This window comes from Salvelinus fontinalis, chromosome 14 (genome assembly GCF_029448725.1).
Source record: "Salvelinus fontinalis isolate EN_2023a chromosome 14, ASM2944872v1, whole genome shotgun sequence".
NCBI lineage: Eukaryota > Metazoa > Chordata > Actinopteri > Salmoniformes > Salmonidae > Salvelinus > Salvelinus fontinalis.
Genome location: NC_074678.1, coordinates 45,603,223 through 45,675,311, shown reverse-complemented (window position 1 = coordinate 45,675,311; position 72,089 = coordinate 45,603,223). Strand labels below are relative to the sequence as shown.

The following is a 72,089-nucleotide window of genomic DNA, read 5'->3' as shown; positions in this document are numbered from 1 at the left end:
CATTGGCAGCAGAGAACTGGAAGGAGAGGCGGCCAAAGGAAGAATTGGTTTTGGGGGTGACCAGAGAGATATACCTGCTGGAGCGCGTGCTACGGGTGGGCGTTGCTATGGTGACCAGCGAGCTGAGATAAGGGGGGACTTTACCTAGCAGGGTCTTGTAGATGACCTGGAGCCAGTGGGTTTGGCGACGAGTGTGAAGCGAGGGCCAGCCAACGAGAGCGTACAGGTCGCAGTGGTGGGTAGTATATGGGGCTTTGGTCTCAACCTTTAAGTCTTTATTGAAGACTCATCTCTTCAGTAGGTCCTATGATTGAGTGTAGTCTGGCCCAGGAGTGTGAAGGTGAATGGAAAGGCACTGGAGCAACGAACCGCCCTTGCTGTCTCTGCCTGGCCAGTTCCCCTCTCTCCACTGGGATTCTCTGCCTCAAACCCTATTACAGGGGCTGAGTCACTGGCTTACTGGTGCTCTTCCATGCCATCCCTAGGACGGGTGCGTCGCTTGAGTGGGTTGAGTCACTGACTTGATCTTCCTGTCTGGGTTGGCGCCCCCCCTTGGGTTGTGCTGTGGGGGAGATCTTCGCAGGCTATACTCAGCCTTGTCTCAGGATGGTAGGTTGGTGGTTGGAGATATCCCTCTAGTGGCATGGGGGCTGTGCTTTGGCCAAGTGGGTGGGGTTATATCCTGCCTGTTTGGCCCTGTCCGGGGGTATCGTCAGAGTTATCTCTGCTGCAGAGGATAAGTTCATTAGAGTTAACTGCACCTGAGATTGCAGCCCAAATAAATGCTTCACAGAGTTTAAGTAACAGACACACCTCAACATCAACTGTTCAGAGGAGACTGTGTGAATCAGGCCTAAAGGACACCAATAAGAAGAAGAGACTTACTTGGGCCAATAAACACAAGCAATTGACATTAGACTGGTGGAATCTGTCCTTTGTGAGATGCAGAGGAGGTGAACAGAGGATCTCCACATGCGTGGTTCCTACTGTGAAGAATGGAGGAGGTGGGATGGTGTGGGGGTGCTTTGCTGGTGACACTGTCAGTGATTTATTTAGAATTCAAGGCACACTTAACCAGCATGGCTACTACAGCATTCTGCAGTGATATGCCATCCCATCTGGTTTGCGCTTGTGGGACTATCATTTGTTTTTCAACAGGCCAATGACCCAAAACACACCTCCAGGCTGTGTAAGGGCTATTGACCAAGAAGGAGAGTGATGGTGCTGCATCAGATGACCTGGGCTCCACAATCACCCGACCTCAACCCAATTGAGATGGTTTGGGATGAGTTGGACGGCAGAATGAAGGAAAAGCAACCAAAAAGTGCTCAGCATACGTGGGAACTCCTTCAAGACTATTGGAAAAACATTATTCATGAAGATGGTTGAGAGAATGCCAAGAGTTCGCAAAGCTGTCATCAAGGCAAAGGGTGGCTCTGTGAAGAATCTCAAATATATTTTGATTTGTTTAACCCTTTTTTGGTTACTACATGATTCCATACGTGTTATTTCATAATTTTGATGTCTAAACTATTATTCTACAATGTCGAAAATAGTAAAAATAAAGAAAAACCCTTGAATGAGTAGGTGTGTCCAAACTCTTAACTGGTACTGTACATTCCTTATTTATTCTTTTGCTGCCTCTTGGGCCCCCCACGGGCCTGGGCCCAGGTGCTTCAGCTTCGGTAAACCCCTGCATTAATCCAGCCTTGGGGGTGTGAATACTTCTGAAGGCACTGTACCTGCAGTATTTGGCAGCTAAAGAAACAGAAACAAGTGCTCAAAGGAAACAATGGACTTTCTAGGAGGATTTTCCATAAAAACATAAGTCAATCCTAGACGTTTGTCCTCAAAGTTTGCTTATACTGTACAGTATTTATGCAACAAGTTACACAACTGTCAGGAAAAGAGTGTGGAGTGCGTAATGAGAATGACAGTAGTGAAGAGAGATGAAGGGAAGGAGATAGTGGGAAAGAGAGGGAGAAGAGGAGGACCAGCACTTCTTTGTTAACCTCAACAGAACGATCTCCAATTACTGCACAAAGGGGGCTCATTCAAGCCCCATGGTCTTGAACACTGGGGCTTTGCATTTGTAATGAGTGCTCCAGTGAATGCTAAGAGTACCCCATAGAAGGAGATGACCATTCTACTGGGATGCACCCACACACAGGGGCCTCTGCTCTGCTCCAGCACAACCATACGGGCTCATTTAACATATAGGGCCAGATTAACTAGATGCTATTTGTCACTGCAAGGTTCGCACAACATTGGCTAGTTGAAGCTTTTAAATCAATCGGAATCTTTTTTTACTTGGTTTTACGTTTCCACGTTTCTTTAACTCCTCATATACTTTTGTGGTTGGGAATTTTGTGTGGCCTCGAAAACATTTCCAAATGCCCCATACTGTAGAGTTGTCCTTTTGTTTTCAGGAGATCCAGGTCTAGAAACATCTGGTCATAACATTTAAAAACCCTACTAAAGGGATGTATGATTGGATGCTATTATTCAACAGCAGATACATTGAGTAAGGTTACAGTAAAGTTATGACCTTAGCTACCTCTGTCATATTCACCTTCCTGCACTTTATTCTCCTCTATCCCCCATCTGTCTGCCCAGAGAACATCCCACGGTTACCAAAGTCATATTTCGGATGTCACATTTCACAATTGAACACTCACCTTTTCAACTTTTCTGTTGAACTGAGTCGGTGTGTAATACATGAGATAGGTATAGTGAAATATGTTGTTTTACAGGGTCAGTCGTAGTAGTACGGTGCCCCTGGAGCAAATTAGGGTAAAATGCCTTGTTCAAGGGCACATGGGTAGACTTTCACCTTGTCAGCTCGGGTATTCGAACCAGCAACTTTCGGTTACTGGCTGAACATTTTTTAGGAAGGATGTGTGTATCGCTTTGGGGTGCTGAGGACACACTAGTGACAGGAAGCCTGGATGTCACCAGGAAATGAGCCATTCTCGCCTGTGCATCCCATTTCTGAAAACAAATTGAATTCTTCTCGTAGTGTCAGAGTTGCAATCGCAGAGGTGTTTTCTCCTGTTAGTCATCCACATAGTGAACAGCTATGTCAGCTCTCACATTGACCTTCCATTGTTTGTACGTTGGTTTTATCCGTCGTTCGGATATGTGTTGTTGTTATGATATGTGTGTAAGGACCTTTCCAAGTCCGAAAATTATGTCTCCGCTGAAACATGACTATCCTGCCACGACAATTTTTCTTGTCAGACTGACGCAATTGGGAGAAATAATCGTTTCACTCAGTTGAACTCCCCATACACGTCAGACTAACTAATAATACATTGTGAAGTCCGAGACAAAAATGTTGTCTACAGGCCTCCAGTCACAAACGTCATCTGGGCTCTTCTTCTACACTAATTCCAATCGTACAATACCACCTCTGCTATTTCAACAAGTGTCTCCACAGTGTGAGCCTTGGGGGTTGTTGAGGGCATCGGGGGCTATGGAAACAGACCAGTTCCAAAAAAAGACATTCTTGACAATTCCCCTGATATGTCTGGTTTACAGTCAGCAACAACAACCTGACATAGGGGACTGGTGACTTCCCCACTGTAAGCCGTGGGAGAGGTCTGACAGCAGCCATTGAAGGAAACAAATCATTTCATGCCCAGATTGGAGCATAAGAACAAAATTCAGCCAGCCTGCTGTGTATTTATTTAAATGGATTTAACTCTTTATTACTCTATTTGTTGTGGCTGCCGCTGTTTATATGAGTTGCGTTCAGTTTGTGTACTGTGTTATGCTCTCAGTCGCTCCGTAAAATTTGGTAATACTAATACTCATTTTGTTATACTGCACTACACAGGTAGCTGGTGGCACCTTAATGGGGAGGACGGGCTCATTGTAATGGCTGGAACGGAATTAATGGAATGGTATCAAACACATGGTTTCCATATGCTTTAATATCATTCAATTCACTCCATTCCAGCCATTGTTGTCACAAAGTGCTAATACAGAAACCAAGCCTAAAACCCCAAACAGCAAGCAATGCAGATGTAGAAGCACAGTGGCTAGGAAAAACTCCCTAGAAAAGCAGGAACCTAGGAAGAAACCTAGAGAGGAACCTGTGCTGGGTGGAGATTATAAGAGTACATGGTTATTATTAAGGCCAGATCATTCTTCAAGATGTTCTTAGATGACCAGCAGGTTTGAATAATAATCACAGTGGTTGTAGAGGGTGAACATGTCAGGTTTCAATAGCCGCAGGCAAAACAGCAGAAACTGGATCAGCAGCACGACCAGGTGGACTGGGGACAGCCAGGAGTCATCAGGTCAAGTAGTCCTGAGGCATGGTCCTAGGGCTCAGGTCAAGAGAGAGAAAGAGAGAAAATACTTAAGTACACACAGAACACCAGAGAAGATAGGAGAATTTCACCAGATAGGATAGACTGACCCTAGCCCCCCGGCACATAGACTATTGCAGCATAGATACTGGAGGCTGAGACGGGGGTGGTCGGGGGACACTGTGGCCCTGTCCGACAATACACCTGGACAGGGCCAACCAGGCAGGATATAACCCCACCCACTTTGCCAAAGCACAAACCCCACACCAACAGACCACCAACTTACTACCCTGAGACATGTCTGAGTATAGCCCACGAAGATCTCTTCCACCGCACATGCCCAAGGGGGCACAAAATGGGACAGGAAGAACACGTCAGTGGCTCAACCCACTCAAGTCAAGTATAGCTAAAAAAATCCTTGCATAATGTAAGCCAGTGACTCAGCCCCTGTAATAGTCAGAGGCAGAGAATCCCATTGGAGAGATGGGAGCCAGCCAGGCAGACATAGCAAGGGCGGATCATCACTCCAGTGCCTTGCCATTCACCTTCACATCCCTGGGCCAGACTACACTCAATCATATGACCTACTGAAGTGATGAGTCTTCAGCAAAGACTTAAAGGTTGAGACCAAGTCTGCGTCTCTCACATGGATAGGCAAACCATTCCATAAAAATGGAGCTCTATAGGAGAAAGCCCTGCCTCCAGCTATTTGCTTAGAAATTCTAGGGACAATAAGGATGCCTGCGTCTTGTTACCGTAGCGTATGTGTAGGTATGTACGGCAAGACCAAATCAGAGAGATAGGTAGGAGCAAGTCCATGTTATGCTTTGTAGGTTAGCAGTAAAACCTTGAAATCAGCCTTAGCCTTCACAGGAAGCCAGTGTTGAGAGGCTAGCACTGGAGTTATATGATCATTCTAGCAGCAGTATTCAGCACTAACTGAAGTTTATTTTGTGGTTTATCTGGGTATACGGAGCATTGCAGCAGTCTGATCTAGAAGTGACAAAAGCATGGATTAGCTTCTGCATAATTTTTGCACAAAAAGTTTCAGATTTTGGCAATGTTATGGAGATGGAAAAAAGCTGTCCTTGAAACAGTCTTGATATGTTCGTCAAAAGAGAGATCAGGGTCCAGAGTAACGCAGAGGTCCTTCACAGTTTTATTTGAGACGACTGTACAACCATCAAGATGAATTGTCAGATCAAACAGCAGATTTCTTTGTTTCTTGGGACCTAGAACTAGCATCTCTGTTTTGTCCAAGTTTAAAAGTAAAACATTTGCCGCCATCCACTTCCTTATGTCTGAAACACAGACTTCCAGGGTAGGCAATTTTAGAGCTTCACCATGTTTCATCGAAATATACAGCTGTGTGTCGTCCGCATAGCAGTGAAAGTTGACATTGTGTGTCCGAATAACATCACCAAGAGGTAGAATATATAGTGAAAGCAATAGTGGTCCTAAAACAGAACTTTGAGGAACACCGATATTTACAACTGATTTGTCATAGGACACACCATCCACAGAGACTAACTGATATCTTTCTGACAGATAAGATTTAAACCAGGCAAGAACTTGTCTGTGTAGACAAATTAGGCTTTCCAATCTCTCCAAAAGAATGTGGTGACCGATGGTGTCAAAGGCGGCACTAAGGTCTAGGAGCACGAGGACAGATGCAGAGCCTTGGTCTGAAGCCATTAAAAGGTAATTTACCACCTTCACGAGTGCAGTCTCAGTAGTATGATTTGGTCTAAAACCAGATTGGAGCGTTTAGTATATATTATGTGTCTTCCGGAAGGCAGTGAGTTGCTGAGCAACAGAGGGCTCACATAGAAATGTATGCAATCATTTAATTGTAAGTGGCTTTGGATAAAAGCATCTCCCAAGTGGCATATATTATATTAACATGGTAAAATACAGTAAGATAGGGAACTTATTTCGATGACATTTTTAAAATTAGCTACATTCAAACACCTACATGTCCCCCACTCTCTTTTAGTCCACACTATCTTACTTTTTCTATACATCTCTCCCCATCCCCCTCTGCCTACCATTCTTTTTGGCATACAATACAAGTTGCTTCTTTACTCTGAAAGCCCCCCTCTATGCTGGGTTATAGTTCATTTAACCAAGGAGCTGAGGACTGGGAAATAGCTAGTTTGTGTGTGGGAGGAGGACACTCACCACAGTACCATCCAACCGTATTACCCCTTGCTGCAGGGACAATTTGCCACTGGCTGACTGGACTCAAACAAAATGGAAGAGAAAAGGGACCAGGGGACAAAGAGAGTCGCCAGTGGAAGCTGGCACTCCTCCCCATGGCAAACTTAATCACCTCACAGAGGAGCACAGAATGCCATTACATAATCAGCCACTAAAACAACAACCACTGCCATTAACTGGGCTGCAATTTAAAGTTTAGGGAGGAATGTCCCCGAGATTAAGCCTGGCTGTTTTCCACTTAAAGGGTTAATCAGAGAGACATACATGTGCAATATTAGGTGAGTTACAGAGAGCTGATAGTTGAGAAGCCTAGTTACCCAATATTATAGCGAGAAAGGGAGAAGTGTCACACTTCAAAAGTTCATCATATCATCTACCCATTTTGTAATCATAAACTTTTCAGGTACAATTATATGGGGAGACAAAGGAATACATCTAATATACTTCACAAGGAAAATATCAATACATCTAATATACTTCATAAGGAAAATATCAATAGATCTAATATGCTTCACAAGGAAAATATCAATAGATCTAATATGCTTCACAAGGTAAAGATAAATAGGAATTTCAGAGGATGTGAGCTGAGACGCATCAAAAGATCTACTCTTAATAGAAAAATAAAACCTTGACCCAGACATTTGGACCATAAACTGTAGTTTTAATTAAAGCATCAGCTTAATTTCTTAAAATACTGTACATAAACAGAGCAGGCAATGTTGAGTGTCCAAGGAGCAGAACTCCAATCCTCTTCCGCCCCCCCCCATTTTCCCACACCGCTTGTGTGAAGTAAATTCTCATTAAGAACCAAATTGTTTTCAGATGCTGGCCTGGCGGAGTTTCCCTGGAAACGTCTGGGAGTAGGCTGGCGTGGCAGGCAGTGTTGGAATGGGCAGAGAGAGAAAGAGAGAGATCCGGGCATGCTGCAAATCCCGTTTCCAAGGTTCAGTGAGCCCATTTTGCCACAAACAATGTCCGCCGACGGGCTCTTTTTGGCCCTTTACAAATGGCAAGGAAGAATCACTGGCAAGCCCTTGGATAAGTCATTTTCTTTCATTTACATTCTAAAATATATTTAATTAATCAACTTTAGGGTTAGGGTTATACTCTTTGATATAAAACCAATTATTCTGCTGCCATACTGGAAACTGTAACAGTCCTGACCTATTTATGTTAGTTTTTATGTGTTTATGGTCAGGGCGTTAGTTTTGGGTGGGCAGTCTATGTTATCTGTTTCTATGTTGTTTTTGGTTTGCCTGGTATGGCTCTTGATTAGAGGCAGGTGGTTTGCGTTTTCCTCTAATCAAGAGTCATATTTAGGTAGGGCATTCTCACTGTTTGTTTGTGGGTGATTGTCTCCTGTGATGTCTTCGTCGTTGTCGATGTTATTCACTTTCGGAGCTGTTTGGCTGTTCGTGTGTTTTTGATGTAACGTTCCTGTTCGTGAGTTTACGTTTGTGATGTGAGTTTATGTTCAGGTTCCGTTCTACGTCGTTTTGTTATTTTGTAGTTTTGAAAGTGTTTTGTTTTGTTTCGTGTTGCTGTCAAATATATAATAAAGATGGCATATTTCCCTGAACCCGCATTTTGGTTAGAAGATCCTTCTCTCCTCACCTCATCTGAGGATGAGGAAAGCGACACCCGTAACAGAATCACCCACCAACAAAAAGTGACCAAGCGGTATGGGAATGCTCGACGGAGCAACAGGAACTTCTGGACTTGGGAGGAGATCTTGGACGGTAGAGGACCTTGGGCTCAACCAGGGGAATATCGCCGTCCAAAGGAGGAATTGGAAGCAGCGAAGGCTGAGCGGCGCTGGTATGAGGAGGCAGCGCGACGACGCGGTTGGGAGCCCGTGAGTCAGACCAAAAAATTTTTTGGGGGGGGGCACACGAGGAGTGTGGCAAAGCCGGGTAGGATACCCGAGCAAACTCCCCGTGCTTACCGTGGAGGTAGAAGGCGTCGTACTGGTAAGACACCGTGTTATGCGGTAAAGCGCACGGTGTCCCCAGTACGCGTGCTTAGCCCAGTGCGGGCTATTCCACCTTGCCGCACTGGGAGGGCTAGGTTGGGCATCGAGCCGGGTGCCATGAAGCCGGCCCAACGTAGCTGGTCTCCAGTACGTCTCCTCGGGCCGGTGTACATGGCACCAGCCTTACAGGTGGTGTCCCCGGTTCGCCTGCATAGCCCAGTGCGGGCTATTCCACCTCGCCGCACTGGCAGGGCTACGGGGTTCATTCAACCTGGTAGGGTTGGGGAGGCTCGGTGCTCAAGAGCACGTGTCCTCCTTCACGGTCCGGTAGAACCGGTGCCACCTCCATGTACCATTCCTCCGGTGGCAGCCCCCCGTACCAGGCTGTCTCTCCGGGTTCTCTCTCCTGCTGTTTCCTCCTCTCCAGCGCAGCCGGTGCCTAGACCACGCACCAGGCTGTCTCTCCTTCTCCTCCCTACAGAGCTATCTGTCTCCCCAGCGCCATCTGAGCCATCCGTCTCCCCAGCGCCATCTGAGCCATCCGTCTCCCCAGCGCCATCTGAGCCATCCGTCTCCCCAGCGCCATCTGAGCCATCCGTCTCCCCAGCGCCATCTGAGCCATCCGTCTCTCCAGCGCCATCTGAGCCATCCGTCTCCCCAGCGCCGTCTGAGCCATCCGTCTGCCATGAGCCTGCAAAGCCGCCCGTCTGCCATGAGCCTGCAAAGCCGCCCGTCTGCCATGAGCCTACAGAGCCATCCGCCAGACAGGAGCCGCTAGAGCCGTCAGCCAGACAGGAGCCGCTAGAGCCGTCAGCCAGACAGGAGCCGCTAGAGCCGTCAGCCAGACAGGAGCCGCTAGAGCCGTCAGCCAGACAGGATCTGCCAGAGCCGCCAACCAGACAGGATCTGCCAGAGCCGCCAACCAGACAGGATCTGCCAGAGCCGCCAACCAGACAGGATCTGCCAGAGCCGCCAACCAGACAGGATCTGCCAGAGCCGCCAGCGAGCCATGAGCAGCCAGAGCCGTCAGAGAGCCATGAGCAGCCAGAGCCGTCAGAGAGCCATGAGCAGCCAGAGCCGTCAGAGAGCCATGAGCAGCCAGAGCCGTCAGAGAGCCATGAGCGTCGAGAGCCGTCAGCCTGCCATGAGCGTCGAGAGCCGTCAGCCTGCCATGAGCGTCGAGAGCCGTCAGTCTGCCATGAGCGTCGAGAGCCGTCAGCCTGCCATGAGCGTAGAGAGCCGTCAGCCTGCCATGAGCGTCGAGAGCCGTCAGCCTGCATGGACCTGCCAGAGCCGTCCAGCCAGGACCTGCCAGAGCCGTCCAAACAGGACCTGCCAGAGTCCTTCAGCCGGGATCTGCCCCTTGTCCCGGTGTTGCCCCTTGTCCCGGTGTTGCCCCTTGTCCCGGTGCTGCCCCTTGTCCCGGTGCTGCCCCTTGTCCCGGTGCTGCCCCTTGTCCCGGTGCTGCCCCTTGTCCCGGTGCTGCCCCTTGTCCCGGTGCTGCCCCTTGTCCCGGTGCTGCCCCTTGTCCCGGTGCTGCCCCTTGTCCCGGTGCTGCCCCTTATTCCGGTGCTGGTCCTTATCCTGGTGCTGCCCCTTGTCCCGGTGCTACCCCTTGTCCCGGTGCTGCCCCTTGTCCCGGTGCTGGCTGTTTATTTTGGGGAAAGTAGTTTTAGGGTGGTCAGTGGAGGGGGTAGACAGAAGAGGGGAGTGACTATGGTGGTGTGGGGACAGCGTCCTGAGCCGGAACCACCACCGTGGTCAACTGCCCACCCGGACCCTCCCCTGGACTTTGTGCTGGTGCGCCCGGCGTTCGCACCTTGAGGGGGGGGTACTGTAACAGTCCTGACCTATTTATGTTAGTTTTTATGTGTTTATGGTCAGGGCGTTAGTTTTGGGTGGGCAGTCTATGTTATCTGTTTCTATGTTGTTTTTGGTTTGCCTGGTATGGCTCTTGATTAGAGGCAGGTGGTTTGCGTTTTCCTCTAATCAAGAGTCATATTTAGGTAGGGCATTCTCACTGTTTGTTTGTGGGTGATTGTCTCCTGTGATGTCTTCGTCGTTGTCGATGTTATTCACTTTCGGAGCTGTTTGGCTGTTCGTGTGTTTTTGATGTAACGTTCCTGTTCGTGAGTTTACGTTTGTGATGTGAGTTTATGTTCAGGTTCCGTTCTACGTCGTTTTGTTATTTTGTAGTTTTGAAAGTGTTTTGTTTTGTTTCGTGTTGCTGTCAAATATATAATAAAGATGGCATATTTCCCTGAACCCGCATTTTGGTTAGAAGATCCTTCTCTCCTCACCTCATCTGAGGATGAGGAAAGCGACAGCCTTAACAGAAACAAAGTAACAGAAAAATGGAATCAAATAAAACATGTTTGAATTAACTTTAGGTCATTTCCATGTAGAAGGACCCATGAGCACCAACATGTGAAGTTCATATGAGCATGTCAAATTGGGTGTCAAATGAAAGCTAAGAGTCTAAAATTTGTTTTAATTAAGGCACGTGTAAAACACAATATTACCATTTCCCATCCTAAAAATTTGGAATAAGCAAAGGCTTTGATTTCTTATCAAACAGATGGAAAATGGATCTTAGAAAACATCTACCCGAAAAAGTATTAAAGGGTATTAGAAATACATTATACACAATAATGTTGAAGACCCCTGCCAACTAATAACAACATTTATATTTAGTTCAACAAAAAAAGTTCTGCTTTCTGTAAGTTTAAGAAACACTTCTGTTACCAAAAACCCACATATATTTAAGATATTTTCTAATTTCCCATTTCCCATGAGGGGGATAACAAAAGTTCACAGGAGTAACATGTAAAGATAGACCTATCAATTAGGTATAGTGTTTTTCCTGATATTAATTTTCTTAATAAATTATTAAGTGATTAAAACGCGAAAATATATATTTATTATTATTATTTTTATTTCACCTATATTTAACCAGGTAGGCCAGTTGAGAACAAGTTCTCATTTACAACGGCGACTTGGCCAAGATAGAGCAAAACAGTGCGACACAAACAACACAGAGTTACACATGGGATAAACAAATGTACAGTCAATAACACAATAGAAAAGTATATACACAGTGTGTGCAAATGTAGTAAGATTAGGGAAGTAAGGCAATAAATAGGTCATAGTGGCAAAATAACTACAACTTAGCAATTAAACACTGGAGTGATAGATGTGCAGAAGATGAATGTGCAACTAGAGATGCTGGGTTGCAAAGGAGCAAAAAAATAAATAACAATATCGGGATGAGGCAGTTGGGTGGGCTATTTACTGATGGGCTATGTACAGGTGCAATGATCGGTAAACTGCTCTGACAGCTGATGCTTAAAGTTAGTGAGGGAGATATAAGTCTCCAGCTTCAGTGATTTTTGCAATTCGTTCCAGTCATTGGAAGCAGAGAACTGGAAGGAAAGGCAGCCAAAGGAGGAGTTGGCTTTGGGGGTGACCAGTGAAATATACCTGCTGGGGCGCGTGCTACGTGTGGGTGCTGCTATGGTGACCAGTGAGCTGAGATAAGGCGGGGCTTTACCCAGCAAAGACTTATAGATGACCTGGAGCCAATGGGTTTGGCGACGAATATGAAGTGAGGGCCAGCCAACGAGAGCATACAGGTCGCAGTGGTGGGTAGTATATGGGGTTTTGGTGACAACACGGATGGCACTGTGATAGACTACATCCAATTTGCTGAGTAGAGTGTTGGAGGCTATTTTGTAAATGACATTGCCGAAGTCAAGGATTGGTAGGATAGTCAGTTTTACGAGGGTATGTTTGGCAGCATGATCGAAGGATGCTTTGTTGCGAAATAGGAAGCCGATTCTAGATTTAATTTTGGATTACAGATGCTTAATGTGAGTGTGGAAGGAGAGTTTACAGTCTAACCAGACACCTAGGTATTTGTAGTTGTCCACAAATTCTAAGTCAGAACCATCCAGAGTAGTGACGCTAGACGGGCGGGCTGGTGCGGGCAGCGATCGGTTGAAGAGCATGCATTTAGTTTTGCTTGCATTTAAGAGCAGTTGGAGGCCACAGAAGGAGTGTTGTATGGCATTGAAACTCATCTGGAGGTTAGTTAACACAGTGTCCAAAGAAGGGCCAGATGTATACAGAATGGTGTCGTCTGCGTAGAGGTGGATCAGAGAATCACCAGCAGCAAGAGCGACATAATTGATGTATACAGAGAAAAGAGTCGGCCCGAGAATTTAACCCTGTGGCACCCCAAGAGACTGCCAGAGGTCCGGACAACAGGCCCTTCGATTTAACACACTGAACTGTATCTGAGAAGTAGTTGGTGAACCAGGCGAGGCAGTCATTTGAGAAACCAAGGCTGTTGAGTCTGCCGATAAGAATGTGGTGATTGACAGTCGAAAGCCTTGGCCAGGTCGATGAATACGGCAGCATCGTATTGTCTTTTATCGATGGCGGCTATGATATCGTTTAGGACCTTGAGCGTGGCTGAGGTACACCCATGACCAGCTCGGAAACCATATTGCATAGCGGAGGAGGTACAGTGGGATTTGAAATGGTCGGTGATTTGTTTGTTAACTTGGCTTTCGAAGACTTTAGAAAGGCAGGGTAGTGTAGATATAGGTCTGTAACAGTTTGGGTCTAGAGTGTCACCCCTTTTGAAGAGGGGGATGACCGTGGCAGCTTTCCAATCTTTAGGGATCTCAGACGATACGAAAGAGAGGTTGAACAGGCTAGTAATAGGGGTTGCAACAATTGCAGCGGATAATTTTAGAAAGAGAAGGTCCAGATTGTCTAGCCCAGCTGATTTGTAGGGATCCAGATTTTGCAGCTCTTTCAGAACATCAGCTTTCTGAATTTGGGTGAAGGAGTAATGGGGGAGGCTTGGGAAAGTTGCTGTGGGGGGTGCAGAGCTGTTGACCGGAGTAGGGGTAGCCAGGTGGAAAGCATGGCCAGCCGTAGAAAAATGCTTACTGAAATTCTTTATCGGTGGTGACAGTGTTTCCTAACCTCAGTGCAGTGGGCAGCTGGGAGAAGGTGCTCTTATTCTCCATGGACTTTACAGTGTCCCAGATCGTTTTGGAGTTTCAAATTTCTGCTTGAAAAAGCTAGCCTTTGCTTTCCTAACTGCACAGTGCATATTGGTTCCTAACTTCCCTGAAAAGTTGCATATCGCGGGGGCTATTCGATGCTAATGCAGTACGCCGCAGAATGTTTTTGTGCTGGTCAAGGGCAGTCAGGTCTAGAGTGAACCAAGGGCTATATCTGTTTTTAGTTAAATTCTTTTTGAATGGGGCATGCTTATTTCAGATGGTGAGGAAAGCACTTTTAAATAATAACCAGGCATCCTCTACTGACGTAATTAGGTCAATATCCTTCTAGGATACCCCGGCCAGGTCGATTAGAAAGGCCTGCTCACTGAAGTGTTTTAGGGAGCGTTTGACAGTGATGAGGGCTGGTCGTTTGACTGCGGACCCATTACGGACGCTGGCAATGAGGTAATGATCGCTGAGATCCTAGTTGAAGAGAGCAGAGGTGTATTTAAAGGGCAGGTTGGTCAGGATGATATCTATGAGGGTGCCCATGTTTTACGGATTTAGGGTTGTTGCTGGTAGGTTCCTTGATAATTTGTGTGAGATTGAGGGCATCTAGCTTAGATTCTAGGACGGCCTTGGTGTTAAGCATATCTCAGTTTAGGTTACCTAACAGTACAAACTCTGAAGATAAATGGGGGGTAATTAATTCACATATAGTGACTAGGGCACAGCTGGGGACTGAGGGGGGTCTATAAGAAGCGGCAACAGTGAGAGACTTATTTCTGGAAAAGTGGATTTTTAAAAGTAGAAGCTGCAACTGTTTGGGCACAGACCTGGATAGCATGACAGAAATCTGCATGCTATCTCTGCAGTAGATTGCAACTCCACCCCCTTTGGTAGTTCTATCTTGGTGGAAAATGTTGTAGTTGGGGATGGAAATCCAGACTTTTTGGTGGCCTTCCTAAGCCAGGATTCAGACACGGCTAGGACATCGGGGTTGGCGGAGTGTGCTAAAGCAGTAAATAAAACAAACTTAGGGAGGAGGCTTCTGATGTTAACATGGATGAAACCAAGGCTTTTACGGTTACAGAAGTCAGCAAATGATAGCGCCTGGGGAATAGGAGTGGAACTAGGGGCTACAGGGCCTGGGTTAACCTCTACATCACCAAAAGAACAGAGGAGGAGTTGGATAAGGGTACGACTAAAGTCTATAAGAACTGATTGTCTAGTGCGTTGGGGACAGAGAAGGAAAGGAGCAGATTTCTGGGCGTGGTAGAATATATTCAAGGCATAATGTACAGACAAGGGTATGGTAGGATGTGAGTACAGTGGAGGTAAACCTAGTCATTGAATGACGATGAGAGAGGTGTCGTCTCTGGAGGGACAAGTTAAGCCAGGTGAGGTCTCCGCATGTGTGTGGGGTGGGACAAAAGAGCTATCTAAGGCATTTTGAGTGGGACTGAAGGCTCTACAGTGAAATAAAACAGTAAAAACTAGCCAAGACAGCAATAGACAAGGCATATTGACATTAGAGAGAGGCATAAAGCAATCACAGGTGTTGATCAGGAGAGCTAAGACAACAATGGGTAAATGGCGATGAATGGGCAGAGCGGGTCAGTTAGGAACACACAGAACCTGAGTTTGAGGCTGGGGCCGACAGGTAAACAAAATGAGGTACCGTGTTATTGAAACAGTCCAGGGGGCATCAGCTGTGGAGCTGATTGATTATAGGATCAAAAGAGCAGCAGAGGTGAGTCAGGGTGCTGTTCGGTAGTCACTACTACGCTAGGCGAGCAGGTGAAACAGTGTTCAGAAAAGCTATCGGGCCGGGGCTAGTAATTGGTTCTTAGGAGACATATGTTACCAAAGTGGTAACAGAATTTCAAAAAAAACGGGCAAGAGAATTTCTGCAATTAAATTGGCTACAATGGGAATTCCCAGTAGTCACAAACCACAGTTGGGTCACCTGCTACTGTCCTTCCTCCCTTCCACTGGCCTAATGTTATGTTCAGCTCATAACTATTTTCTTTATTTTTCTGTCGTCTCTCTCCAATTAATGTCACCTCTCCCCGCTCTTTCCATTTACTGAAACAAGCATCCTCACCCACTGAGCAACGACCGACACCGGAAGTCCATGGACGTTGAAAAGAAGTAGAAATTTTGTCAGTCCGCCCTGGCCTTGAATTGAATGCCCACAGGCGTGGTTTTTCGGTCCGTTTTGGACAAGCCTTGTTTCATTGTCCACAGACGTCTGGACCGGCATTAATTTGGCACAAACAAAGACGTTCATGATTGGTTCAGATTTGGTCCGGTCCTAAGTTCAGTTCAATACAGAACAGTACAGTACAGATGTCACGATCGTCGTAACAATGAAGAGAGGAGGACCAAGGCACATCGTGATAACAGTACATCTTCTTTTACTACCGAAGACGAACACGAAACGAACACTGACAAAACTACAAAACAACCGTGAAGCTATACAAACAAATAGTGCTGACACTTAAAAACCACAACAGACAATCCCCCACAACCTACCAAATGACTATGGCTGCCTAAATATGGCTCCCAATCAGAGACAACGATAGACAGCTGTCTCTAATTGAGAACCAATCTAGGCAACCATAGACATACAAACACCTAGACTGAGCACTGCCCCATAAACATACAAAAACCCCTAGACAATACAAAAACACATACATCCCCCATGTCACACCCTGAAAACAAAGAAGAACTAAGGCCAGGGTGTGACAACAGAGAAGTAGAGTATGGTTCAGTGCACAATAGAGCACACTAGACTCGAGTACACTAATGTACTGGAGTGAACTCTACTGCACTGTACTGAGCTCTACTGTGCTGTACTTTGATGTGTAAACCTGTGAGACATAAACATCTATGATTGTTTCAGATTTAGTCCAGTCTTGGTTGCGGAGCTCATTAAATAATAGCCAGTGTGTAGAAAAATACCCAAAATACCTTTCTGTATCCATTTAGGATACATCACCATGAAAATAATGACATTCACATCCATAATTATGCAATTCCGTTACCACAACTATGTTACCGGTGTAAATCATCTTCACTTACTGTAGTTCAATAACCATAAGAGATTTTTTTCTAACTCTAAGATTTTACCGAAATTGCAAACTTTGCATTTGCACAGTTCTTCCAGTAAATGTGTTTTTGTGTAAAATTTTCGGTATTTTTTTTTCAAAAGTAGTGCATAAATCAATGGTTTTTGTTTGGCATACATATTAATTCCGCTACTGTGGAATTGCCCTTTAGTTAAAGGGAATAAAAGATTGACAACCATGTTTCAATTAGTAACTTATCAAACCTCATGAAGAAACAGAACATTTGATACGCTATTCAAATAATAACCTTTTGCCAAGTGGTTCAGTGGTGGAGAGTGGACAAGATGGTTAATAGGTCTTAGACTTATGTGTTCCAATTCCTTCAACTCTCACTTCAATTGGTGTTGAAGACCACCTTGGTCTTGAAAGATGTACCTTTGGATACGTGTCCTCAGCAAAACAATGCCTGATGATAATTTCCTTTAGGCGGGTGCTCATTTGATTTCCAACACAGAACTCTTCCCCAGACATTTCTGCTAATACCTTCTATTTGTTTTTGCACACCATGGCAGGCTATCAGCTCTAGACGATCTTTCCAGTCCGTTGTACAGTATGTCTGCGCTCTGTTGCACTTCCTCTTTTACCCACAGCTCCCTCGACAGGTAGGAAGCCATTAGCAATCTCAACAGATTTCATATCTGTCTTGAAATTATTATAAAAGTAGCCTTAATTACCTCTAGCTCCTCTTGGTATCAGTGATATCACACTGATCTTGTGAGAGAGAACTTCTGTTTATTTGAATTTTCATCACTTTCATGGATTATGTGTTAGCTGAAACTCTGACAAATGAGTACAAGACTCCGGGTTTCATAGGTGAGAGGAAAAAGCATGTCTTATTTTGTTTTTTCTGTTGGTGGTGGTGGGAGACACACACACACACACACACACACACACACACACACACACACACACACACACACACACACACACACACACACACTGCTTCCCCATCTCAGCACAATGGCAGTGCCTCCCTCACTCTGTCCATTCGAAGCAGTTCTTTGAAAGAGCTGTAGAGACAAGCAGAGGCCCATAAAGCCCCTCACTGTTGGCCTCTACCCTCAAACCCTAACTAGAAATCAAGGTTCCCATTGCCCAAGTTCTACATTTGGTGACAAAATGCTGCATATTTCTGAACATTATATTGATATAATGAAACCTGGTCAGATAATGTCGAATACATTATTGAAGGGAATGAAGTTGCATAACAGATGCTTTACAGGTCTTCTCCACATTCTCTGGGCAACTTTGTGAACACTGTACACTGATGAGGTAATAAACTGCACTCAAAACCAGGCTTCCACATTAATACATTTTGGTGCTAAAACACCTACATTCCTTCCCATTAACATGCAAGTGCTTGGGTATTGCCCAAACCAGCTCCATAAAAAGTGCTGCTCCCTGTGGATTGTTTTACAATACATGTAATGAATCAGCTAGAATCAAAACTCTAAACGCATTCCAGTCAGATTAGAGAAACTGTGGGGTCGAGTTCCGGGGCAATGCCTGTAACCTTGACAACAGTATCCATTCACTAAACAGGACAATCAGCGCAAAACACAACCCCATGATCTCCTCTGCCTAAATAAATACTGATAGGGAGTCTAGTAAATGAGTGACATTAGAAAGTCAAAATGTGTTTTGGTGAACTCTGATGGCATGCCCTCTGCATTCTGAGTATGCACTTCATGCTTAATTTATTTTAAATGTGTCTTTATTTAACCAGACAAGTCAATTAGGAACAAATTCTTATTTTACAATGAGGCCTACCACGGCCAAACCCACCCCTAACCCGGACGACGCTGGGCCAATTGTGCGCCGCCCTACGGGACTCCCGATCACGAACGGTTGTGATACAGCCAGGGTCTGCAGTGACGCCTCTAGCACTGAGAGGCAGTGCCTTAGAACGCTGCGCCACTCGGGAACATGCACTTAACTATGCCATCACATTATGATTTTATACCTTTTTCACTTTTACTTTGTAAAAACGTTAAAGTCACAATGAAATTGAAAAAAAGTCCCCGTTTATAAGTAATCCGAAAGTAGCCTACCTGATGCTCCACCGACGAATGCTCTCCCACTGTTCTAATACCGGGCTGGAACGGACCCACATTGCAGGAAGACATGCAACTGTGTCGTAAAATCAAGAGTATTTTGCGTCAAGACGTATGTGAAATCGTATAGTGTTTACACGTGCGTTTAGTGACAAGTGGATTCAAGTTCCATACTGTAGTTGCGGCTTGTATTCACGAGGGAATCCGATAATAAATGCAAGCGTATTCTGAGTACCAGCTTAGATATGTTATGTCATAACTAACGGAACATTTTAAAACGGTAGCGGTCTGTTTTCTGCTATGTTTAGCAATTAGCTAGCCTTAGCCTGCTATTAAGACAGTTGTGATGACGTGTGGTGTTAGCCACCAATATAGCTAACTCATAAAAAGTGTGATATTTCTACGTTGCGATGCTGTACTTTATTGGGCTTGGGTTGGGAGATGCAAAGGACATCACCGTAAAGGGGTTAGAAATTGTAAAGCAATGCAGTCGTGTCTACTTGGAAGCCTACACGTCCATATTGACAGTTGGGAAAGATGCATTGGTAGGTTGAATATTATGTAGCACTATGGCATGCATGTGGTGAAATTGTGCATGTCTGTGCTACAACAATCACTCCCATTTCGAAGTCGCCACTGATGCAGTCCAGAGCATGTGATAACTGCATCAGGGTACAATACCTCTTGAAGTGCATGTTGTCTTTGCTTCTAGTTAAAGATATTATACAGACTATTCCATGACATTAAAGTTGCATTAGTTGAAATGACCAATGGCTGGAAATCGTATAGACTGTGTGGCGTTGACACTTCCTACTCATGGTGTTTTCTTAAAATTTAGTAAAAGTCACAAGTTCTCAAGTTTATACACAGTGCACGTTCATTAAACAGAGCTCAAGCTGGCAGGATGGAGATCAAGGTTTTATCGTTGCCATCAGATAAAGTCCATCCACCGTTTTTAAAGCAAATTCAAAAGGCAGTATGTGTCGTGAATAAGTGTGATCTATGACCTTAGGAAGAGTACTATGGACGGGAGCTGATACTGGCCGACAGAGACATGGTGGAACAGGAGGCTGATGAGATCCTGAAAGGGGCTGACGTCAGTGATGTGGCATTTCTTGTGGTGGGAGATCCATTTGGGTAAATGATTACTGTACTTATTTTTCATGCTTGAAAAGTCGTTCATAATGTTATGAGTATTACTGGCAGGCTAGTTTCAAAAGATGTTGCAGTGAACAATAGAAGTGCAGTCCCTGGCCGTAGATAAACTTGCTAACCACTGCTCCAATAGGATTGAAGGACTTCTGGGAGATCGTAAGGCGCCTAGGAATGTTACACTAGCCCCTCCGTCTCCCAGGCAGTAGGCAATACAAAAATGCGTCGTTCATGACGCATCATAACAATGTCATAATCGGCATCGTAAAGTGTCCTAACGCATGACACAACGGGACCTTTATTTTATAAATGCTTATGATAACTGGAATGAGCTATATATTTATTTGCATTATGACAGGTGTGTGTGTGTGATTTCTCAGACAAGCTAAGGAGAGATCTCCATCTGTTAATTTCATGATTACCTCCACTGACGGGGACGAACACACACGTCATATCACTTCCCCTGTTTCCACTGCTCTAATGAAGTTACTCTAATGTATGTACAGTGTGATATAACGAGTGAGGTGTTATATCACACATACTGTACACGCACGCGCACCTTAGTAAAGTATGTCATGAAAATGAAAGTACCAACACGTTTTGAGGGAGTGTATACAATAACATGGATTACAAGCGGGATTGACAATAACGTCATTACAAACCGGTTGAAATCTGGTTGATAAAACGTCATTACAAACCGGTTGAAATCTGGTTGATAAAACGTCATTACAAACGGGTTGAAATAACGTCATTACAGACAGGTTGAAATCTGGTTGATAAAACGTCATTACAAACGGGTTGTAATAACGTCATTACAGACAGGTTGATATCTGGTTGAAATGACAGCGTTGCATCCAGTTTTTCTCTGGGGGAGGCACACATCAAGTAGGAAGAAGTAAATCAGTAAGACATAGCCCTATCTGATAAGGGAGTACCATTGTAAGCAACGCTCATCAACACCACTCGCTCCTTCCTTTCGCTATTTGAGTTGTAAACAAAAGGATAGGCTACATTTTTTTTTTACATTTACAAACATGGTTTTAATAAATCAATAACTAAAGAGAACCCTGAATCTTTAGTGGAGAATGTTGCTTTGGTGATCACACTGTTTTTCTTTGCCATTTGAAAGCCTGCTGGAAGTTTATGCTTGTCATCATTTGAACAACATCCCTCGCTGCAAAAATATTTAAAATCTCATGACCTTGGTATGCTTCAGTCCGCAATGACTATCTGCAGTTTCCATTTGCTTTCCATACAAATGGAAACGGAACTAATTGAAATTGCTACAAAAATACTATCTCACAAAATCATTTGGTATGACATCGATACTCAATGGAGCACCACACAATTAATAAAAGTGTTTTTGCAGCTATTTGCTCTCTGAGCCAGTGGGGAAACGTTCTGGGGAGGGAGTAGTTGAACCGAACTGCTGTGGTTCACACTGCAACATCTCTGCAAAGAGCCACTGATTCATCTCTGGAAAGAGCCACTGATTCATCTCTGGAAAGAGCCACTGATTCATCTCTGCAAAGAGCCACTGATTCATCTCTGGAAAGAGCCACTGATTCATCTCTGCAAAGAGCCACTGATTCATCTCTGGAAAGAGCCACTGATTCATCTCTGGAAAGAGCCACTGATTCATCTCTGGAAAGAGCCACTGATTCATCTCTGGAAAGAGCCACTGATTCATCTCTGGAAAGAGCCACTGATTCATTGTACAGCACTCCCATTTGCTAGAGCTACTTTAATGGTGCTCAACGTCATGGGGGCGGCAGGTAGCCGAGTAGTTAGAGCGTTGGACTAGTAACCGAAGGGTTGCAAGATCAAATCCCCGAGCTGACAAGGTAAAAATCTGTCGTTCTGCCCTGAACAAGGCAGTTAACCCACTGTTCCTAGGCCGTCATTGCAAATAAGAATTTGTTCTTAACTGACTTGCCTCGTTAAATAAAGTTTATTTTTATGGTGAAGACCAGCAGAATGTTTGGCTCAGCTCTTTTTCCATCCAAAACCACTGACCAGGAGGAGGGAAGGTTCAGTCAAATTCTCCACTCTCCATCACGGTCACGGTTTGCTCCAAGAAATGTTGGGATTTAATAAAGTTAATGACATCTAAAACCAAGGATTCGGTTTGGGGCCAAGTGTGGCCTTTGAAATAAATAAATCAGGCAGTCGAATAATGAGTCTCACTGACCATAACCATCCTTTACTGTAGCAAATTGCCAGTTGGTTTGGAATGGAAATGGAGCAGCAATGTGACATTTTTGGTCAAAGCTTGGACTTTGTTGTCAGGTTTCGAAAGGCAGCATCATGCCATGCGCTTAACACTTGATGCATCTTTTCTTATAGCGCCACCACCCACAGTGACTTGGTCCTGAGAGCAGTGAATGCTGGGATACAGTACAGGGTCATCCATAACGCCTCTATCATGAACGCAGTTGGATGCTGCGGCCTCCAGGTACGTCCACTTGAAGACCTATTGGAAACTAAAACACAGATTAGCAGAAACGTTGTCTACTTTGCTTATAACATCCGGTCTTCTATGCCCCATCATCTTAACCATTCTGTAGCAATGTCCTACGAAGGCAATCAAAGAGCATAATTGCCATTGGGAAAGAAAATCCATGCGGAGACTATGGACTGAAATGGCAGAGCTGCACCCATCTCTCTTAATACACAGCTCAGCCCAGGACATCCATAATGTGGCCTTGCATTGACCTGTCAGGGGGAGCATTGTGAGCATGGGGCCCCCCAGCTTTCCCACCCTGCCTCTGATGTGATGGGGGGGCGTCTAGTGTAGTCTCTTTCCAGTACCTCACGGATTAGTGTTGCTAACGTTAGTGTTAGCGCACCAGGGTTGTCATTAGTGGGTAGTGACGCTCCTTGGGCGTGCATCAGACGCACTAATTGGAAGCGATCTGGCAACTCAAAGCCACTGCCAGTGAGCAATGACAGGAGAGAAGGAGGCTTTGCTATTCTAATGAAGGACGTGCCCATCGCAGGGATCAAGGTTTTGTGTGTTCCCTGCCTGTCAACCTAGTGTGTTTCACCATATCCCTCAGGGGAGGGGTGTTCTATTCTATACGTGCCTGTATAATTTACCTTTGAATTGGTTGTGCATTTAATTGTCTTCCCTGTTATACTACCAATTCTTTTTAAAGAAAATGACCAACTTCAGATGACTGAGAATATGTGGGTGGAGAATTAGCATGTTTTGCCAAACATCAGCATGTCAATTTGACATTGGTTTCAAATGAGATGTAAATAGATGGCTAAAATGAGGTATTACAATCGCTCTCTAACTCAGAATTTTAAATGGTAAGAAAAGTTTTAGAAAATACATTCAGACCAGCCATAAAGTGTTTTGTCTAGCTCAAGTCAACGGTGTATTGGTCTTGCACTGCAGTGCTCTTATTAGCTTATTGGGGGAAGGGTGAGTTAGGTAGGGTCCCAATGCATGTTTATGGGTCGCCGTGCTGTATCAAGCACGCCGCAGCTCAGAGTGCCATGTGAGTTTTCACACTCTGAATAACAGGAAGCACCTTGGGACACTTAGTGCAATCCAGTCTGCTGCAGCAATCACGGCCTGCTCACGAGACATCATTGTGCTCTACATACACACACACACACACACACACACACAAATCAATCGATAAGCTCACAGGAGCACTCAGACATCCACACATTGTCAGACAAGTGAACCAGAACCACAAACTCTTTATTTGAGAAACTGGCCATCCACACCCAATGCTGCTGTACTAAGATACCCTGAGTAGAAGACAAGTCTTAAATCACGTTGTGTACATTACTTTTGGACAGCTGTACAACTTTGGAGAGACGGTGTCCATTGTGTTCTGGACAGACACCTGGAGACCGGAAAGCTTCTATGATAAAATCAAGAAGAACAGGGACCTGGGGATGCACACACTATGTCTGCTTGGTGAGTCCTACAGTTTCACCTCTTTTAGTAACCAACCAAATCAGTACAAACATCCAGTGATGCGGTGTCCATATTAGGAGTCAAGTGACTGTCCTAATATGGACCGTGAAAAAAATACGAAGTGGAAAATCTATACAGAATAGTAGGGCTGAGACGATACCAGTATTGCAATATTTTTTCCCCCCATGGCAAAAATTTAAACACGAAGCAGTAAAAACTCTTTGGCCATTTAAAAACCAGCTGTTTGTAAAATATTGTGTGCTGTAGTTTGGAAAATACATAAATGTGACTCTGGATGACAATATAATGATGTTTGTTCCCAGCATTAGGGCTGTTTTCATCAAGAAGTTAAATCCGCTTTGTTTCCTTTGCCACTATACTAACGAGTATCACGATACTGGTATCGTCCCTACAGAATAGCATACATACAGTATGCCCGTAACCGTAACACACTGTAAACATTATGGACCGCTCACGCTATGGTAACATTGGGTCTGGTCACACCTGAGCACATGGTGAGGAAACATGGGAGGTCACATCCGTGCACACGTGTCTGAGTGATTCTCCAGGCAGTCCCTCAGAGCTCATATTCTTCCAGACCTACTTCCAGTCAAGGTGCTGGATCTGCCTTCCAGGTGGAGGAAAGGAGGGAGGATATAGTGTGTGTGTCAGCCAGTCAGTTTTACACACTTTCATCTCTGGGAGGCTGGGACCGAACAAAGCCCTCATTATGACTGTTTCTACTCCAAGACCTATTCCCTCCTGTGTGTGTCATCCCCTGGGTGCATATTAAACAGTCCTCAATCACAGCCACAGTAGTAGACTGGGGAGTTGGTTTCTGTAATGGGAAGGCGGCTGTGACTGCAGAGGCAGATGGCCCGAACGCTCATAATTTATGTTTATTTGTGCAAGAGATTTTTGTTTGGACGCAGAGGGTTGTCCCCCCGGTCCCCAATGAACCTCACATGGGAGAGCCCTATAATTCGAGGTAATGGATGCTGGTTGAAGCGGAGACGGTTTTGGGTCACACCCTTATTGTTTCTGTGGGCTAAGTTCCCTATGTGTCCCCAGGTGTGGGCCCAGCTGCAGAAGGGTGTGTGTGCGCTTGTGAGCTCACCGATATGAACCCCATTACTCACTAGTGGATCGGAAAGCCTGGCATTAGCCAAGTCAACTCCACACCCGTGAAGCAAAGGGCACGATTCTAAAAGGATGAAGAACGAGCGCAGACAACAAAAGCAGACGCACGCACAACTCTGATTGGGTCATCTATCATGACTTCCCAGGACAACATGCACTCCATACATCTACATGACAGAGGGAAACCTCATCTCTGTAATGAAACTAGCAGGACCATTGTTCCTGTTTGATTAATACTGATTCATAATTTTTTTAAATAATAATGTTTGGGTAAGATTTTGATGGTCTTTGTGTAAGGATTATTGACCGTTCATATTATTCAACAAAATGATGTATGATTATTATTCTGGTGAGGTTTTGTATTCTCCTGGAGCGTAAAATTTTCCTGAAAATGGAATGGCTTAAGGGTGACCATGGAAGACTTAAAGGGATATTTAGTTCCTCAAGCTGGCCTTGGGTAATTTGTCAAGATGTGTTGTTCATGGCCAGTTTGAGGGGAAAAGGAATTGTCCACATCTGTGAAATGGTTCATTACCTCCACAGCCGTCCTTTTTTGTCCGCAGATATCAAAGTCAAAGAGCAGTCCATGGAGAACCTCATGAGGTAAGTCTCTCCTTTCCCCCTCCTGCACTGGACTGTCTGGGAGTGGGCTGTCTGATTTATATCTGGTCAGTGGAGTTTCTATCCAGCAGGACTCTGAAACGGAGCAGAGTTGAGGTTTATTGCAGACGTTCACTTAACATACATTTATACTGGCAGCTGGAGACGGGCCAGGCCAGTGAGTCCAAACAAAATACAGTGGTTTGTTTGACTTGGACACACAATCTGTCGTCAGTGTCGTCTCATTGGGCCAGATTCAGGAAATACATTTAGTATTTTAATCTCCTGCATGTGTTTTCAAAAAAAGATGACATACAACGGGTCCCAAACACATCTTTGTCTCACACTTGAGAATCAACAGACATGTCTGTATTGGACGCCAGTTCATCTCATGCCACACTAATGCGTTACTGTATCATGTATTGGTTTACAGGAAGGTTGTCAACTCCTCGTTCACTTTGCGGTGTCCTGCAATTAATTTCCCAACAGGAGCATGCACGGAAGTTGTTTTATATGTGAATCTATAAAAGCTGAAATGGACTTCAGTAATCTGCCATGTAAGGGTTATGTATGGGGAGAAAGTATGGTTTTCATTTAAGACAGAAAAGAGTCTTAATTTAATAATATATATTATTACTAGGAAATGGAATAAACACATGCCCTATGATTTTGGTCAATATTAAAATGTTTGCGCAGTGAGAGATTCATGCAATACAGTATTAGCCGAAGGAAAAAATACCCCGTCTTTTCCCCCCCGGCCAAGGAATTTAGACACATTTGTGAAGGTTTTCTTTCCAGTAACATAGTTATCAAATAGATCTCTGGCTTGCTTTGTAAGCATTTTATGACTGTAGGAGATTTACACGAGACTCCACCGTTATTTTAGTTCTGATCTAGCACCAGAACAGCCACAGTGAAACATAGCCAGAAAAAAACCTGCTTGATTTCAAAGTGCTGAAAGAGCTGAGAATAGCCCCGTCTGAGCTACTCAGCACAGTACTGAATGCTTGGCATAATAGCATGTCCTTTTCGCCTTCCTTTTGAATGGCTCTACTGGTAACAAAGGGGCTTGCTTTGTCTACACCTGGTTATTAGATTCAGCTTTTATATTCTGAAGAAGTCTCCTCCACAGCACTTATAGGTCTGGACAGTATGAACCCATTGGCGTTGCATTACTCCATAAGTAACGTCCTTGTTTCTTTTTCTTGTAAAGGGGCCGTAAGATTTATGAACCGCCCAGGTTTATGACCGTGAGCCAGGCGGCTGAGCAGCTCCTGGAGATAGTACAAAACCGGAGGGAGCGGGGAGATGACCTAGGTGAGTTGCTATCATGTTGAATTGAATGATTAAACAATAGTTTGACGTGACGTGAAAGAAAAAAACTATAATTTGCCTCCATCTAGCCATCAGCGAGGAGACCATATGTGTGGGTCTGGCCAGGGTGGGAGCAGAGGACCAGGTCATCCGCGCGGGGACACTCCGCCAACTGGCGTCATGTGACCTGGGTGGCCCGCTGCATTCCATGATCGTGACGGGTCACCTGCACCCGCTGGAGGTAGACATGTTGCGTTTGTCAGCTGCCACCCCCGACGCACTGCAGGACCTCCGAATGACCGACAGCTCAACGTACACCTCCTAATGCACACATACCGCCTCAAGAATGACTCTCAGGATCTACAAACGACCTAGCACACACAGAGTTCCATACATTATGACACATGGTCCTGTGTTATAGGCCTAACTTCTTTTGTTGACTTGACACGCCTAGCCGATGACCGATACTAACACACCATTAGATCTGGATTGACATTAGGGTTATGTATTTAAACGTTCCATCCCGAGAACCCGGTATTTCCCACCGGAACTGTCATTCTAAAGCATATAAATATCTTTGATCAGCATGAAAATTCAAGCCTGATGAGCCATACATTAAAGACATTGTATTTAACATTCAGCAAATAACAGTTTGCATCCTTCTTTGAAAAGTTTTTGTTCTGACATGCACTGTAAACTGGTGTGCGCCTTTCTAAATCATGTACAAATCAGGTGGAAACAGGATGTACCTGAGCTCAATTGAGGGTTTGAACATGTAAATAAGGTATTTTGTTTTTTTGCTTTGTCTTTGTGGGGTAGTGTGTGTAGATTAAGAACAAGGCTGTAATGTGAAAGGGAAGGGTTCCGAATACATTTTGTATGGGTAATCCATTACTTTTGTTTCCCTAAAAATCGGTATCGGACCCAACAATCCCTCATCCCCTGTGTTAACGCTAGCTGGCTCTGGCATCAAAATGTTATTACCATGATTGAAGAGGAAATGAAGAAAAAGGTCACAGAGGAACATAAAATGAAGCTGTCCTGTAATTTGATGTTTTGTATTCTTGGAAACTGAAGTGCAATCTTCTGGTATGCGCAGTACTACTGCCAAAAAGTCAACCTGGGCCTGTGGAACCAGAATTAAAAGTTTTACATATTTCTTACATAGACCAAAGCATATATTTCACTGATTTATTAATACTGATGTGTTTAAATGACACTTAAAATTCATCATCTAGTTCCCATGTTGTTCTCCTGAGTTGGATAGATTTTTAAAGGATAAGGCAACTCCCTTTCCTCCTCCAGATAAAGGGCTCGATTCATCCGTATTGCTGAAGTTCAGAGCTTTTGAAATGTAAAAAGGTCATTTCCAATTGAGACGAAATATTCAGCGTTTACCGTGAATGCAGTCTCTGCTAACGCTGAATAGCTGTAGCTCTTCAGTGCTACAGATGGTCGAGCCCTACTTGATATGCAACAGTTTAATGACATTTGGTCAAAAATAAAATGTACAGATAAGAAATCATGGATGACAGCACAAACGCAAAATATGTTTAAAAATGTCTCTCAAATATCCATGTAACAAATAAATGGAAATGAAGAATAAACATTGATAAGCAATCTGTGCCAAACCTTTTCCTCAAGTTAAACTATCACATTTCAACCTCTGCCAGTAATGAGAAATTAAATTATATGCAGTAAAATCATTTATTACATTTCAAAATAAGAATGGAACTGGCCAACTGCACACTTGGCCCATTACATTAAAGACCAATGAGGGCAATGAAATCATGGGTTTTAGGCTTACTTCATTTTTACATCGGTTTTAACCATCCTCTTTGACAAGGTCGTGCGCAGCTGTTCAAGGTTAAAATAAAGCCAGTGTGCCGTCCAGGGAATTATGACAATATTCCTTTAGGAAAATACCATGACAACCCTCAAAGAGATGCTGGATCAAGGATGGAACCAAAGGGTTGGAATAACAAGACCCATGTTGGTCATCTGATTCCTTTTGGGTCTTGAGGGACATGATTCCAGTCTGATAGGGGAACGAATGACTTCCAGATCGTCCATGATTTGGTGAAAAAGGCACTTAAACCCAGAATGACAGTTGAATGGCTCAAGTGTGCAAAGTGCAACTAAATGGCCAAATGGAATATGCCCCTTAATTGTGTGTGACTGATATGGACGTATAAAAATAGACTATCTATGGATCTTACATGGTTGCAGGGCTTAACACGAATGTCCATTGAAGTGTACTTTAAACACAGACAATAGTTACAAATTAATTAAAATCCCATCTTAAAAAATGGGGAGGAAAAAAATGATAAAACCAAAATAGGTCTCTGACATTAAGATAAACACTTCCTAAACAGTAAAATGGGTGTGTGCAAAGTTCTCGTTTTCCCCGCAGACGTCACATAATTGGCAAGTTTGGTTTCTCCCAATTTCTTGTGCCCTCTCAAGAGTCAAAGTGTACTTGTCCTGTAGCTGCTTCCGTCTTAGTCCTTGGTTTATGATGTGGACTTTAAAACCCAGAGAGATGCGGGGTTAGGGTGGGGAGGTAAAGGGTGGGGAGGAAACCCCACAGCAGCACACAGAGGCTTTGGTCCCAGGGAGATATGAGGAACGAGTTCTACATCGTTGCCACTTCTATCTGGACATACAGTTGCCGTACTCCAGCCTGTGGACAAGTACAATGGAGAAAACCAGTCACGATTTGCATCAACACCTGTCACAACAGTGAAGATGTTTTCCTTTAATGTCTGACATTTCTGTGGCCTGTCATTACCTAGTACAGGTGTAATGTAATTCTAATGATAACGTTAAGGTGGTCTAGTGGTAATGGCAGAGCGCTTAATACTCGGCTGCTACTTTGTTTCTCAAACCTTCCACCTGGACTTGAATAGACTGATTGTCTGTCCAATTAACCATTTAGTCTGCTGACCAGTTGGCGGTTATTTAAGTGATAATGCCCTCAAAGCCGATGTTTGGAGGATGTGCCAATATATCTTCCAAACACCGGCTTCAAGGGCATTATCATCTTTATACAACGGGTTACCAACATTTTCAAATTATGATTGACATATTTTGATTAATTTATTCATCCATCCACAAGATATAGTCCCGACACATCTATGGTTGCTACCCAAGCCGGCTGGTCGTTCGGTTGCCAGAGACACGTCCAAAGTCGTTCAGTCTTTTTTTTCTTTATCTATGGATGCGACCCAGTCGTCTGTTCTAAATGTTCCATTGCCATACTGGCTGGCAACGTTCTTATCTCTTGCTTGCTTGCTAGCCAACTACGGCTAACTTCCAGTCACGTCAAAAGAATAACGACAGTAACTGCATTTGCATAAGCTGTTTTCCAGTGACAATGATTTGGATCCATAACAATGAGCTAATGAGGCACGATTTCACCTGGCATAGAAAATGTGCTCACTAGTCAGGACACTGTTTAGAGGAGCTAGCCAACAGCACAGCTAACACAATCACTTCAAACACTGAAGCTGTAAAGACTGCAAACTAGCTGCACTTCGTTTCGTTTTACCTTTTTTCAATTTACATTTCTTTGTATATATCCATAAAAATGATGCCAACTGATTCATGATTTTGACTGGCTGAGAAACGCTGCCAGCCTGTCTCGTCCCGACTCTGAAACCTACATGTTCATTACTATGAGATAGCTGAAGATCAAATATTGAAACAATGTTGCAAATGTCAGACAACAAGGTTTATACAAAACTCTGATGTTGAAAACTAAATGTTAGTTTTAGAAATGTGAGAATGTCTAGATGGTTTTTATAGTGGAGATCAAGTTTATAACTTGCCTGGCAGGGCTGATGAGACAGTGGATTGCGCAGTCAGATGGAACAGAGTAAATAGGCATCATAGATTTAGCCAGTGGTAACTTGTGGAATAGACAACTGGAATGCGCTTTTAACCAATCATTATTCAGGATTAGACCCACCCATTGTATAATAAGTAAATTACACATGTTCCAATGTTACTAGTGATTTTGCGGTTTTCCATCAGCTGCTGGCTAATCGGTGTGTGTATTTGTAGGAGAATGGCCGTGTGTGACATTACAAAAGGATGAGTTCCTCTCCTACCTGTGTGAAAATGTTGTGCGTTTGGCTTAGAATCCATTTGCTGTCAGCGTCGGGTGCAATTAGCAGCTTGACTGTGCCAATGTAGACATCTGTGCATAGGGTCCAGAAGTGAGGCTCCTGCAGATTGTACACACCCTGCAACTGCTGCACCTGCAAACACACAGTTCACACCTAGATTTATATGACCATTTCCCCTTGTTAAACATTTAACATGTTCAGCATTGACGTGAGGGTATGGTTGAGGCATGGTTGTGCAGCACTTACCCTCTGGTAGCATTCTGGCAGGGCATTGTCCAGAGAGGGCGGAGTCCGCTGCATCAGAATCCCGATGGACTCCCTCAGCAAAGGCACTACACTGTGGCACAGAGGGTAAGGGAGAAAAATATCAGGTCAGCGTGACTTACTTCCCCAACGTTTTCCTGTCAACACTGGCAGGCCCAGGGCCAAGGCATGCCAAATCTGGCCAAAGTGATATTGTGCTTCTGGGGCACAAGTCAAGCTGAACAATATGAACCCTGGACAATGACAGCTTGCTTGGTAAGGCATGTAGGTAATAGCCTAGGTACCAGTCTTTAGCTAATCCACTCCCTGTACTCCCATGTCATGTGCCAAAGAAAATGTCCTTTCTGCCATCTTCAAATATGAACATTAATGAGCTCTAGGAAAGATGAGTTGATCCTGATTCAATCACCCTCACAGCTATCCTCTAATCACAACGATTATGCAAATATTGGAACCATCACTTTTTTCCCCACAAGGTTATCCCATCTGAAATTTTCCCGTAAATTGGGCTACTTTGAAAACGAAGTCGCGGGTGAAAATGTATTGGTCGCGGGTTTTTGGGTTACTTCACCGTGACCTGCTGCTGCGGACTATCAGACAGTGAGGAGGCTGTTGCTGAGTGAGTGGCAGCAAGGGCCGGAGGGGGGTGTGTGTGTTGAAATCGCTGCAGCAGGCAGCCGAGGTGACAACTTTTAACCAGTTGTATGCAATGATGTATATATAAATCATTGGTTGTATGTAGGCTATTTAGATTATCATTATGGAGACACTTATTTCCAACCCTTTGTCCATAAAACATTAACGGAATAGAACTGATGTGGGTCAAGAAATAAAGGCGACAAAGCCCTGGAAAATGTATGGCACACTAGATAAATTCGCTCGGAGGTTGTTTAAACTGCATTCTGTGTCGACTTTGCTTATGGAAAACCATATCAAGCGAAGGGTTTTACGCATGCTCAGTTCTTGGGTTTGAGCCCGGCGCGAGTGGAAATTTGAAATGGAAGTTATGGAACTCCCTTGCATGCTTCGGTTATGGGGAAAAGTCCACAATGAAACGTTTGCATGTTGGCCATCAAGTGGCCTATTGATTTATGTCATTATAGGCTTCTGTAGCCTACCATTTGATACAATAAATGTTGAAATTGCAAATCAGTTGGTGCCACTTGTGCAGCCTAACTGGAGCTAGCAAATATTTAGTAAATATCGTATGACTTCAGTTTGTTGTTGTAGCGTTGTGTTATGCAATTATTAATGGCCATGTTTAGTTAATTAAATTGGAAGTTATCAATTGTGATCATGGTCAAAGCTCTATTGCAATTGCCGATCAGCTGTTGGAAAACGTCAGATTAGGCTACAGGTAAAAAAGACAAGCATTGGCCTATTCAGTTCATATCCATATTATTAATATTTGATTCAGCGATTGAAAATGACGACACCATCCTCAGTAGCCTATTCCAGCAGGTTATTGGGCAACACAAGCACTTGTTCAGTTTACATCTTGCCTAGGCTACTGTAGGCCTATAAGGAGCTACAGGCTACCTGTATCTAGCTATGCAAAATAGAATTACAATCATAAACCCAGATTTAGCCTATTGAAATGACAAGTCAATCTTGCAAATAGGCCATTTATAAAAACGGGTTGTAGTCTTAACATCGGGCTCAAAATGATGGCACAATTGCCAGAAAATAGCCCAATGTTTGGGATTAAATGATACAAATTTCACTCAAAACTCTCCTGTCGGATTTATATATAACTATGCGGAAAGGGATTATTTAAAATTTTAGCTGTCAAACGAGTTAAAACGACATCCACTGGTGGAAAATTATCTGCCAAATTTAATAAAGATAAATGATCTCTCGCGGCATATTCAAATTCATTTTACTTGACGTTAGCTCACAATTACACGAAACCCAAACCGGCTGCGCGCGTGCGCTATCGTGCATAAATGTATTTTGCCCCCCACTTTATTTATTTATTTCACCTTTATTTAAGCAGGTAGGCAAATTGAGAACACGTTCTCATTTACAATTGCGACCTGGCCAAGATAAAGCAAAGCAGTTCGACACATACAACAACACATAGTTACACATGGAGTAAAACAAACATACAGTCAATAATACAGTGAAAAATAAGTCTATATACAATATGAGCAAGTGAGGTGAGATAAGGGAGGTGAAGGCAAACAAAATATTTATATAAATAAAAATATAAAAAGGCCATGGTGGCGAAGTAAATACAATATAGCAAGTAAAAAAAAGTAAAGAAAAGTAGAGATAGTAGAGATAGAAAAAAGTAGAGATAGAAATAATGGGGTGCAAAGGAGCAAAATAAATAAATAAATACAGTAGGTAAAGAGGTAGTTGTTTGGGCTAAATTATAGATGGGCTATGTACAGGTGCAGTAATCTATGAGCTGCTCTGACAGCTGGTGCTTAAAGCTACCAAACGCAGGTTAAAATATCAAAACAAACTCTGAACCAATGACATTAATTTGGGGACAGGTCGAAAAGCATTAAACATGTATGGCAATTTAGCTAGTTTGCACTTGCTAGCTAACGTTAATTTGTCCTATTTAGCTAGCTTGCTGTTGCTAGCTAATTTGTCCTGGGATATAAACATCGAGTTGTGCATTTCAGGTAAAATAACAAGGACCTCTACTCCGACAATTAATCCACACATAAAACAGCCAACCGAATCGTTTCTAGTCTTCTCTCCTCCTTCCAGGCTTTTTCATAGTTTAATTTATATGGTGATGTATCTAAACTTTCATTGTATTACCACGACTACCGGCAAAACAATTCGTATTTCAATCACCCACGTGGGTATAACCAATGAGGAGATGGCACGTGGTTACCTGCTTCTATAAACCAATGAGGAGATGGGAGAGGCAGGACTTGCAGCGCAATCTGCATCAGAAATAGGAATGAGTTCTATTTTGGCATCTTAGACGCTCGTTGGCGCGAGCGAGCAGTGTGGGTGCAATAATTGAATAACATGGATTTCTAAATTTATTTTGCAACGCTCGTGCACGCGACGTGTCCGGTCTGGTCAGCATGTTATGGAAAAAGGGTTTGTATAAATATGACAACTCCTCTCGCAGTGCATCCATTTTTTTGTGGCTAGTTTTTCAAACCTTGTGGGCAGATTGAGTGGTGATTGTGCTAGAAATTTGAGCTAGACCTAGCCGGTTGCTAAGAAACCGTGTTTGCCCAGACAAACCTGTCAAAAGTTGCTAGCTCAGTATAAATTCTCAAAGTAAATACATACTGCAATTAGAACCACAAAATAACTTATTTTGAGGCTAAAATCTAAACTACAACAACTTGCCTAGCTAACAGCTAAATTTTTGATTTTGTTAGAAATTCTTTATCAGTGACAAGGAGTGGCAAGCTTGCCAAAGGGACTGGTACTCAAGACTATGCAGGTAGGGCATTGAGAGAATTCCACCACCTTAACTGAACTAAGGAATGAGAAACTATAACAGTGGAGTGACAAATGTTTTTAATTAGTGGAAACATTGGTAATATTTCTGCCCAAGTTTTTTTCTTTTCTTCTGTCCAACAAACCTCAATTTCCTGGAATTCCTCCGAAATGGCAGGTTTTGCCATCAATTCAAAATCACCCAACCATACCCTGCAGAGTTGGAAGTCACAGAAGCTGCTTTCAAAGAGCAGGATAACTGCACTGCAGACCCTGCTGGCTGCAGCCGAAACTACTAGCATAGTTGAACAATGACTTCATGAGGCTGGACAGCGCCACGCCAGCCACTCTTGATCCTTCCTTTTGTCACATTGCAACCATCTCGCTGCCACAGTTCAAAAAATCCCATTGCATGTCCCGCCTAACCCCTATACCAAAGCCACAAGGCCCACCACCAAGGCATATGTGAGCCATCAGAGGGTTTGGCAGCTTTCCCTGTTCCCAAAACCCCACTCTCTCCCCGTCATTATCCCTGAATCCCCTACACCCCACCAGGTCCATGTCAACGTGGGCAAAACTTTCCCTTTGCTCTTCCTCCACATCTACAGTCTTCCTTGCACTACATAGTAACACACTACACTTGTAGTGCTAGTAGCACACTACACTAACCAGCTCGTCGGCATATAGGCTACTGTACATTCGTCAGCTTTGTCTTTGAGTCTTAAGGGTCCGGTCGAAATGTAGCCAACGTTCCCCTACCCAACATGTTATTATGCAATCAAAGACTTGATTATGGCCGACGGGAAAAGAGAACCTTTGAAGAAATTTAAAGTCACACTGACTTCTTATTTACTTCTACTGCACTAGTCTGCAGCCAAACAGATGGACAAAAATAATTGTGTAATACATGTCATAATAACAGCCATGAACTTTTTGTTTTGACTGTCATTTTGCAATAACTTGTTAAATGACAACCATGTTCTCAAAACGGACTTTGAATTGAAGCAAAATAAACAAAATGGGAAAGAGTTGTTTACGTCGGTCTGTTCTTTAAGATTTTTGCATGGGCTGCTTCTCAATACACTGATATTGCCCTTCTGTATCTGCAGTGACAGGTGGCAGAGCTAGAGCGGTGTTTGTCAGACCATGAGACATCCCAAAAATCGGTCTTCTCACGAAAATGACCATCGTTATGTTTGGAGGAAAAAGGGGGAGGCTTGCAAGCTGAAGAGCACCATCCCAACTGAAGAATGGGGGTGGCAGCATCATGTTGTCCCCACAACATGATGCTGCCACCCCCATTCTTCACAGTTGGGATGGTGCTCTTCAGCTTGCAAGCCTGCTTTGCTGCAGGAGGGACTGGTGCACTTCACAAAATAGATGGCATCATGAGGTAGGGAAATGATGTGAATATATTGAAGCAACATCTCAAGACAGACATCAGTCAGGAAGTTAAAGCTTGGTCGCAAATCGGTCTTCCAAATGGACAATGACCCCATACTTCCAAAGTTGTGGCAAAATGGCTTAAGGACAACAAAGTCAAGGTAATCGAGTGGCCATCACAAAGCCCTGACCTCAAACCTATAGAATATTTGTGGGCAGAACTGAAAAAGCGTGTGCGAGCAAGGAAGCCTACAAACCTGACTCAGTTACACCAGCTCTGTCAGGAGGAATGGGCCCAACTTATTGTGGGAAGCTATCCGACACATTTGACCCAAGTTAACAATTTAAAAAGGCAATGCTACCAAATACTAATTGAGTGCGCGTAAACTTCTGACCCACTGGGAATGTGATGAAAGAAATAAAAGCTGAAATAAATCATTCTCTCAACTATTATTCTGACATTTCACATTCTTAAAATAAAGTGGTGATCCTAACTTAACTAAAACAGGGAATTTTTACTGGGATTAAATGTATTTGGCTACGGTGTATATAAACTTCCAACTTCATTTATATATATATTATTTTTTAGATACCTTAAAGGAGTCTTTAAATTCAAAATCAAATAGCTAAATTATCCTTGGTATGACCATCTTAAAACAATTTCATATGTTCGCTTAGAACCACCCCCCCTCAATCTAGAGGGTTAAACAGGGGGATTATGATGTTAAAATTTAATTTCCGCAGGGGCAGGGAAATTTAAGGCCAATGGCTAAAAATATTTGGTAATAAGTGGAAGGAAAGGCATCTTGTGAAACGGCGGTGACTTCCTCTTCCCCAGTTGACTAGTTACGATTATGAAGGTATGGGCAGCAATTAGAGAAGCTTTTATTTGTGCCAGCCTGACATTAACAGTAGCCAAATGAGGAGCCGTTAAGTGATCCATCCATTTCCTGACTGTTCAGCACTCCTGGCCAGTAAACGCTGTGGTAACGCACTTAACAATTCAGCACACAGAAGCATTTTGTGTAATACGTGTGGTGTACTGAACCATGTACTGTATGCTCCTGTGGAAGCAGCCAATAACCAACAGTATAGAATCTGAGTCAGGAGCTTATGTCTTCTTGTTTTGCTCTCCGATTTGATTAATGAAAATGTTGAATTCATACTGGTAAGTTATAGAAACATTTTATGACATTTTCCAGAATGCAATACTGTCTTCAATCACAAAGTTGCATTGAATCAAAAACCAACTAGTAGCTGAAGGATGGGACTAAAAACAAACAAAAGATAACTATTGTAAAATGTATATAGTATGTATAATCTGGAAGTAAAAGCCTGTGTTGTTGTCCATAAGTTTACTTATATATATTTTTTTAATTTTTAATTATTTAGTTCCATCCTTCAGCTACTAGTTGGTTTTTGATTCAATGCAACTTCGAGATTGAAGACAGTATTGCATTCTGGAAAATATCATAAAATGTTTCTATAACTTACCAGTATGAATTCAAATTTTTTATTAGGGATGCACGATATATCGATGAACATATCGGAATTGGTCGATATTAGCTAAAAATGCCAACATCGGTATCAGCCAATGTCTAGTTTAACGCCGATGTGGAAAACCGATGTCAAATCTGACGTGCATACCTATATAACGTAGGTACATGATGTAATGACACCACGTAAAATGATGTGTTATGCGTGCAATACAGCATTCCTAAACTAGCCCACGTAAGCTGTGTGGATCTAGCAGTCATTTGAAAGTAACACAATTTCAGTGAGACAACTTAAAGGCGAAATCCATTAAAGCCAAGAATGGAATTCATTGCCCTTGACAATCAACCGTTCTGTCGTAGGTGATGTTGTCTTTCGCCGACTGGTTGAGCACCGGTACACACTACCAAGTGCGCTATTTTTCAGATGTTGCCCTACCGGAGTTACACAGTAATAGCGTCACTGATATTAGCTTCACGACATACATACTATGGAACACAGTTTGGGTCTTTGTGTGTCAAAAAAGATCCAGTAGCACTGTCAAAGCTGTACAAAAAAAAGTCTGCAAACACAGGCCACGAACGATGCGTTTACAATACAGCATTGGTAATAAAGCATAATTTGTTCAACCGCAACTTCTGGGGTAGCTAGCACCAATACAATCAGCCTGAAAACAGTAGAAACTGCAGTCATTTTCATTATTCTTAGCAATGATTTAGGAATCCTTGTGACTAAGTATGAGCTAGGTAGCCACTTGTTGTTCGCCCATTGAAATTCAGTTCATGAAAATAAGTAGCTAGCAACTACTTAAGCCTGTTGCCCAAAGCTTACGTTACAGCTATTGAGTTAGCTAGCTAACTTTCAATTAAGGATTCTAGCTAAGCTTCTGCTAAAATGTTAATGTGAAGTTACATTATTTATGGCTTACTCAGTGACCTCCATGTTTGCCTCTGCTCTAAAAACAGGAAAGCTCCCAGCACGAGGGGAATGCCCTACTCTGAAATCATACTATTGTCCCCAGCCTTCCTGTGTAGATTCAACAGCACTGACTCAGTCACCACATAATTATTAATATATTATGATTAAGTTTAATAGAGCACGTGTCAAATTCATTCCATGGAGAGCCGAATGTCTGCGGGTTTTCGCTCCTCCCTTGTACTTACTTGACTGATGAATTAAGGTCACTAATTGGTAAGGAACTCCTCACCTGGTTGTCTAGGTCTTAATTGAAAAGAAAACCAAAAACCCAGAAGATACTAGGCCCTCCATGGAATGAGTTTGACATCCCTGATTTCGAGCTTTGACCCAAGACTCAAAGCGCCAATGTGTAACATCCCTGGTATTGGCATTTTGGAAACCAATTCAACAAACATTTTTTCACCAATTAGTGGAGGTCTAGCAAGTACAGGATCTTTAGCAAGGCACACAATAATAATCAACCACTAAGTATTATCGATATAAGCAGTCATTCAATAACAGTAGCAAGAGCAGTATAGGCCTAAACCCCTCAGTCAAGGGAGATTTACCACAACAACAAAAAGTGGGAACATCTCAGTCACCAGGCAACATTTTACATACTGACATTACTGCATGATGAGGTTGAACCAAATCCTGTTTCTTCCCAATGGGGGAAAAAAATGCTCTTCCAATGAGGGTCTGCCAAAGTGTCAACACTGTTCTGGAATTCCCCGAGTTGTAAAGAGAGGGAGTCAGACCCACATTCAAGGCCTTGGAGCGAACAGTCTTGGAGTTGAACAATGAAGCAAAACTAGGGAAGCTCCACCACAACAAGGAGAAAATTAAGCCTACATCCACCCATTCTGAATGAAAGCATATGTTCATCATGAGAACATCTAAAAAAAGGACACAGACCTGCCATGGATAACATGGGCTGACAAGTTAGAAATACAGTTTAAGATGGATACATACATCTCAGACGCATGGCCTTGAACACGATACTGACCCAAGCCACTGAAAAGAGGTGAAATAACATGTAAACCGGTTATTAAATGGAGAGCCAATGGCAATGTAGGACATGTGGGTTGAAATGCTAGTGAAATCTCCTCCCCACATCTAAAACCATCAGAAGTCCCTCTGATTCAAAGGAGCATGAAAAACCTATCATTACAGTCAGCTACACTAGGATGGTTACCTTAAACAAAATGGTGTGGTTTTAGTAGACAGGGGAGGCCAAAACTACTCTACATTGTCATTTAATCAAACTGACCAGTAGCTAGGTTTCTATCCAATTGGCGACAGATTTTCCATGTGAATATTCAAAAATATGCATAAAAACAATGAGGGGTGTTTCCATCAAAGTAAATTGTGGTGGATAAAAGGCTGTGCATGTTGTAGTGCACATAAAATACATTTGTTTTAAGAGTTTCAACTCTACCAATGGTTTTATCTCAAACTTTTACGATAATATAGCAAATTTGCCCAGTCTGGTTGACGCATGCTCTCGACAAGTTCGCTGATAAAGTGGACAGGTTATATGATGAGATATGGATAAGAGCAATAATTGTATTTGCTAATTGGCAGCCAAGAACCGATCATCATGTCACCAGCAATCAAATACCCTCGATATTTAGCCAATTGGGAAATTGCATGATCACCGTGCACTTAACCACAATGTGAAGTTTATCATAAATAACTTCATCTGCCTATACATTTTTCATGCTTATCCATATTGTGGTGGTACAAGGCCTACAATGTGACATATAGAAGGAAACTTGGAGTCACACAATGTTAGATTTTCCACCACCATTTCTTGCATAATTAATTTTACCGACAAGATCCCATCACGTTGAACGAACAAATGGTGTCGAAATGTATGAAATTGTACAGACATGTCCTGTTTCCATCAGCCCTGTCGTGCCATGTTTTTATGCGTCAGGTAATTCAGCCGCATTAAATAGTTGGATGGGAACCTGGTTATTGTCAAGAATTGACGTAAGTAGTGTCTCAACTTTCTGCCTTTCAACTCTTTACGTCTTCTCAACTCAAGGAAACGTGACAGCATTAAAGAGGGAACAATGAAAACACAAGGCCCTATGTGACCATCAGAAAGGGGAGGGCTTTCACAGTGGTTATGTGGCGGAAGGGTTCATTACCTAACCTCAAGCCCTGGCCTGAAACATCACCTTCATTACCAGCCAACACAATGGCTCTTCTGCCAAGTCTAGTTCATTAAAGGGAAAACCTCAAGGGAATGATGTAACAGAGGTCAAAAGGTAAGAGTACACTTAGACTAATTATGTATGAGGTTGGAAGTGAAAAAAAAAAAAAAAAGTCAAAATAAACAGCATTCAAGTTAACGTATAGCACTCACCCGTTATATGTAATCAATTTACTTTTGTATGGCACCTGGGTATGTACTGTTCAAACATCTGTAATCTGTTGCCACACTAGCAACTCAAAGCCAATTCGTCTTAGCACACTGTCGTCTCTAACATCATTCCAATAGTTATCCTCATTTCAAATGAGCCAAATCACTGTCCCAAAAGGCCTTGATTAGTACTCGTATTTACATAGTGTGTCCTAATTTATTCACGCCTACCTTATCTGGTTTCCAGGCTTTCACCTGGGAGTCATTACCCAGCCTTTGGCTCCTTTTCCTCCAGCAGGGAGGGAGGAGCCTCAGCCGGGCTCTTGGTCCCAGCAGCAGAGTCCCATATGAGGCCCCAGCTAACCCACAGCCCCACAGAGAGAGCCAAGGGGCCCGCAGGGGCCTCTAACCACCTCTCTCCACTCACTAATCACAGGCTGCACAGACTGTTCCATCTGTCCACAGCCAACCCAGATATTCCCCCTTTGGTGCGAGGCCAGCAGCCACCAGGCCTTGACCGAGGCACACAAAGAAATACACTGGGACGGCCCAAGGCAAACACACACGTGCAAGGGGTCTGTGCTTGGTTCTGTACAGTTTTTGCAAGCTGCAAAGGGTTCTTCCAAGTATGGCCGTTCAGGGAGGATGGGAAAGATGCGCCCCTCCCCTTAATAGTCCTCCAACCTCCAAATGTGGTCAATGTCAGCAAAAGAAAATACAACATGGTCATCAACCAGCTGAGGTTCAGGGAGCACACACTGACTTCCATTTCTCCAAACAACCCACTGTCCTTCTGCCGGTCCAATAACAGAGAGAGAACTACGGTCCATTTCACTAGGTAATCAAATAGTAAAATGATATCTGTAGGCCAATATTGTTTGAATCTTGAATCCCACAAATGGATGATGGCCATTCCAGAACGGTGGGGAATATACTTCAAGTAATTACACAAATCTTTCATTTTGAGTTCTTCTGGAATGAATCCAGTACTCTTTGCAATGCTAAAGGGTTTTATCAAGATATCACAATATGAGGTCCCAAAATAACTTCACACAGAACTTAAACTAACAGGAAGGCGATTACACTCAAAACAAAAACAAATATTCATGACAAAACACAACACGCATCAAGGCCCGTGGAAATTAATCTCCGATCCCGCACAACCATCTGGGTGGGGTCCAACAAAATGTCCACAAAGGGGAAATGTTTTCAAATCCCTGTTTGACTACTCTCTCACTCTCCATTTTTCCCGTCCAGCCGCTTAACAAAAACAAGCAGTACAAACATTCTGAAAATAATAGCCAAATACCAGCTGCAGATTAGGTGGTTTTACAACGTTGGAGGTTAGTTGTATGTTTTTCGCTGATTATTTTGGGGCTCACATCTGCTTCATTATTTTATTTGCTATTTAATTGCTCCTCTCCCTCTTCCCTCACTTGTCCCATATCGCACCTGTATTGAAATGGCTTTTTTTACGAGCCTCGCTCGGTTCCAAGATGGAATGCAACATGCTGTAGAATAAGCCTAGATGGGTTCGTTTGTTCTCATTGTCCAACATGTGAACTGTTAATTTCTTTGCCTTTCACAGATGGCTATCGAGAAAAACTTAAGGAAAAATGCTTCGGCTTAAGTCTCAATGACAAAACCCCACTCAGGCAGATCAAGAAAAGGGGAGAAATCCACACTAAAAGGATGGCTTTGTTCACACATATTTAAACGGAACAGTCACAGATCACAACCACATTCCAGATAGGAGGAAAGAAAAGGCTCAAAGAGAGATGGCGAACAAGTTTACCAGAGAGGCTTTACACACTGAGTTTACATTTGCATAATGGGGCCCTCTCCCCAACCACTTTGTCCCTACTGTACTGGACTAACAGAGGACAGTGAGGAATTGAGAAAAGCATGAGCAGGCGAGCCACTGAGAACTAATGCCTCTTTTCTGGGTCTCAAGACTCATTCAAGTCCATTCCTCACCAAATATCTTTTTTCGAATCCCTCTGGATTTCAGCAGTTTTGCAGGTCCATCTACCACTGTGGAACAAAATCTGAAAAGCTAAATCTATTATTTAGATGCCAAAATGTCACACACACACAAACACTCGCTTCTCGTAGGGTCACGCGTTGTGTAAAAGTTGGGCTACACCACCTATCTGCTGGGAATGGCCAGGTGGTCAAGGAACAATTCTTGGCCCTCCCATTCTGTCTGTTGGACTGACTGGTTCTCTATTGCAAGTGCGACTAGTTCTGTCTGCTGAGGTTGGCTCGGTCGATCTTCACCCCTAATGAAGAAACCAGTTTAAATTTACTGGTTGCTGAAACTTCCTGAAGCTTGACATAAATCATGAGTCATATTGGCTAAAGCTGCCTACATCAGATGTAGGCTACACAGAACATTCAAATACATTCTGGGCATTATTTAGTGTAGAGAGAGCATGACTCTTACACTGCATAAAAAGTCTACTTGGCAACATCTTGGCAGTAAACGTTTGAAGAATGCTACAAAGCAGGACAGAGCATGATTTCTGTGATGCCATATGTTCTGGGAGCCACAAAGACTCCACCCCACTGTACGAGTCCTGTAATTCTGCACTTTACAGTGGTGTTGGCAGCGTTTGAGAAAGATGGCCAGTTTGAAGTGGTGAGACAACATGCCCGAATGCATGCTTGCCTTCTCTGTCGTTTCATCTTGTTCTGCAGCACCAGGAGAAGTGGGTCTACGGTGGAGACTGACCCACCATTAAAGACATTTAGCTGAGTAGCAGAATACCAATACTCATCATCATGGGAGAAGCCAGTGTGCAATATTCCCTGGGTTCAGCCCTACATGTGGAGCGCTCAATGGATGGGGATTCTTGTGAAATGGCTCTGGTGTTCAGTTGTTACGATGGCAAGGTAAAAACAAAGTGACCGACACAAGGTAAAAAATAACAACTATTGTGGTATTTAAGTAAGTGTTTGCACCAGTGCAGAAATCAAACAAAGGCAATATTGCCTAAAAAGACAAGTACATTACTGTTTTGAGCTTACTTTGAATGCATTTTAATCCATCCTGAAGACAACAGTTCCAAATTGTACTGGTAAAAACGACACAGTAAATCTAGCCCTGAGTGTGTGGTACTTTCCTGCAGCAGTGTGACGATGGCCTTCAAGTTTCCCTCTTACGTGAATATTTGTAAGATGAGCGTGGGGCCTGTTGGGAATTGTACTACTGTGTGAGGTCAACTGACCTGACTCCGATGAGAATGGAGATGCACATGGAGCAGATGGGGTCAGCGATCATCAGATCATACTTCTGCATCAGGATGGCTGAGATGATCACTCCCACACTGCCCAGTGTGTCAGCTACGATATGTAAAAACACCCCTGTAAAACATGGGTTGTCTTAAGCATTTCATATCATCCATAACTACAAATAATTTGTCCCGCAGCAAACACAATATATATATATATATAGTACCAGTCAAAAGTTTAACACCTACTCATTCAAGGGTTTTTCCTTTAAATTTTACTATTTTCTACATTGTAGAATAGTGAAGACAGCAAAACTATGAAATAACACACATATGGAATCATGTAGTAACCAAAACAAGTTTTGAACAAATCAAAATATGTTTTATTTGAAATTCTTCAAAGTAGCCACCCTTTGCCTTGACAGCTTTGCACACTCTTGTCATTCACTCAACCAGCTTCATGAGGTAGTCACCTGGAATGCATTTCAATTAACAGGTGTGCCTTGTTAAAGTACATTGTGGAATTTCTTTAGTTCTTAATGTGTTTGAGCCAATCAGTTGTGCTGTAACAATGTACACAGAAGATGGTATTTTACCAAATAGGGCTAAATCCATATTAATGGCAAGGATAGCTCAAATAAGCAAAGATAAAGTCATGATGGACTGTCATTTTTAAGGTCAGTCAATCCGGAAAATTTCAAGTGCAGTCGCAAAAACTATCAAGCGCTATGATGAAACTGGCTCTCATGAGGACTGCCACAGGAAAAGAAGACCCAGAGTTACCTCTGCTGCAGAGGATAAGTTCATGAGAGTTACCAGCCTGAGAAATTGTAGCCCAAATAAATGCTTCAGAGTTCAAGTAACAAGACACATCAACAGTTCAGAGGAGACTGTGTGAATCAGGCCTTCACAGTCGAATTGCTGCAAAGAAACCACTACTAAAAAGGACACCAATAAGAAGAAGAGAATTGCTTGTGCCAAGAAACATGAGCAATGGACATTAGACCGGTGGAAATCGGTCCTTTGGTCTGATGAGTCCAAATTTTAGATTTTTGGTTCCAACCACCGTGTCTTTGTGAGACGCAGAGTAGGTGAACGGACGATCTTCCCATATGTGGTTCTCACGGTGAAGCATGGAGGGAGTGTGATGGTGTGTGGGTGCTTTGCTGGTGACACTGTCAGTGATTTATTTACAATTCAAGGCACACTTAATCAGCATGGCTACCACAGCATTCTGCAGCGATACGCCTTCCCATTTGGTTTGCGCTTAGTGAGACTATCATGTTTTTCAACAGGACAATGACCTAGCATACCTCCAGGCTGTGTAAGGGCTATTTGACCAAGAAGGAGAGTGATGGAGTGCTGTATCAGATGACCTGGCCTCCACAATCACCCGACCTTAAACTAATTGAGATGGTTTGGGATGAGCTGGACCGCAGAGTGAAGGAAAAGCAGCCAACAAGTACTCAGCATATGTGGGAACTCCAAGACTGTTGGAAAAGCATTCCAGGTGAAGCCGGTTGAGAGAATGCCAAGAGTGTGCAAAGCTGTCATCAAGGCAAAGGGTGATTACTTTGAAGAATATCAAATATATTTAGATTTTTTGTGTTATTTCATATAGTTTGTCTTCACTATTATTCTACAATGCAGAAAACAGTCAAAAATAAATGATTTAAATGACTAGATACAGTATCAGAACATTTAAATAAAAAGTGGTCAGTGACCGTTTTTTATAACTCCATTTTATCCACTTTTGTTTAGTCCTTCAATTGAAATGCAACATGAATGGAATTCCATTTTGGAGTTTGACTGGGGTTAGCCTTCGGAAGTTGAGATTGTGTTACACTTTCATTGCAGCCCAAAAAAAAGGGCAAAAAAAGAAAAGCATTTACCAGGTATTTAAAGGAGCACGTCAATGAAAAATTATAAATTTGTTACTGTGCCTATGACCTATAATTTTGATTTGGGCAATTCTCTTAAATCCAATCTAGTGCTACAATCTGGCAGGGTGTATAACATTACAGTGACATATGACCTTGGATGTGGTAGGGTTTTAAAAAAATGTTTTGGGGAAAACTGTGGAGTTGAAAAGGAATGTTGACGAGGACGTCATTCCACGCCAAAAGTACCCTGCACTTTGTGAACGGAAAACCGAGCCCGACAGAAATAATCAACCAACCTCCTGGGTTCTAGCTTCATAACAACGCCACCCAAAGAGGAAAGGTCTTCAATGGCCAAAAGGGAACAGTGGTTAAGTCACCTTTTGCACTGTCAGCTCCCCCTTCCCCTCTCCTATCCCCCTCCTCTGTTCTCCAGAGCCCCCTACGCCACCCCAACTTCTGTGTGGGCCCAGTGTTTCCCCAAAGCAGGCCTCCCAAAGGGCCCATTCGCTCTCCCTCTCTTCATTGCTCTCTATGTGCCGGGTGAAAGGGACAAACTACTTTCTCCTTTCCCACAGAAGCCTGGACAAAGAAGTTTAGTGACAGTGCTCCTGGACTCTCTCTCAGATGTAATGGTGCCTTGACATTTCCCCACCAAATTCAAGTTACCAGACCCATTAAATCTCACACCATTTCAAGGTTTTTGTTTTTCAGAGATGTTGGAAATACCGTCAAACAGATAGTCCTACATGATGTCTACTATGTCAAGGCAACCGTACCCTATCGATGCATTAAAAAAACAGTATTCTTCCCTTGAACTGGATGAAAATGTATAACTACATTCTCACATACAACATTATAGCCCATTAAGGTGGTGTCGGATGGTGGTTTACCAAGTCTGACATGAGTAAATATCTTTGATATTTTTAAGAAAATCAAAATAGTTTGTGCACAGTCCACATACAGTGCATTGGGAAAGTATTCAGACCCCTTGACTTTTTACACATTGTTAAATTACAGCCTTATTCTAAAATTGGTAAAAAAAATATATTTTCCCTCATAAATTTGCACACACTACCCCATAATGACAAAGTAAAAACTGTTTATTTTTTATTTGTGTGAATAAAAAAAAAAAAAATATTTACAATACATTTACATAAGTCTTCAGACTCTTTTACTCAGCACTTTGTTGAAGCACCTTTGGCTGTGTTTACAGCCTCGAGTCTTCTTGGGTATTACGCTACAAGCTTGGCACACCTGTATTTGGGGAGTTTGTACCATTCTTCTCTGCAGATCCTCTAAAGCTCTATCAGGTTGCACGTGGAGCGTTGCTGCACAGCTCTTTTCAGGTCTCTCCAGAGAGGTTCGATCGGGTTCAAGTCTGGGCTCTGGCTGGGCCACTCAAGAACATTCAGAGACTTGTCCTGAAGCCACTCCTGTGTTTTGGCTGTGTGCTTAGTGTCACTGTCCTGTTGGAAGGTGAATCTTCACCCCAGTCTGAGGTCCTGAGCTCTCTGGAGGAGGTTTTCATCTAAGAACTCTGTACTTTGCTCCGTTCATCTTTACCTCGATCCTGACTAGTCTCTCAGTCCCTGCCGCTGAAAAACACCCCCACAGCATGACGCTGTGCCACCACCATGCTTCACCGTAGGGATGGTGCCAGGTTTACTCCAGATGTCATGCTTGGCATTCAGGCCAAATAGGTGCCTTTAGCCAAACTCCAAGCGGGCTGTCTTACTGAGGAGTGGCTTCCGTCTGGCCATTCTACCTTAAAGGCCTGATTGGTTGAGTGCTGCAGAGATGGTTGTCCTTCTGGAAAGTTCTCCCATCTCCACAGAGGAACTCTAGAGCTCTGTCAGCGTGACCATCGGGTTCTTGGTCTCCTCCCTTACCAAGCCCTTCTCCCCCGCGATGTTGCTCAGTTTGGCCGGGCAGCCTGCTCTAGGAAGAGTCTTGGTGGTTCCAAACTTCTTCCATTTAAGAATTATGGAGGCCACTATGTTCTTGCGGACCTTCAATGCTGCAGAAATGTTTTGGTACCTATCCCCAGATCTGTGCCATGACACAATCCTGTCTCAGAGCTCTACGGACAATTCCTTCAACCTCATGGCTTGGTTTATGCACTGACAATCATTGTCAACTCTGGGACCTCATATAGACAGGTGTGTGCCTTTCCAAATTATGATCAATCAATTGAATTTACCACAGGTGGACTCCAATCAAATGGAAGCAGGATGCACTTGAGCTCAATTTCAAGTATCATAGAAAAGGGTCATTTTTTTTCTTCTCACATTTGTAAAAAATTCTACACCCGTTTTTCCCTTTGTCATTATGGGGTATTGTGTGTAGACCTCTGAGAATACGTGTATATGTAATCATTTTTAGAATAAGGCTGTAAAGTAACAAAATGTGGGAAATGTCAAGTGGTCTGAAAACTTTCCGAAGGCTCTGTACAATAGGTGAACAAAGACGAGTAAAAAGCTGCATCGAATTAGTCATTTCAATGTTCAGTACCTTGCAAAATCTGTTTGCTGGAGCCCTTCCCTGGCGTGTGCAGTTCATCTGAAATAAGTAAATTCATGCATTAATTAAATACAGCAGACAATTATTGACTATAGAAAACAGGGCTAACCACAAATGAGATTTACAACAGCCTTTCAACTACCTGGATAGGTTCATCGAGACTTCTGCTGGGACACAATGAAAGGGGAGTGAAGTGCTGCCACATATGCTTAAAGCTCCAGCTCACAAAGTTCTAGCAAATACTAAATTGTGTGAGTAGCGAGACAACAGTAGAGCGAACAGTCAAGAATTGCATAGCGAACATTCAGGCCTAATAAACTAATCCCCCTGCCCCGACATCATTGAGTCCACTTGAGCAGACAGCATCAGCAATGTGGCAATAGCGCCACCTAGTGTTTTAGGCAAGGTGGAATTTGGCACATTTGGGCCACTTATCCAGTGTGTGCAGAGCTTTAAAAAAAAAAGAAGAAAAAAAGAGGCATCAACACAGACCCAGGTAGGAATTGATTTGGATTGGACTTCTAAAGCAAACACACAGATGCAGAAAACTAATTTAAAATGGGCTTCAATAAAACCACCAACAATTGTGACAAAAACCCAATTTTTAGGAAATTGTTGCCGGTTATCATACACTGCATATTCACGCTCCTCAAAATGGTTTTGCGTATTTACCTACATTAAGATTTAAAAACATTGGATGCCACTGAAATAACTACCAATTCTAGAACAAAATAATTATTCTCATACTGCATTACAGGCATTTGGTTTTCTGTGCCAGGAAGTGTTGTTGCCTTACCATGGCAGTGGGGGTCCTCGTGGGAGTGGCCGTGCTCTCCGTGGCTGTGCCCGTGTCCATGGCTGTGTCCATCTTCATTGCTGTGCTCGTGCCCAACTCCATGTTTGGACTCGTGCCCATGCCCCCCATGGCTGTGTCCGTGACCTGCATTGCCATTGAACAGAGAGTGGCTGTGGCCGTGACCTGCAAATGACCGTAAAACAGATTAAATCTACAAATACATTTGTGTTGTCAGTTCTATTGAACATAAAGGCGAATGACAAATCATTTGGTCTTGGTGTTTAGGGTCTAGTAGGGGTGCTCCCTACTTGATGAATGTGTTCTGTAAAAAGCACTTCATGTTTGTAGAGGTGCCGACTAAGGGAAAGTACAGCGCATTGGGAAAGTATTCCGACCCCTTGACTTTTCCCACAGTTACGTTACAGCCTTGTTCTAAAATTATTAACGTTTTTTTCCTCATCAAACTAAACACAATACCCCATAAAGACAAAGCAAAAAAAAATGTTTTTGGGAAATCTTTGCAAAATACTCAACTGAAATATCACATAAGTATCCAGACCCTTTTACTCACTACTTTAAAGCATCTTCGGCAGCGATTACAGCCTTAAGTATGACGCTAGACGCTTGGCACACCTGTATTTGGGGAGTTTCTCCCATTCTTCTCCACAGATCCTCTCAAGCTCTGTCAGGTTGGATGAGGAGCATTGCAGCACAGCTATTTTCAGGTCTCTCCAGAGATGTTTGATCGGGCTCTGGCTGGGCCACTCAAGGACATTCAGAGACTTGTCCTGAAGCCACTCCTGTGTTGTCTTGGCTGTGTGCGTCGCACCAGTCTGAGGTCCTGAGCACTTTGGAGCAGGTTTTCATCAAAGATCTCAATACTTTGCTCCGTTTATCTTTCCCTCGATCCTGACTAGCCTCGCAGTCCCTGCTGCTGAAAAACATGCCCACAACGTGATGCTTGGTATTCCAGCCAAAGAGTTCAATCTTGGTTCCATCAGACCAGTGAAAAAAAATTCTCGTGGTCAAAGTCCTTTATTAGGTGACTTTTGGTAAACGCCAAGTGGGCTGTCATGTGCCTATTACTGAGGAGTGGCTTCCGTCTGGACACTCTACCATAAAGGCCTGATTGGTGGAATGCTGCAGAGATGGGAGAACCTTCCAGAAGGACAACCATCTCCACAGAGGAACCCTGGAGCTCTGTCAGAGTGACCATTGGGTTCTTAGTCACCTCCCTGACCAAGGCCCTTCTCCCACGATTGCTCAGTTTGGCCAGGCAGCCAGCTCTAAGGAAGAGTCTTTGTTGTTCCAAACTTCTTCCATTTAACAATTATGGAAGCCACTTTGTTCTTGGGGACCTTCAATTGTGCAAAAAAATGTTGGTACCCTTCCCCAGATCTGTGCCTCGACACAATCCTGTCTCAGAGCTCTATGGACAATTTCTTTGGCTTGGTTTTTGCACTGACATTAACTGTCAACTGTGGAACCTTATAGACAGGTGTATGCCTTTCCAAATCATGTTCAATCAATTGAATTACCACATGTACTCCAATCAAGTTGTAGAAACATCTCAACAATGATCAACAGAAACAGGATGAGCTCAATTTCGAGTTTCATAGCAAAGGGTATGAATACTTATGTAAATAAGGTATCATTTAAAAGAAATGTAAAAAAAATATATATATATTTTAAACCTGTTTTCTTGTGGTATTGTGTGTAGATTGATGAGAAACCTTTTTTATTGAATCCATTTTAGATTAAGGCTGTAACGTAAGAACATGTGGAAAAAGGGAAGGGGTCTGAATACTTTCCAAATGCACTGTATACTTTCTAAAAAATAAAGTTGCACAACATTTTCCCAACAATTTAATTGGTAAACCTTAACCGTTAGGTTTATCCATTCAACTGTTGAGAGCATATATAGCTAATTAAACTGACCAAAGCCACACTATAAGCAGAGCCGAGTTAAATCTCCCCTGACAGACAGAAGAGCAGAACCACAAAAGGTGGAGCGGAGGTGAGCACAAGCAGCAGCAATGACGTTTGCAGAATGGTGAACTAAATTAACAGCCATTGCAGAGGAGTGTTTGTCATCTTTGACTGGATGGGAAGCTCTGCTGACTGAGCTGCAGATCATGTGCTGCAGCTTTAAGTCATGTGCATATAGTGCGACTCAATTTCCTGCCACAACAAGACCCTGTCTTTCAAAGATAATTCGTAAAATTCCAAATAACTTCACAGATCTCCGTTGTAAAGGGTTTAAACACTGTTTCCCATGCTTGTTCAATGAACCATAAACAATTAATGAACATGCACCTGTGGAACGGTCGTTAAGACACTAACAGTTTACAGTCGGTAGGCAATTAAGGTCAGTTATGAAAACTTAGGACACTAAAAGAGGCCTTTCTACTGACTCTGAAAAACACCAAAACAAAGATGCCCAGGGTCCCTGCTCATCTGTGTGAACGTGCCCTAGGCATGCTGCAAGGAGGCATGAGGACTGCAGATGTGGCCAGGGCAATAAATTGCAATATCTGTACTGTGAGACGCTTAAAACGGTGCTACAGGGAGACAGGAGGGACAGCTGATCATCCTCGCAGTGGCAGACCACGTGTAACACCTGCACAGGATCGGTACATCCGAACATCACACCTGCGGGGCAGGTACAGGATGGCAACAACAACTGCCTGAGTTACACCAGGAACACACAATCCCTCCATCAGTGCTCAGACTGTCTGCAATTGGCTGAGAGAGGATAGACTGAGCGCTTGTAGGCCTGTTGTAAGGCAGGTCCTCAGACATCACCGGCAACAACATCGCCTATGGACACAAACCCATCACTGGACCAGACAGGACTGGCAAAAAGTGCTCTTCACTGACAAGTCGTGGTTTTGTCTCACCAGGAGTGATGGTCAGATTCGTGTTTATTGTTGAAGGAATGAGCGTTACACCGAGGCCTGTACTCTGGAGCGGAATCAATTTGGATGTGGATTGTCCGTCATGGTCTGGGGCGGTGTGTCACAGCATCATCGGACTGAGCTTGTCGTCATTGCAGGCAATCTCAACGCTGTGCGTTACAGGGAAGACATCCTCCTCCCTCATGTGGTACCCTTTCTGCAGGCTCATCCTTACATGACAATGCCACTGTGCGTGATTTCCTGCAAGACAGGAATGTCAGTGTTCTGCCATGGACAGCGAAGAGCCTGAATCTCATAGGAGGGTGAGGATAGGAGGGTTAGGGCTAGGGCCATTCCCCCCAGAAATGTCCAGGAACTTGCAGGTGCCTTGGTGGAAGAGTGGGGTAACATCTCTCAGCAAGAACTGGCAAATCTGGTGCAGTCCATGAGGAGATGCAGCTGGTGGCCACACCAGATACTGACTGTTACTTTTGATTTTGACCCCCCCTTCCCCTTTGTTCAGGGACACATTATTCCATTTCTGTTAGTCACATGTCTGTGGAACTTGTTCAGTTTATGTCTCAGTTGTTGAATCTTATGTTCATACAAATATTTACACATGTTAAATTTGCTGAATATAAATGCAGTTGACAGTGAGAGGACGTTTATTTTTTTGCAGAGTTTAGTATCACGCCATTATATGGAGGCAAGCTATTAGTGTTTGAAAAGGGTACAGGCACTGGTGACTTAAGAGTAGAAAGGGGTTAGGCAGTGAGCCTGATGGAATTTGAGAGAACAACTTGGGGGACCACAACGTAAAGGAACTTTAGAGGACACAAGTGATGGGTGGATGAGTTGAATCAACTCATGGCTCCACACCAACACTATATACTTTTAGACCTAGCATAGAAGTTCAAAGTAGTACAGGGACTATCAGGAAAGCGTGGAGTGACCACTTGCGAGAGAGTGAAGATTAGCAAAACGTGGAGTGATATGGTAGATGTGTAAAGTGACTACGGGGAGAGCGAGAGATGTCCTCATCTTACCTTCATCCCCTCCGTGAGAGTGGCCGTGGCCCCCGTGCTGGAACACAAAGATGCCCACCAGGTTCACCAGCAGCCCAGCGACAGACACAGGGAGCAGACGATCGTGATTCACGTGTGGCGGCTCCAAAGCCCTCTGTCAGATGCAGGAGGAGACAAGACCAGTCAAATCAACATCGTTACTGAAAATTGATCATCTTAAATAAAAGTTGATAGCACTGTGATTCAACAATATTTAGACAATATAGGCCTTGTCTTATCAAAATCATTCAAATCAATGTTGTTTTCAATATGTGAAATACTCCTAATCAAACCCATTGTGTTCTGTGGCATACCTCTACGCCTTCTGAGAAAATGAAGAAGGCAGTGAAGATGAGGAACAGGCCATTCACAAACCCTGCCAACACCTCCGCCCTCACGTATCTGAAAACAGAAAGGGAAGTGCAGTACACACAGGTCAACAATAGAGGCTAATCAATGTGATTTAAAAACAGCTGGAGCTATTTCAGTGCCAACAAATTGTATTTGAATTCCATAATTTTGTATTAGGATATTGAATTTGAACGTAATATTTTTTAAACGTGTAACGCACAAATTAAATCATTTCATTCATAAATTAATATAGTATTTAATTTGAAACTGAAATGAATTAATATTGCATTGAGTTTTAAATGTATTTAAATGTAATTGAATATTCAAATTCAATATTTATATATTAAATTTCAATATGGTAGATATTGCATTAATTGTGTATCAAGTTTACAAACTATAATTTCAAGTTAATCAACATTAATTATTAAATTCAGTTCTCTAAGTTCAGATTCAAAACCAGAGACAACATCCTGGTACTTTGCCAGACAGGAAAGGTAGAGGAGAACAGAGGATTAAACTCTATGGTAAACAGAAGCTTCTGGTGGATTCTAAAGCCAATGTGGCATGTTGAATACATTTTCTGCCTATGAATTTGGCGCTAACGTTTCAACCATTTTGGCTATTGTGTCACCAAAAAAAAACTTTCCACTTCCTATTTAATATTGTGACTGACTGGGTTCGAAATAGGTATCCTGCATGTCACAAGACTGTTAGCCCACTTAGCTAAAGCCTATAGGGATAAGTTCAGGAAATGTATGTAAAGGACAACATGCTGCTTGCTTATCGAGTACCGCTCCCCTCTGATTCAGCTCATAGAGACTCGAACTCAGGTCCTCTGCCTCGCAAAACACACGTGACCGCCCTCCTGAAGAGTTCCAACACACCGCGCTGTTGAAAAAGGCCTTCAATTGCACAATGGGCGACACTTCAGGCTGATGAGTGAGTTTCAGATCCCATCTGCTACATTCACCCCACAAACTCACTCTACAGCAACTCCAGTGGTTGACTTGCAACTGTAGATCAGAGTCCAGTAGCACCATTGTAAAGGACGTCAGCTCATACGAAGCATTCCAACCCATCGTGAGTGTCACAGATCTCCATCTGCTACACAAATACAAGTCTTAAAGAGCCAGCAAGGTTACTCATCAAAAGTGTGGGGTTTGGTTATACACGCTAATGTGATGAGCAACATGAAGACATACACTCCTTGACCAAAAGTATTTGGACACCTGCTCGTCAAACATCTCATTCCAAAATAATGGGCATTAATATGGAGTTGGTCTCCCCTTTGCTGCCACAGCAGCCTCCACTCTTCTGGGAAGACTTTCCACTAGATGTTGGAACATTGGTGTGGGGACTTGCTTCCATTCAGCCACAAGAGCATTAGTGAGGTTGGGTACTGAAGTTGAGGGATTAGGCCTGGCTCGCAGTCGGCGTTCCAATTCAGTCGGCGTTCCAATTCATCCCAGAGGTCAGGGCTCTGTGCAGGCCAGTCAAGTTCTTCCACACCAATCTCGACAAATCATTTCTGTATGGACCTCGCTTTGTGCACGGGGGCATTGTCATGCTGAAACAGAAAAGGGCCTTCCCCAAAATGGTGCCACAAAGTTAGAAGCACAAAAATGTCATTGTATGCTGTAGCTCTAAGATTGCCCAATTTCCTAACCTGAACCATGAAATACAGCCCCAGACCATTATTCCTCCTCCACCTAACTTTACAGTAGGCACTATGCAGTCGGGCAGAGAGCGTTCTCCTGGCATCCGCCAAAGACAGATTCGTCCGTCGGACTGCCAGAGGGTAAAGCATGATTCATTAGTCCTGAGAATGCGTTTCCACTGCTCCAGAGTCCAATGGCGGCGAGCTTTTCTCCCCTCCAGCCGACACTTGGCATTGCAAATGGTGATCGTAGACTTGTGTGAGCAATGGAAACCCATTTCATGAAGCTCCTGACGAACAGTTCTTGTGCTGACGTTGCTTCCAGAGGCAGTGTGCAACTCGGTAGTGAGCATTGCAACCGAGGATAGACGATTTTTACGTGCTACGCGCTTCAGTGGTCTTGTTCTGTGAGTTTGTGTGGCCTACCACTTCGCGGGCTGAGCAGTTGTTGCTCCTAGATGTTTCCACTTCACAATAACAGCACAGTTGACCGGGGCAGCTCTAGCAGGGCAGAAATTTCACAGGCCATTCTACTACCAATGTTTGTCTATGGAGATTGCATGGCGGTGTGATTTTATACACCCGTCAGCCATATGTGTGGCTGAAATAGAAGATTCCACTAATTTGAAGTGGTGTCCACATACTTTCGCATATATCGTGTAGTTTTAAGTCTCCAGCAAGGGTCATCATTATAAGGGTAACATGTGACTGACTGGGTTAAGACTGTTGGCCTGCTGAGCTAAAGCCTAGGCATTAGTCCTGTGACTTGGATGGTCTCTTCAAGGAGGTCAAAGGGGGGTGAAGTGTAACGCAAGTGGTTCGGTGACAACGCTCATGTGATGAGTGACTTGTCTGAGACCTGAAAAGTTGCATTGTCTGGCTCTCAGGATACCTGGGTCAGAACCCCATCAGTAAAACAAGTCTTCAGGTCTCAGACAAGGTTGCTCATCACATGCATGGATCCCCAAACCACCTCTGTTGCACTCATTAAAATGGAGGGCACAGATCCTTATGCCTCCGTTTGCCACAGAAAACGGTAGGCCTGATTTCGAACCCAGACAGTTTGGTGCCGTGATCTCTGAGTAGGAGGTCAAAGGGCGGTGAAATGTGACCGAGGTGGTCCGATGAACCACTCTCTTTTGAGGAGTAACCTTGCTGCAGACTTGAAGACTTGTGTTAGCTTCCTGAGTTCCTCCCCATGGGTTTAGCTAAGTGGATCGGCACAGTCTTGTGACATATAGGAGACCTGGTTCAAACCCAGTCAGTCAGTCACAAGTGCAAAATGAAATAGGACGTAGAAAGGCAATGACAGGGCTAATCAAATCTATTCTTATGGAGGTCAAACTTGTGACACTTCCTTCTAGCGTGTCCTACGCGGCCTGTGATATTCATATTAGGAAACAGAAGGCACGTCCATGTCCAAGAGTGTTAGCTTCAGGAATGGGGTCATAATAGCTTATAGCCAAAACGGTTCAAACAGTAGACAAATTTGTCGGAAAAAAATATTCAACATGCAACATTTGCTTCAGAAACTTTACCACAGACAGAGGAGAACAGATAGCTTCTGACTACCTTTCCTGTCTGGAAAAGTACCAGGATTACATCTCTGGTTTTTGAATCTGAATTTAGAGAACTGAAAGTATCTGAGAAGTTGAATATATTAAATATTGATAAACTTGAAATTATAGTTTGTAAACAGACAATGAATTCACTATCTACCATTTTGAAACTGAAAATAAAGATATTGAACTTGAATGTTCAATACAATTTAAAATTGAATGCAATATTCATTCAACTCAGTATCAAATCATGAAATACAAGGTCAATTATGAATCCAATGATTCCATTTGTGCATTACAAATTCAAAATCCAAATTCAGAATTATATGACTTAAATACAATCAGTTTGAACTGAAATCACTCCATTCAGCTGCAACACCTTTGTTACATTAGTAACAATACACACATCCAAATATGTACTAAAGGTGCAGATTTAGCAATCACCAGCAGGATTGGCAACCCTGGATATCAATAAAGGCATAAGATCAAAAAATATACAGGTAACCATATACGCTTGGTAAGACGTCACAAACGTCAAAATGTAAACATTAGCAGAGACTCCTTATCAGTTCTGCTAGCGAAGACGCAAAAAGTGAAGCTACAGTCTACATTGCTTGCATACGTACCCATATGAGAATGAGTCATTCGACCTCCACCTGGAAATCACGGAGGCTGCAAGTCCTGCTAAAAGTGCAGTGCAGTCAAAGAACATGTGAAAGGAATCTGATATCAAACCTAAACTGAGAGCATACACACACACACACACACAAAAAAAACTTGTTAGACTAGACAGTCTCCCACACCAGATATCTATCCTCCCCAAGCTTTGCAATTGCCGGGGGTAAAAGTTACACTAAAAAAATGTTTTTTATGAATGACTAAGTTATGGCTGATAAAACATTACTGCACATATTAGTTCTAATTAGCTAGTTACTTGTCTATGGGAACACATGGATTTTATGACAGTGACATTTTAACCCTAGCAGCTGGTTCCAGGCAACAATTTGAACACATGTTGCAGATAGGATGTCCTGGCAGAAATTCATACATAAAATACTGCCATCAAGATGGATAGCCATTTCAAAACACATAACTAGGTAATAACATGTGTCTAACTAGATGTTATAATGTAGTTTGTGGTACATTCCCACTGATGGAGCCAGTGCATGCAACGGGCATTGTTGGTACAACGCTTGCTTAGACATACGTGGCACATCCTGAAATAAGAGTTGCGTTTGTTAGGCTTTTCCCATCGAATGATACGGAACTTACCTGTTACTCCATATGCCGTACGATAATTCAACAAAAGCAAAGGACAGATTCAGACAGAGAAAGAAAAACAAATTGCGTGATGTTTTATCAGATAGGATAGATCTGGGGAAAAAGAAATTTCACTGAATTAGAATCGCAGCTAGCGCGAGTTATCAACCAAGCTAACGTTACCTAACTAACGTTTGCTAGCTTGCGCTCATCAAAACAGTAGAGCCAGTTAAGAATGAGAAGTAACTACCTATGTCAAATGTGCAAAATTGCATCAATTTCCTGAACAAGCATGTTGTTGACCGCACACAAATATGTAATACTATACAAACCCCCCCTACGCTAACTAAGTAAGTCGGAAGTAACTAACTTCCAGCTGTGTTGGTGTCCAGCTGACATTCGTGTATCTGAAGCTAACTGGCTATCAAAACAGTTAACCTAGCCTTATTTTTGTCTATGGAGCTAACTAACAAATATCTATTTGGTCAGCAACCAAGGTGGATGGTCCCCTACCCCTAACAAGCTGTTTTTGGTAGCTAACGTTAGTTAGGTAACTACAGCATAAAATTTGGCATCATATTTTACACATCTGACTTAAGCTAGCAGTGCAGTGAGCATAGAATCAAAATAGCTAGCTAACAAGCTAATTAAGACCTACAAAATACAGCAAGAGCACAAACAAATAAGACAATTTACCTGAACCATCCTGAAATCTTGGCTAGGAGGTTGAATTTGGGTGGCTTGTACTCGTCGTCTTTTATAGATAATGGTAACATTTTAGCAGTCCCTCCCAGGTTGTGCCAAGCTAGCTAGCTAAATACTGCTGGTTTGAGCTGAAACCACCAACTCAGCTCTCAGCCAATACATCCAATCAATAGAGGGCGCTTGCGCTACCAAAACATGTAATACATGTTATAGGGACTGTAATGCCTGCCTACAGTTATGGTACAAGTGGTTTTCAGGCAGATTCTCAAATAAAGCCAATGAATGGTATGTTGGTGTATGGATACAGTAGGCAATCCTATATTCTGGGGTTCCCATATGGAGGTCCAAGGACCCCACAGGGTTCTCATCAATGTGCTGAGAACCCCCTATTAGATATGGTACACTGCTCAAAAAAAATAAAGGGAACACTTAAACAAGACAATGTAACTCCAAGTCAATCACACTTCTGTGAAATCAAACTGTCCACTTAGGAAGCAACACTGATTGACAATACATTTCACATGCTGTTGTACAAATGGAATAGACAAAAGGTGGAAATTATAGGCAAATAGCAAGACACCCCCAAAAAGGAGTGATTCTGCAGGTGGTGACCACAGACCACTTCTCAGTTCCTATGCTTCCTGGTTGATGTTTTGGTCATTTTTGAATGCTGGCGGTGCTCTCACTCTAGTGGTAGCATGAGACGGAGTCTACAACCCACACAAGTGGCTCAGGTAGTGCAGTTCATCCAGGATGGCACATCAATGCGAGCTGTGGCAAAAAGGTTTGCTGTGTCTGTCAGCGTAGTGTCCAGAGCATGGAGGCGCTACCAGGAGACAGGCCAGTACATCAGGAGATGTGGAGGAGGCTGTAGGAGGGCAACAACCCAGCAGCAGGACCGCTACCTCCGCCTTTGTGCAAGGAGGTGCACTGCCAGAGCCCTGCAAAATGACCTCCAGCAGGCCACAAATGTGCATGTGTCTGCTCAAACGGTCAGAAACAGACTCCATGAGGGTGGTATGAGGGCCCGACGTCCACAGGTGGGGGTTGTGCTTACAGCCCAGCACCGTGCAGGACGTTTGGCATTTGCCAGAGAACACCAAGATTGGCAAATTCGCCACTGGCGCCCTGTGCTCTTCACAGATGAAAGCAGGTTCACACTGAGCACATGTGACAGACGTGACAGAGTCTGGAGAGGCTGTGGAGAACGTTCTGCTGCCTGCAACATCCTCCAGCATGACCGGTTTGGCGGTGGGTCAGTCATGGTGTGGGGTGGCATTTCTTTGTGGGGCCGCACAGCCCTCCATGTGCTCGCCAGAGGTAGCCTGACTGCCATTAGGTACCGAGATGAGATCCTCAGACCTCCTGTGAGACCATATGCAGACACACGCACATTTGTGGCCTGCTGGAGGTCATTTTGCAGGGCTCTGGCAGTGCACCTCCTTGCACAAAGGCGGAGGTAGCGGTCCTGCTGCTGGGTTGTTGCCCTCCTACGGCCTCATCCGTAGGAGCTGGTAGCGCCTCCATGCTCTGGACACTACGCTGACAGACACAGCAAACCTTTTTGCCACAGCTCGCATCGATGTGCCATCCTGGATGAACTGCACTACCTGAGCCACTTGTGTGGGTTGTAGACTCCGTCTCATGCTACCACTAGAGTGAGAGCACCGCCAGCATTCAAAAGTGACCAAAACATCAGCCAGGAAGCATAGGAACTGAGAAGTGGTCTGTGGTCACCACCTGCAGAATCACTCCTTTTTTGGGGGTGTCTTGCTAATTGCCTATAATTTCCACCTTTTGTCTATACCATTTGCACAGCAGCATGTGAAATTTATTGTCAATCAGTGTTGCTTCCTAAGTGGACAGTTTGATTTCATAGAAGTGTGATTGACTTAGAGTTACATTGTGTTGTTTAAGTGTTCCCTTTATTTTTTTGAGCAGTGTATTTGGTATTTTATTAGGATCCCCACCGGCCTGTCTCAATCCTGTGTATTTTATCTAAGGTCATGGAAAAGATTATGTTCAAGCAGATTGATATTAGCAGATATTTCCTTACATAACCTACTATATGAGCTCCAATCTGGATTTAGGAAATCCCATTCCACCAATAGTTGCCTACTATATCTAACTGAATACATCAGGAAGGAAATAGATGGAGGGAACTGTTGTGGTATGGTTATGTTAGATCTCCAAAAGGTGTTTGATACAGTGGATCATGAGATTCTGTTTAATCAAACTAAGAGCCATGGGCTTGAATAACTTAGCTGTAAAATGGGTTAGCTCTTATCTGCAAGGAAGAAAACAGAATGTGGATGAGACCCTGTCTAAACCCCAAGGGAGTGCAGGCTCCACTTTTCTTTTTGTTGTATATAAATGATCTGAAATCTGCCTGTACATGTGACCTTTTCCTCTATGTAGATGATTCTGCACTGTTGGTTTCCCACAAAGACAAACATGTGGTTGAGAAAGCTCTCAGTGCTGAACTTTGGAATGTCAGTAAATGGCTATAAGCTGTCACTTCACCTTGGAAAGTCCATCTTGTTCTGCTCCAAAGTGAAGCTGAGGAAATCCCCTGATTTTAAGGTGGTAGTAGATGACTTAGTAGTCACAGTAAAGCACTGTTAATTACTAGATAACCATCTCACAGAAGAGAGCATGGCACAAAAAGTTATCTCCAAAGTGAACCATAAAATTTGGCTTCTGGCAAGAACCATCAAATATCTGGATAAGAATGCAATGGTGGCATTGACAGGGGCTCTTGTTCAGTGCCACTTCGACTATGCGTGCTCTTCCAGTTACAATAGTGCCCCACAGATAATACAAAATCAATTCCAGACATTTCAGAACAAATTAGTCAGGATAACTCTTAAACTTCCAGCACATATTAATCTTGACCATTTCCACTTTGAAAGCCTTAGATTGCTCAAAGTGGAACGAGCGAGTCTCTCAGATTAAATTGTGTCTTGTTCATAAGATTGTCCACAGTATGGTCCTCAGGTACCTATGTAACTACTTTAACTTGGTGAAACTGAAAGAGTGAAACTGATATTGTTCATTTTAGATTTAATAGTGGTATGGGGAAATTAACTTTTTTTTACTCAGCTGCCATTCTTTGCAATAGTCTTCCAAATCATTTGAAACTTATACCTTCAATGGGTAGTTTCAAGTTCTCACTGAAAAAATTGCTAAACAGTAGCATGTCTCAAAAGTGTGTAGTAAGATTATAGTGCGTGGCTGAGAAGGAAATGCCCGGGATATCATATGGTCTGCCTATTATGTGTCATATTGTGATTGTCTTGTATATATTAAGGGTATGTTGTTTATTAGGAGTGGAACTGTACTAATTAGCTCATTTTATGAAACAAACAACAATTCTGTCTGTCATTGTCTGTTGCAACTACAACTGCCGCCTAAACTTGCTGCATCCCCCGTTCCCCTTCCAAAAGGACCACAATGGAAATAAGCTTTTAAGCTTTGTGTTATCCTTGATGATTTTCTTAAATTGAATGTGGAGGCGTCACTGGCTGGAGCACCCTTATGTACAGTATGTATTTAAAAAATTGACAAATAAATTAAATAAATCAGTCAAAACTGTTGCAAAAGCAGCAGCTACTCTTCCTGGGGTCCACACAAAACATGACATAATACAGCACATTAATAGACAAGAACAGCTCAAGGACAGAACTACATACATTACATAAAAAATGGCACAAATAGCCTACACATAAATACATACACACAGCATATCCCAGGGACCCCCATCAGATTCTGTTCCCCAGAGTGTTTGATTGTAATATAAGGCTTTGTGCTCCATCATATAGATATGGTTCCACCATCACATCAAATCAAATTGTATTGGTCACATACACATGGTTAGCAGATGTTATTGTGAGTGTATCGAAATGCTAGTGCTTATAGTTCTGACAGTGCAGCAATAGCTAACAAGTAATATATAACAATTCCAGAACAAATACCTAATACACACAAATCTAAGTAAAGGAATGGAATAAGAATATATAAATATATGGATAAGCAATGTCAGAGCGCATAGGCTAGGATGCAATAGATAGTATAGAATACAGTATATACATATGAGATGAGTAATGCAAGATATGTAAACATTATTAAAGGGGCATTATTAAAGTGACTAGTGTTCCATTTATTAAAGTGGCCAATGATTTCAAGTCTGTATGTCGGCAGCAGCTTCTCTGTGCTAGTGATGGCTGTTAAACAGTCTGATGGCCTTGAGATAGAAGCTGTTTTTCAGTCTCTTGGTCCCAGCATTGATGCACCTGTACTGACCCCATCAGATCAGCCTACAGTCCATTGCCCTGAGTAGGTTACGTTGCCCTGATTGCACAATAGTGCTTACAAATGCAATGTCATTACAAAAAGTTTTTTTTTAAGCCTGTCACACACACATTTCTGATTTATTCAACAAAATAATGTATTTGTTGTAATATGAATGAAACACAAAAACATGCTCATGGAATCTTATTGGCATAATTACACATTTTTCAAAATAAATTTTAAATGTAACAACGTTTTCTTGGTTCCTCGTTTAAAAATATAGTAAGAAAAGTTGACATAATTGCAATTTAGCTCACAGTTTGCCTTTATTGGAAAAACATATAGGCTACCCCATGTCATTGTTTTCATATTCTAGTCGAAAACTGAAAAGAATTGCAATTTTATAAACTTTTGTTATGATCAGAAATGTATTCAAATGAACCCCTCAATAATGTCATGCACTTTTGATCAACTTTAGACTGAGTTTGGTAAAAGGAAGGTACAACCGGCAACATGAAGAATCTGCCAATGTATTCCTCTTTTTGACCACTAGATACCCCCCAAGCTCTGGATAAGCAAGCTGGACCTCAATGCTGATGTTATGAAATCTAAATTTCTGTGTAGGCTGTTGAATAACATATATAAAAGCCAGTACGTAGTTTTAGAAAACATAATTAAGATTTGCTATACATAATTGGACTGCTGTCACGACTTCTTCCGAAGTCGATGCCTCTCCTTGATCGGGCGGTGCTCGGCGGTCGATGTCACCGGTCTTCTAGCCATCATTGATCCATTTTTCATTTTTCATTGGTTTTGTCTTGTCTTCCTACACACCTGGTTTCAATCCCATTCATTACCTGTTGTGTATTTAACCCTCTGTTTCCGCTCATGTCTTTGTCAGAGATTGTTTGCTGTTCAGTATTTCGTGTTGTTTGTATTGGTGTGTGACGGGTCCTCGTACCACTTTGTTTTATTGTGTTCATGGTTTTGGAGTTATTAAACAACTCCATTCCACCAAGTTTGATTCTCCTGCGCCTGACTTCCCTGCCACCTATACACACGACTCTGACAACTACAAAACATTGATTCTTCCACTGTGAGAATAGTGATGCAAGTGCTGGCCCACTGGGCACAGATGTCAATTCAACCTCTATTCCAAGTTGGTTCAACGTAATATCATTGAAATGGTAACAACGTTGATTCAGCCAGTATGAACTGAGTGGGGGGTGAGCATGTGGGGGTCTATAACTGAACCATAGGCACTCTGAGCCATTTCTGTCACGTTCCTGACCTGTTTTCTGTTGTTTTGTATGTGTTTAGTTGGTCAGGGCGTGAGTTGGGGTGGGTATTCTATGTTGTGTGTCTAGTTTGTCTGTTTCTGTGTTCAGCCTAATATGGTTCTCAATCAGAGACAGCTGTCAATCGTTGTCCCTGATTGAGAATCATATATAGGTGGCTTGTTTTGTGTTGGAGATTGTGGGTGGTTGTTTCCTGTCTCTGTGTTTGTGTTCTGCACCAGATAGGACTGTCTCGGCGTTCACGGTTGTTATTTTGTTATTTGTTAATGTTCATCGTTTATTGGTTAATTAAACATGTTGAACACTAACTGCGCTGCATTTTGGTCCTCTCCTTCATCCCAGGAAGAAAGCCGTTACAATTTCCTGCTCTTCTAGATATTATTACAGAAGAATACTGCATGAATCCCAGTGAGGATACCACAGTATGGCAATAAGGGCATCCTGGGAAATAACCATCATCTCAAATTTGATAACTTCCTGTGCTTAAAGAAAGATTGAATGAAGTTCCTCTCCATGTTTCACATCAACACTATTTCCCTCCTTTGCCAAAAGAAGGATTATGTCTGTGTTATATATGTTATTCAATGTAGGTGTTATGGACAATGCATTCATTGTATCTGTCTGCTGAAATACATGAGAAGAAATGGGGAAAAGTGGACCAGTAGGTGACAAAGAGACACTTCACAAACATAAGAGCTGTTGGATTCTGATATAATGAACCAACAAGCGTAGGTAATGATGAGAAACTGGGCGTAAGGACTGAATATCAAACAGTTGAAAAAAGCGATGTTTGTGAACATAAAAACTATACTTCCAGAGGGGACATGTTTCCATGGTAACTGTGTCTGTTGATCTAAATAGGCACAATTATCTTGTTGCCTGAGTTACTAAGAACCAGACAGGCACAATAAGTGTCAGCACTGATAAAAATCCAAGTACTGATTGGTACAAAAAACAGGGGGGGTGCCTAAAAAGCTAAACACCCATGGCCATCTCGTAAATTGCCACTAGGACAATGTTGGCTGTTTTAACAGGATTGATTTAGTTAAGCAATTGTTTTTCTGTGTGATTTTTGTAAATCTTTTGTTTAAGTATGGGAACTGGCATCCAAACTGGTTGTGACGTTGCAATGCCATGAGTTTGTTACCCATGCCCCCCAAAAAATCACTTAATGCCTACCCTTCATTTAGCCTCTGAAATTGTAATCCTTATTCAACTGTTGGTACACTTAAGCCCGAGCAGGAAATAAGTGACAATATCTTCAAATACATATTCATGAATATGTATTACGACAATTTGATAACAAGTGCTTTGTTTGGAAAAATAACACATAATTCGTGACTGGCAATGAATGGCTAACCCATGTTCTTCTGGTCTCATTAACATGAAGTGGTCTGCAAACAACAGGAACAAATTCCCGTTTGATGTCTACAGAATAACAGATGCTCCTCAGATGTACAAATGTACATGAGGTTATTTTGTAAAAGATCCTGTCACTGATTTTGTATGTCATCTGACATGAATGGATATTATCTAAGGGAGACTGGCATGGCTCTTGTGCTGCCTAATAGGTACTAGCCTGTTTCCGCATAAGCCAATTCTATTGTCACTGTATTGCCTATGTTCTAGAATCTGAAAATAAATGTGCCTTTTTCAAAACAACCATACAAGGCTGTTTTGATATCATACTACTGTGTGGGATGTAACATCACGTGGCTTACCCAACCTTGCCAAGATTCCTTTTCGGGCCCATGGTACGAGCTATGTGTTTAACATCTTGCATTATTGCAAAATCTGTAGTAAATTTAGTGTATAGCACAGTATAGAGTTGGATAGAGAACTGGAGTGTCCTGTTGAGAAATGGCCCAGATCTGATGTTTTCATTATCAGACTACCATCACATAGTTCATCTTTCCAAAGGCAAGTCTGACTAGCACAACTGTGTTGACCTTGGCACATCTCCAGCAACCAGACACTGGGTCAGAGTGTAAGTCAGCCTGGTTTTAGTTTGCACACATCCATTTCTAATAGGTCCTGAGGAATGTGAGTCTCTTCCTTTACAAGATGGTGAAAATCACAATCTAAACCATCAGTTACAGAAACCACCTCTTCTGTGCTGAAATCGTTTGTTGTGCTCATGATAAATTGGCATTCAAATGCATGCATGTCAAATTTGTATTAGTGCATTAATGAGATCTAGTTGCCTGTCCTATAGTGATCTTAAAAGGCATGCATTGATGTCCATTTGACCAAATGTTTAGTTCCCTTGTTTACAGGGAGAAGCATACACAAGGACTTCTAGGTCATCACGAATTATGCAGCATGTTGTTCTCCAAGAGCAGAGAACACAAAGTACGGTACAGATTTCTGCTTAAGTAAGCATGCAAGTCTTGACCAAGCATTTCATTCATCATTGCTTCAACTACTTTAACCAAGGCAGGAACATGGCAAAGCAAAGTTTCCATTCCATGGGTCAAGCTGGTACTTCCGCCTAAAAGGCTTAGTTCCACCGGAGATAGCTCTTTAATCAACCCATCTGCAGCAGGCAACAGGAAAGCAAGCATAACTTCGGTGCCACTTTGAATACTCATGTGACCTCTGTTTCCTGGCCATGTTGTTATTTAGAGACACAAGTGCTTGCTTTCCTCATTGATTTTCATGAGGAACTTACTTGGAACTTCAAACATGAGGTTCCTGCATGGGTCAGCAAGCTTTAGTTAGGCCTCAGAGATCTGGGGGAGGGCAGGGGGAACATGCAAGAGGGAAGATGAGCACACGGGTAAATGGAACAAATAAACACTCTACCTCCCTTTTACTCCCTTACATTTGTCTCCCTTGACACATTTTCAGACATTTACTGACTAATAATAATGGTTGTTTTAGAAGTGCACTCACACAAAGAGAAAACTGGCGAGCATTGTCATGAAATACTACAAGTCACTTGTAAGGCAGTGCCGGCTCAGTCAATAAGCGACATAAGCCGTTATTATTCTTTTTGGGAACTCAGTCTCAACTTACTGTAGAGGAATTAGAATAATAGAATCCGCAAGACGCAATTTTGAAATATGGTAGAGCATCAGTAGTTCTACTCTTGTTATGTCAGTCACTGACAGTCAGTCAAATATCCCATGTCAGCCAAAATGTTTTGATTGCTAGGTAAATTAGTCGAACCAGCTATTTAAAGTTTGTAGTAATCATGGCCAATTAACTGACTGGGCACAAAGGGCACCTGCCCAATGGCCCTGACCTCCATGGGGCCACCATTGATTTTGTTAGTCACTCAGAGATCATATGAACATGGAATAAGTCATGGGAAAATGTGTAGAATTGCAGGAAATTAGCTTTAAAACTGCAACATTTTCTCTGCACCCCATGGCAAAGTTTCGGGACAGTTGTTGCTAACGTGCGCTAATGTGACTAGAATGATGTTATATACAACAGCCAACTTTCCGGGACATAGACATGTCTTATATGGGCAGAAAGCTTACATTCCTGTTAATCTAACTGCAGTGTCCAATTAACAGTAGCTATTACAGTGAAAAAAGACCATGCTATTGTTATAGGAGAGTGCACAACAACAAACAACTTTTAGCACAGCAACTGGTTTGATACATTCACCTCTGAAGGTAAATAATGTATTTACATTAAATAATGTTGCTCTGATTTGTCATGCTGAGGGTCCCGGAGATAAAATGTAGCATAGTTTTGTTTCATAAAATCAATTTTTATGTTCAAATGTAGGAACTGGGGTCTACAGAAAGTTAGTGTATAAGCTAATGATCCATCATGTATGACATTCCTGGGAGTGTGTAAACTTAAATTTTTCATTACCATAGCATTTTTGTATGTTCTCTATAGTTATTGTACTTGAAAATGTATCAATTGACCAATTTGGCACATTTGGGCAAAATCCTGGCAGACTTGATACAAAATATTGTGCAGTAATGTAATTCTTCACTGGATCAGTCTGAAACTTTGCACACACACTGCTGCCATCTGGTGGCCAAAATCTATATACACATAGACTCCTATGTGAAAGTATGGCCTTTCTCTTGCATTTCAAAGATGATGGAACAAAAAATAAAACAAAACGCATAATTTTTCTGTTTGTATTATCTTTTACCAGATCTAATGTGTTATATTCTCCTACATTAATTTCACATTTCCACAAACTCTAAAGTATTTCCTTTCAAATGGTATCAAGAATATGCATATCCTTGCTTCAGGTCCTGAGCTACAGGCAGTTAGATTTGGGTATGTCATTTTAGGCAAAAACTGGAAAAAAAGAGTACGATCCTTAAGAGGTTTTAAACTGCAGCATTTCTCTGCACCCCTTGGCAAAATCTGTAGAATTGCAGCAAATTAGCTTTAAAACTTATTTTCCTTTCATTTTTAGATGTGTGTGTATTGTATTGTATTGTTAGACACTACTGCACTGTTGGAGCTAGGAACAAAAGCATTTCGCTACACCCGCAATAATATCTGCTAAATATGTGTATGTGACCAATAAAATTTGATTTGATTTGAACTATAAGATCTTCTCTCTGTCCCGATGGTAGAATGTGTTGAATCGCAGTTGATTAACTTTAAAGCTGCACATTTTTCTCTCCACTGCTAAATCTCGCTTAGAGCCCCCAAAAGGCTGCTTGCTCTGTTGTAATGTATGCTGTAAGTATAAACTATGAGGAATTCTCATCCAGTCTTGTCGTGCAAACAACACAAACAAGAATCAAAATCAGGTGTGCTGGAGTGGAGAGCGACAACCCAAACCCGGACGACATGCCTCCCTGGCAACAGGGATTCAAGCTCTGTCTCGGCCATTCTATCTGTTTCCCAATTCACTCCTTTCTACTTTTCCGACGTCCTTCCTGACAAAATGAATAAAAATATGAAAGGAGGTCAGAAAACCAGCTCCCCTTTACAAAGAAGGGGGGAGAAGATAGTCAAAAGCAGGTGTTTTGTTTTAATCAACAGAACATAATACACGGGGGGAAATGTGCTGGCACTACAGATATGTTGTTCAGATGATCATTGTGTTGGAGCCCAACAGCTAAATTAGCCCTCCACATGAAACATAGCCTGGTCCCAGATATTGTTGTGTTATCTTGCCAACTCCTATAGTCATTGGCAAGACAGCAAAATAAGATCTGGGATCAGGCTGTATGAAACGACCCTGGGTCAACCAACATCTGCTGAATCATGGGGGTCCCAAAAAATGGTAATCAAAAAAAAACAACTCTAGACAGCAGCTTCAGTTCGTCTAAGCAAAACAGCAAAGACTTGTGCCTCCCGTTCCAGAGGCCAGGAAATACCCCCAGCACAAATCATTGTCCCCAAGTCAAAGATGGGCGAACATCTGCAGAACATCCTTCTTTGGTCTTACATAATTTACACCATTTCTTCACGACAAGGTTAACGGTCATTGGGATCCAGTATGAGACTTCAACACAACTCAAGGCTCCCCACAGGAAAGCTCTTTAAAACGGAAAAGCACTTCAAGTGTTAGCCGCAAGAGATTTATCTCCTTTAATTGTCTCGGTAGATGAATAGTCTGAAGCAGCATAAGTTGTCCAGTTCATTCCCCTTTAATACCACTATCCACCATGTCACAGGACAGTGAAGCAAGAGGAGCAGCTCATATGCTTCACCATGTACAGAAGTGTAATGTACTCCCATTAAGGGTTTGAGTGTGAGTCACAAGTGACATTGACTCTTATTCAACTAGAATCTGCCATTGTTTTTATATTACTTATCAGCAGGTCTTATTATTTTATATCATGCCTATTTATGAGTGCCTTTTAATCACATGTGCTGTGTGTTGGTTTTACTTGGCTTCAACTTAATTCATGACATTCTCACCTGTGAAATTGAATTGCATGAACTATTTGTTTGATTGCATGGTGTGCTGTGATCCCCCAGATTGGCATAGACTACGTTGACTTGAGACAGTTGTTGCCAATTCCTTATCACCTCCTCCCCAAACGAATTGCTAAACATTCCTCAGAACTAGAGTCAAAAGGAACATACCGTCAGGACGCCATTCAGACAGGGGGAACCTCTTGACCGACAGATGTCCACCTCGTTGCTGCTGCATACATACTCTGGTAAAAATATTCAAATCTACCGGTCGCTATAGCACTACTTAAGAAAAGCACTTGTTTCAAACGTGTGAGTGTGACTCCAATTGTTGGCCAGTACATGCTTTAATTGTATGTTTTGTGTCCCCCATGACTACAGACACGGGGGATAGGGCTTGACGCACCTGCGAGAGAAAACACCCAACACTACAACCCAGCAGGCCTGGCGTAGAGCGAGAGACTGCCCAGCAAGCAGCCACCGACAACCGAACCTGCCATTGATGACCGAACCAGCCATCGACTAGTCATCAACTAACAACCCCTGCTTGGGAGGAGCAGCCGAATCCTGCTCAGGTAGTGCCAAACGAACAAATTCTGCTTGGGTAGGGCCGAACAAATGAACCCTGCTCGGAAAGAGTAGGCCGTACATTGGCCACCACTCCATGAGTGAATCAAATGCTGTGTTAGTTTCCCTGGTGCTCATAGCCCTAAATCCCAGCCTTTTTACATGTTTTTAATCGGGCTGTAGTGATACTCTGTATGTTCATTGGTGTACTTTGGCCTGTCTCTGTGATTGTTTGCTGTGGGATTTGAGAACTCTGCTTGTGACACGTGTGTTATTAAAGTACATGTTCTGTTCGCTAAACTCCATTGATTTTATCATAGCTAATTGGTGAAAATGCTTTGTAAATCTGATTATCTACTTTGAAAAAGTCATTTCTGGAACTCTTAGAGTAAGGCTGACCCTAGACTAGCCAAGTGCATTCTTGAACAACACCACTATCAATGCCCGCCCCACATGCCCAACCTTTTCGTGGCTGTTTATTTACCACCACAGACAGATGCTGGCACTAAGACCGCACTCAGTCAGCTGTATAAGGAAATAAGCAAACAGGAAACCATTCACCCAGAGGCGGCGCTCCTAGTGGTTGGAGACTTTAATGCAGGGAAATTTAAATCAGTTCTACCTAATTTCTATCAACATGTTAAATGTGCAACCAGAGGGGGAAAAAATTCTAGATCACCTGTACTTCATGAACCGAGATGCGTACAAAGCTCTCCCTCGCCCTCTATTTGGTAAATCCGACCACAACTCTATCCTCCTGATTCCTGCTTACAAGCAAAAATTAAAGCAGGAAGCACCAGTGACTCGTCTATAAAAAAAGTGGTCAGATGAAGCAGATGCTAAACTACAGGACTGTTTTACTATCTCAGACTGGAACATGCTCCGGGATTCTTCCGATGGCATTGAGGAGTACACCACATCAGTCACTGGCTTTATCAATAAGTGCATCGAGGACGTCGTCCCCACAGTGACTGTACGTACATACCCCAACCAGAAGGCATGGATTACAGGCAACATTCGCACTGAGCTAAAGGGTAGAGCTGCCACTTTCAAGGTGCGGGACTCTAACCCGGAAGCTTATAAGAAATCCTGCTATGCCCTGCGACGAACCATCAAACAGGCAAAGCGTCAATACAGGGCTAAGATTGAATCATACTACACCAGCTCCGGCGCTCGTCTTATGTGGCAGGGCTTGCAAACTATTACAGACTACAAAGGGAAGCACATCCGCGAGCTGCCCAGTGACACGAGCCTACCAGGCGAGCTAAATCCCTTCT

At 42.9% G+C, this 72,089-nt stretch overlaps 2 protein-coding genes across 4 annotated transcripts; one reads left to right on the top strand and one right to left on the bottom strand.

The window, feature by feature from the left end:
- Window positions 1–18,564: 18,564 nt before the first annotated feature.
- Window positions 18,565–28,477, top strand: LOC129810987 (diphthine methyl ester synthase-like). Its single transcript, XM_055862042.1, has 7 exons — window positions 18,565–19,259; window positions 19,727–19,851; window positions 22,213–22,321; window positions 23,683–23,803; window positions 25,507–25,546; window positions 26,757–26,860; window positions 26,947–28,477. Exons 1-7 carry the CDS (start codon window positions 19,125–19,127, stop codon window positions 27,180–27,182), a joined length of 870 nt encoding a protein of 289 aa, XP_055718017.1. The 5' UTR covers window positions 18,565–19,124; the 3' UTR covers window positions 27,183–28,477.
- LOC129810986 (zinc transporter 7) lies at window positions 28,035–58,963 on the bottom strand. Of its 3 annotated transcripts, none has more exons than XM_055862039.1 (11): window positions 58,793–58,963; window positions 58,109–58,210; window positions 57,463–57,576; window positions 53,584–53,671; window positions 53,252–53,384; window positions 49,309–49,491; window positions 48,504–48,551; window positions 44,107–44,242; window positions 31,234–31,324; window positions 30,970–31,119; window positions 28,035–29,540 (listed from the first exon to the last, which is right to left on the bottom strand). In XM_055862039.1, exons 1-11 carry the CDS (start codon window positions 58,870–58,872, stop codon window positions 29,493–29,495), a joined length of 1,173 nt encoding a protein of 390 aa, XP_055718014.1. In that variant the 5' UTR covers window positions 58,873–58,963; the 3' UTR covers window positions 28,035–29,492. The 3 variants fall into 3 exon arrangements, with proteins under 3 accessions (XP_055718014.1, XP_055718015.1, XP_055718016.1); XM_055862040.1 differs by having other exon boundaries at window positions 49,309–49,452; XM_055862041.1 differs by lacking the exon at window positions 58,793–58,963 and having other exon boundaries at window positions 57,463–57,571; window positions 58,109–58,197.
- Window positions 58,964–72,089: the final 13,126 nt, after the last annotated feature.

Excerpts from the sequence above, each read along its gene's own strand:
- LOC129810987 (XM_055862042.1), top strand. The coding sequence starts at position 19,125 with ATGCTGTACTTTATTGGGCTTGGGTTGGGAGATGCAAAGGACATCACC. Across the intron at positions 19,260-19,726 it reads CAGTTGGGAAAGATGCATTG|GAAGAGTACTATGGACGGGA; the intron begins GTAGGTTGAATA and ends CTATGACCTTAG. Across the intron at positions 19,852-22,212 it reads GTGGTGGGAGATCCATTTGG|CGCCACCACCCACAGTGACT; the intron begins GTAAATGATTAC and ends CTTTTCTTATAG.
- LOC129810986 (XM_055862039.1), bottom strand. The coding sequence starts at position 58,872 with ATGTTACCATTATCTATAAAAGACGACGAGTACAAGCCACCCAAATTC. Across the intron at positions 53,385-53,583 it reads TTTTCTCAGAAGGCGTAGAG|AGGGCTTTGGAGCCGCCACA; the intron begins GTATGCCACAGA and ends TGCATCTGACAG. Across the intron at positions 44,243-48,503 it reads CAGCAAACAGATTTTGCAAG|GGGTGTTTTTACATATCGTA; the intron begins GTACTGAACATT and ends CATGTTTTACAG.